The sequence below is a fragment of the Cynocephalus volans genome, chromosome 2 (genome assembly GCF_027409185.1).
Source record: "Cynocephalus volans isolate mCynVol1 chromosome 2, mCynVol1.pri, whole genome shotgun sequence".
Taxonomy (NCBI): Eukaryota; Metazoa; Chordata; class Mammalia; order Dermoptera; family Cynocephalidae; genus Cynocephalus; species Cynocephalus volans.
In genome coordinates, this window is record NC_084461.1 from 195099029 (window position 1) to 195171117 (window position 72089).

The window sequence follows — 72089 nt, forward strand, 5'->3', positions numbered from 1 at the left end:
AATGGTATGGAGGTTCCTCAAACAATTGCAGATAGAGCTACCATACGACCCAGCTATCCCACTGTTGGGAATATACCCAGAGGAATGGAAATCATCAAGTCGAAGGTCTACCTGTTCCCCAATGTTCATCGCAGCACTCTTTACAATAGCCAAGAGTTGGAACCAGCCCAAATGCCCATCATCAGATGAGTGGATACGGAAAATGTGGTACATCTACACAATGGAATACTACTCAGCTATAAAAACGAATGAAATACTGCTATTTGCAACAACATGGATGGACCTCGAGAGAATTATATTAAGTGAAACAAGTCAGGCACAGAAAGAGAAATACCACATGTTCTCACTTATTGGTGGGAGCTAAAAATTAATATATAAATTCACACACACACACACACACACACACACACACACACACACACAAAACCGGGGGGGTGGGGAAGAAGATATAACAACCACAACTACTTGAAGTTGATACGACAAGCAAACAGAAAGGACATTGTTGGAGGGGAGGGGGGGAGGGAGAAGGGAGGGAGGTTTTGGTGATGGGGAGCAATAATCAGCCAAAATGTATATCGACAAAATAAAATTAAAAAAAAAAAATCTTTTCCACGTCACAGAATTCTTTGAGGATTTGATGAAAGCTACAGACCCTCTTCTCTGTTGTATAGATACCTACACATTTAAACAATATTCTGTACAAAATTTCTAGGGATCCCTAAGGCCCATTCATGGATCTCTAAAGAGTGCAAGGATCCAGGTTAAGACCCCTTGGACTGTTTTATTATACAAGGATGTAGGGCTAGGGAGACCCAGAAAGGGAAAGTGACTTGCCTAGGGTAATGAATGACAGAATTGGAACTGAGAACCCAGGTCTCTGGATCTCAAGTTTAGGGCTTTCTCTCTCTCATTACCCTGTGCTGATGAACAAACACCATGCATGTAATTAGTTGATACAATGAGCAATTGAATCAGACATTCTCCTCAGCCTTTTCCATCCATCAAACCCTCAGTGCTGGCAGCTCTCTCAGGCACTCAAATACCAATGGTTTCTTGGGTTACTGCATTCTTCCTTGTAGTCTGGTATTTTCCTGATGATTATTAATGTGACTGATTACAGCAGAGTCCTGTTGGCTGTTCCGTGGAACGTCTGCCACCTAACTGAGAAAGCTCATCTTCTGACTTGCAAATTGGACTAGGAGAGAGCCTAGAGTAAAGGCCCTTTGTCCTGACTCTTGTGACCTGCCATGTTCAGAACTCTTGGGTCAGGGAGATGTGGTCAGCTTGTTCCACAGTGCTCTGTTTCTTACTTAATGGCTCCACCATTTCCCCCATTTGCTAAGCCAGAAACCAGGGCATAACCTGACACATCTCTTTCCTTATCCCCTCAGTCTGATCTATCACCAAGACTCTCTTTTCTCACTGTGCAGTGAATCCATCCACTTATGTCATCTTTGTTGCTACCACTTTTACAAACCAGGTCATCATTATCTGTAGCCTGGAGAATGGCCAAAGCCTCCCCTGGATGGATGGTCTGCTGAGATATGAGATAGTTAGTGCTTTCCTCTTTACTTTCACCATTCTCTGTATGGATCAGAAATATGGCATATTAGTCAGGATAGGCAATGCTTTGCTGTTCTAACAGACAGCCAGTGAATTCTAAGTAAAACTTTGTTTTACACTCATGCAAAATCAGCTACGATTCCCAGTGATGCTCTGGAGCAGCTGTCCTCTGTGATTAGCTTAGCATTCCAGGCTGCTCTGATCTCATGTCTCCTCCAAATTATTACATGCTTCCATGATTGCTGTGGGGGAAGAAGAGAGAGAGAAGAATTCTTCGACGGCTCTGAAATGCTTCCACCCAGAAGTGACAACTGTCATTTCTGCTCACATTTTATTGGCTACAGCAAGACATGTGACCATGTCTAATTCAAAAGAGTAAGGGAGAAATTGGCAGAAGATTTGCAAAGACTGGTGAGGAACAGCAACACATATCTAATCACTGCTCCCAGGGAGAGGTGGCAGAAGAGGAACTAAAAATTAGGGTGGCAATTTATCAGCTTTTTCATTCAAACTACTGATTCAGCTCCGAGACAGAAGGATTCAGGAAATCAACATGTGCCCGAGCTCCCTGGAGTGGAGCAGGGAGGAGGAGGGGGCTGAGGGAGATGGAGGGGAATAAACCCCCACGTGCATGTGAGGAGTAACCTGCAGGTTTATCTGCAATGGCTGAGAATATGTTTCCTGCATCAGGCTGAACAGAGACTAGGTATCAGATATTCAACCAGGTTCTAGAAACTAAAATAGTTTTTTCCTTGGATGTTCGAGTCTATCTTGGGACCATGAATATACTACACCAGTGCTACTCAAACTGTCATCAATGGACTAGTGACAGCCAGCAAACTGTTACTGGTCCACAATGAGTAAGTCATTGGCAATGTTTAGAAACTTTTATAGCGATTTGACATTGCTGCGACATCCAAGTGGATTTTTGTTGTATTTTACAAAAGTATTGGTCTGAGATGGATTGGGGGAAAAATGGTGCTTCTTGACAGATACTCTAAGAAGCACTGTGCTGGGTTCCTGGTGGCTTCTCTCATTCCATGCAGGCCCCCTCTTATTCTGTTTTCCTTAGTGGTCTTTCTAAAATGCCAGTAGGATCCCGACACACCTCCATCTACAACCCTCCTGTGATGTCCTCAAGCCCTTTTGGATAAAGCCAACTTCTTTACAGTGGCCTGCCACACTCTGCATCATCTGGTCCCTGTTGGTCGGCCCACCCTTCTCCTCTTCTATCTCCCTCACCCCTTTCTACTTCCTGGCTATACTTCTTTTTACACATCTCCAGGGACACCAAGCTCCTTCCCACCTCAGGACCTTGGCTCATACTGTCTCCTCTGCCCAGCATGCTTTTTCCTCCATCTTGGTGGAGTTAACTCCTATTCTGCCTTCAGATCACAGCTCAAGAGTCAACTCTGCAGAGAGGAGTTCTCTGCCCCCTGGGCTAGTTAAGGCCCCTGCTTCCTGCCTTGATAACACCCAGTACGTACTTGAACATGCCTGTAAGTAACTTGTATGTGTCTACCTTTCCCACATGCGTGGGAACTCCAAGAGGACAGAGGCTTTGTGCCTTTTGTTCACCACTGTATCCCACAGGCCTGACCCAGCTCTAGTCCTCAGTCATTATTTGTTGAATAAATGAATAAATGAATGCAACATCAAGAGCTCCTGGTACAGTTGTTTGTGATTGTGAAATGTGTTTTATGGAGGCCAGGCCTTTATTTAGTAAAATAGTTCCTATGTCTCCTTCTTCTGCCCAGAACCTGGAAGCCTGTACGGAGCTCCTGTTGATAAATCATTTTATTGGCACAACTGGACAGGAAAGGACAGAGTGAGTAATAGGAGTTGGGCACTGTGTTGCGGACAAAGGCCCGAGTTGACATGGTAACAACAGGCAAACCGATGTGGTCTGGGCAGTAGCCTGGCCTCTTGACATGTCTGAGAACAGGCCCCAGGTCATTTTTCCTCTGTGCTGGGAAGCGTGAAAAGGCCAGGGAGGGGAAGTGCAGAGGAGCCTTGCTTCTCTCCACCACAGGATGGACTGAAAGCAGCTTTGGCAAATAGGAGCAGTGCCCTATGTTTTTGCACATGAGAATGCCTTTTGATATTCGCTTTTGATATATAACATATATTTCTATATTAATCAAAATATTATTTTAGATTTTATATCGCACTCTGTTTTTATATTGCAAAAGTCAGTCAGTGTTTTTGGCATGCATCATGATGGCTGTGTGTTGTGTGTGCAGTGGTTAGACACAAAGACTTTGAAGATTATATAAGATAATGGATGTCAGGCACTTAGCATATCATGAACAATAATATCTGGTTTGATAAGAATAGCCAAACAATTTAGAGTAAAGAAGTAAAATCTATCCCTCAGCCCATTTCCCATCTTCTAAGATAAAAGTTCTCTTAGCCATGTTTGCCTAAGTATTTAAGAGTCTGCAAACATATACAGGTCAGGATGGGGTAAAGACGAGGCAAACGAGGTATATAAGGTGCCTCATGTAAGGATGCATATACTCCCAGGCACCAGCCCTGTGCTTGTATGCAGCTGTGAGTGAGCACTTCCTGTAATTTGGTGCCCTACATGCCTCACTCATCTCACCCTCGTCCAGGCCCTGACTTAGATAAGGAGACTTCTGCTTCTGATAATAGCAGATGAGGTAATTCGGAAGAATCTTCCCGCTAGACAGACTGAAATATATATGTATTGTATTAGTTTCTGTTGCTTATAACAGAATACCTGGAACTGGGTAATTTGCAAAGAAACAATATTTATTGCTTACAGTTTAAAAAGCTGGGAAATCCAAAGTTCAGGGAACACATCTGGTGAAAGCCTTGTTGGTGGGTAGTAACTCTTCAACTCAAAGCAGGAGTGTCACATGGCAGATGGCAGAAACAGAGAGAGAGCTAACTCCTCACTGGCTGTCCTTTTATAGTCCTCAGAACCACACCCACCATTACCATTAAACCATCAATAGATTAATCAATTTACTAGGGCATGGTCCTCACAATCTAATCACTTCTTCAAGGACTGACATTTCAACTACCACAATAGGACTTCCCACCCTCTTAATACTGTGACAGTGGGGACCAAGCCTCAATGAGCTTGGAGGGATATCCAATCCACGGGATGTGTGTGTGTGTGTGTGTGTGTGTGTGTGTATTTTTAAATATATATGAATAAAATATATATTCAAAAACATGTATAAATACACACATATATACACATACACACATATAAACATATATGTATACATACAGACATACACATATGTATATAAACACATGCATACGTATCATACAGATACACAGAGACACATACATAAACACACACACATAGACACAGACACAGACACACACACATACTTCAAGGCATCAGAGAGCTGACAAATACTTAAAATTCACCAGTATCTGTGGATGCTTGGGGGCCTAGGGAGATAAGAGCAGTATCTGGCAAGTCCATTTGTGATGACAGGCTAAGAGGCTGGATACTAATTTTAACATCCTCATAGAGCCCAGGGGCACAAGAATTGTAACTCATGGCTTGCCAAGGGGAGGAGGCCTTGGTGAACCCTCTTTAATTTTGGTTCAGACCCTGAAGGGCTGAACCCTAGAGGTAAGGGTGAGATGGAAGTAGACAGACTCTGGCAGGGACTACATTCAGCATGAACTCATCTCAATCTCTTAATTTGGACTGAGGTTACCCCAGATTGCTAATTCCTACGGGGACTTGAAAGAAGCAAATGTAAATTCCCCATGCAGAAAAATAACATCATCCTTGGCCTCAAACGACTTCCACAAACAATTTTACAAATGCAACATCTGGCATGAAACAAAACAATAATCAGTCACGTGAAGAGATGAGACAAAATAAAATACAACCAGCAGAAACAACAGACTAATGAAACAGATCCTCAGGGCCCCCAAATATTGGGGTAATCAGACAAAGACTTAAATCTGCCTACTATGTTCAAGGAAATAAAAGACAAAATTGAGAATTTGGGTAGAAAACTAGAAATAATAGAAAGAAGCAATTGAAAATTCTAGAAATAAAAAACCCTGACACATTAAGAACTCAATGGATGGGCTGAACAGTAGATTAGACAAAGTCTGAAGAGAAACTTTGTGAATTGAAAGACGGGTTAGAAGAATATACTCAGAATCAAGAATGAAGAGACAACAGGTTGATAAATTCAGAAGAGAAGGAAGAGACTTGGAGCACATGGTAAGGTCTAATTGGAGTCCCAAAAGGAGAAGAGCAAGCGAATGTGGCAGAAGGAAATATCTGTAGAGATAGTAGCTAAAAATTTTCTGGAACTGCTGTAAAACATCAAGCCATAGATGTAAGATGTCTTACAAACCCCAAACAGGATAAATATAAAGAAATTAACACCTGGGAACATGCTAGAAAAATTGTGTGAAACCAAAATAAAAAGAAAAGTCTCTCCTTATTTAGATTCGGGGTGGGAAAAATATCCCCCTACCAACTCATCATATAGGTAGGGTTGGGAATCACTTGTCACCACAAAACTTTACTCACTATACTATAGGAAGAGGTAGAGGTATGGGGTGAGAGTTGGGGGTAGTAGGATCAGGTGGTATTCATCTTGGTAAGGCTCTGAGGTAGGTGTCTGACCTCAGAGTTAGGTGGCTCTTTTTAAAACCTACAGGTACTTCTGATCTCTTTGGTATCAGCTTTGGGCCATAGTCACAATTTTGGAGCATTGGTTCATTCATTCAACAGTCACTTATTGACAACCCACTAATGTGCTGGGCACTAGGGATACATCAGTGAACAAAATAGAGTAAAATCTTCATCTTCGTAGCAGTTAGATTCTAATGGGGTGAGACAACAACAAACAAAAGAAATAATGTTCAGTATGTCAGATGGTTAGAGATGAACTAGGGAAAAGTGAGCTGGGAAAGGTGCTAGGGAATGTTGTAATTTTAAATAGATTAATCAGAGATAACCTTACTGAGAAGACAGAATTTGAGCAAAGATGTGAAGGAAATGAGAGAGTGAGCCAGGCAGACATCTGAGGGAAAAGTGTGGCTCTTACATCTTGTTCCATTATAAGTAGATAGTTTAATTAAATATTACAAATCGCAGATGAAATACAAGAGTTAAAAGATAAGAGTTGTTTCTACAAATATTAAGCTAAATGCTTTGAACAGATTTGAAAAGATGAGTTGCAAAGAAATGCCATCAAATTAGGGGATGAAAACTGAAAAATTGGCCAAAATAAATGAATAAATAAATAAAATCACAAATCTGAAAGAGCGCTACACTCAGGTTACTTCACATGTGCCTTGAAAGTGCTCCACTCTGAATAAATTGGAATTGGATATCAAAAGTCATATGTTATAGTTCTGATTTATGCAAGAAAGAGAAAAGGGAATTCCATTAGGGCTCCTGTGCTCCCAGACAAATCCTCCCCACATCACATATTGAAAAACAAATGACATTGCTTTGTTTTAGGTTAAACGAAGACATTTAAGGAATGAATGCATTATGTTTTATGATTCTTCACTTTGGCTTTCTTGAATAACCCACCAACTACTAGTTCTAATATTGGAAGCAGGCCAATTTGCTGAACATCAATGAACTGAAAGCTATTTTTCTTAAAATCAATGTGTCAAACTGGCATTCTCCTTCCTTGCCTAAATCTATCCAATTTTTTTTCTTGGAACTCACTGTAGAGAACAGGCAAGGGAGGGAGTGAATCTATGATAAAGATGAGATGGTGTGAAGTTGATAAACCAAATTCAGGATGCTTAGCCCAGGTTCAGATTGTAACTTACCATCAGGCGCAGGCAAGTCATTTTACCTCTTAGAACCTCGCACTCTTCATCTGTTACGTGGGCACAATTAATAGAAACTTCCCGATAGAGTTCTTGTAAGAATTAAATGAGGTAGTGCATATAAGATGCTTAGTATACTGCCTGGCATATTGTAAGTGCTAAGGAGTGAGGCAGCTATCATTATTTTACTGTTGACATGCATTGAAACTCGAATTGCTGTAAGTGTTTTTGGTGGCAGATCATCTCTAAAAGAGTCTGGAAGACAAGTTGGAGTACACTCAAAGGAGAAGAGGGCATTCTACCAACACAAGTGGGACAAGCCCCATCAGGAAACAGGGAAATGTTGAGCTCAAGTGGTGGATGTAATGGTCACCTGTAGGGTCTGAGAGTCCCATGTGGTATTCAGCCAGCAGAGCCTCACTTTGAACAAAGAAAGGTGATCCCCAGACTCTGCAAACCCTGGCTGGGATTGGCACTTGGTAAGCAGAGGCCCAGACACCAAAGATTTGCAGGTGAACCCAAGAAATGGTGCAGCTGGCACCATCTCCAGATGTACCATTTTGGAATTTAGGAGATGGGTAGAGAGACCATGTTCATGATGTTGTACTCCTGTTTGCACCCCCTCTGGGTTCTGTAACTCTCCTGTGGTATGTGGCCTTATAGGATACCCTCTTATTTAGCATTTCCCAAACTTAGTTCTGTAGTGTTCCTTAAGATGATAATGGATGTTCTGTTAAAAGGTTCCCAGGTCATACCTGAGAAAATCAACTATATTGTGTATTGACAAATTAAAATAATAAAAAAAAGTTTCCCAGGTCATATAAATCTGAGAAATGTAATATGCAATAGTAACAATGATTAGGGCTAATATTTTTGGAGGGGACCATTGTCTCCAGAAAGTCTACTAAGTGTTTTCCAGAGTTTGGCTCACTTTATTCTCTCAATGTCCCAGTGAGGAAGATACTTCTATTATCCCCATTTCACATGTGAGGAAATGGAACATTGAGAAATAAGGCTCAGAGAGATTAGTTATCTTACCCAGGGTTGCACAGCAAGTGAGCAGAAGAACAAGGATTTGAATCTGGGATTTTTGACTCCAAAGCTTCTGCTCTTAACTTAAAATGAGAGTTTTTTTCCAAACCCTTGAGTTACAATAGTTGACCACGAAATTTATCTAATATCCCATCTAGGAATATTTTGGGCTGAGCAGCGGCCTTTCTTTTCAAATTCAGAAGAATGATACGTAAGTAAATGCAAAGCATGCTCACTCCTTGTTGCCATTTTATGTTTATTTGAAAGGATGGCAGCTGTTTTTTCTCTAGAGTCAACCCGTGCCCCCTCTTCTATCTACATTCAGACCAGAATGAACATACTAAAGGTTCTGAAAATTCTTGCAGTAAATAAACCTCTACCTTTTTTTAAAACCAGTCTGTCCCACCTTATTTTTCCTCCAGCATCCCTTCCTTGCCTCCTATGTTCTTTCAAAACAGTTATTAACATCCACAGGAAAAGTATTCCATGAGACACAGTTTGAGTAATTCTCCTTTGTAGGAGAGGCATTTAAAGCTGTGTGTAATATATTCTCCAAGTGCGGGAAAAAAACCCATTTCATTGTGCGTTCCCCCCTGGTAGTGAATAGGGCAAGAGTTCTTTCTTTACATAAAGGGAAATATAAAATAAACTGAGATATACCCAGTAAAAATCTTCTAGAAGATGTTGTCTTAGGGATTAACTGCTTGGAATTTCACAGCAGGGAGGGCTTTGGTGGGAAATGGCAAATCATGATTTATTGATGTACCCTAAAATTTTCAATGTGTCATAAAGGGAAACTTGACAAAAGGGAACCTCTTAAGAGTTTTTGATGACATTTGCTTGAAATTGGCTGATAGTGTTTTCATATCTCTTTGCAGACCTAGTGCTGGATGACTACGTGAGTAATATCTTCCTTTTGAAAGCTTTCCATTCTTTATATCATTTTCTTACTCCTTGACTAAATTGCTTAGGGGGCTGTATTCATTTCTAATTCATGGAAAAGAAAGCATGTCTCTCCCTGAGACTCTAACCTCTGCAAAGCATGCAGGATAATGATAGTGTCAAGCAGTTACATAGACTTTAAATAGCTATCAATGTAAATATAAAACTGTAAAGCACATGAATACAATCTCTCTGAATACGCAGAAGGGAAGGTAAGTTGGGGGAGGTTTTGCAAGCATTCAAGAGATACAACCAGTAAAAAGGGATTATTGGTAAGCTGTGGATTACTAGCTGATCATGAAACTAGTTTCCTTTCTTTTTCTTTTTCTTTCTTTTTTTTTTTTTTTTTGCGGCTGGCTGGTAAGGGGATCCAAACACTTGACATTGGTGTTATAACACCACACTCTAACCAACTGAGCTAACCAGCCAGTCCCGTTCCCTTTCTTCCTAGTCACACAGATAGAGTACATTTCCCAGCCTCCTTTTCAGTGTGTTACCATCTGACTGAGTTCTAGTCAATGGAATATAAATGAATAATATGGACCATCTGGCCTATAATAACTTGTACCCACAATCCTACTTGTCCTTTACCCACACTGACAACCTTGGAAACCCTTTTGTTTTCTAAGATGGTGAAGCCAGGAAATGGAAGAGTTCTGGGTCCTTGAGTTACTGTTTGAAGGGAACGGCCCACCATTCAGGAACACTTGCTTGGAATATCACATGAGTGAGAAATAAACTTCTTTTACGTTTGAGCTGTTATACCTTTTGGGAATTGTTTCATAGTATGGCTGGAAGTCTGGACAGGGAGTTTGCACATGGCGATGGTTGGTTGTATTGCTTGCTGTGAAAGAACGTTATGTAGTTGAAAGACCATGGGCTTCCAAGTGAGCCAGACAGGGGTTAAAATCTTGACTCTGCCATTTCTGGCTCCATTCCTTAATCTCCCTCGGCCTTACTGTTTTTCCTTTGGAAACAGAAATGAAGGGCTGGCCCGTGGCTCACTTGGGAGAGAGTAGTGCGGAAAACAGAAATGGTATTTATCCTGTAGGCTTGTTTTTAAGGGAAAGAAAATGCATTTAATATGACTGGCATAGTGAAGGGCATAGTATAGGTGCTCACTAAATGGTAGCTATTGTTATTTAATTTTCTAATCACTTTTTGAAGAATTCTATTCTCCTCTGATTTGGGTTCAGCAGGTTATAATAGTGATTTCCTCCACAAATCTCCATCCTCAAATAAACTAACCAAAAATAACAAAAAACTGAGAGAGAAAAAAATTTGCCCTGTCTTTTTTTCAATTCACCATAGTTGTGATTAAATGGTTATTTGAATAGTGATCAGTTTAATGTCCCTCTCCCTTTCCATGCAGATTCCATAAGGGCAGGAATTATATCTGTTGGTCTCGTGTATTCCCAGCCTAGCATATATCCTCACACAAAGTGGAGGGTCAGTAAATATTTGTTGAATGCATGAATTGATGAGGACATGAATCCTCCACTTGTAAATCTTTGCAGGGCTTCATAAACACTGAACTCACACATAAGCAGAGGAGAGATGCTGCAAGGCCAGCTAGCTCAAAGATGTCTTTATCATTGGGCTGCTTGAGTCACTCCTTGGGACTTAAGCAGAGGTTACAAGCTGGTGGCCTATATGCCAAATCCAGGTCATCAATGTATTTTGTTCTGTACTGTCTTTTTAAAAATTTGAATTTATTGCCAACATTAAAAATTTGGGATATTTCACCAAAAAAGCCACCTTTTTTGCTTCTATTGAGCAATGAGATAGTCTGGCAACTCTGAACTTGATTCTGGTATGGCAAGAGTTGGCTGGAGCTGATTAGCAGTGCCCTCATTTAGGACATGTGCCCTCCATCCAGTTCACCTGAGACCCCATCAGGTCCACTCTAGCTCATATTTATGTTACCAGCCTGGCCCTTGAGTTTGCAACTCCCCTATTATTAACCCTTAGTTCATTCATCCAATCATTCATTCATTTAATAGATATTTAGATGTTGGTGAAAATGGGGGATCCAAGAAAATATTACTGATGCTTCCTAATCTCAAGGAGTTTATAGTTTATATACATATAGTCAAACCTTTAAAAAATTAATGGATTGATAACACAGTCCAATTGTAGCTGGCTAAATAGTGTCCCCCCACCAAATTTATGCCCACCCAGAATCTCAGAATGTGACCTTATTTGGAAATAGGGTCTTTGCAGCTGTAATTAGTTGAGTTCATACTGGATTAGGGTGTGCCCTAAATCTAATGACTGGTGTCCTAATGACAATAGTAGAGGACACACAGAGACACACAGAGCATTGGAGTGATACTGCCACAAGGCAAGGAACTCTTAGGACAGCAGAAGCTAGAAGAGGTGAGGAAAGGTTCTTCCCTGGAGACTTTGGAGCGAGCACAGCCTTGCCGACGACTTGACTTTGGAATGCTAGCCTTCAGAATTGTGAGAGAAAATCTCTGTTTCTTTAAGCACCAATTATTTGTCATAATTTCTCATTTATTTTATTCTGCTGTTTTTTGTGCATCCTTGTAAGCCAGCTTGAATATTTTAGAGAAAAAGCTTGGTAGAAATAAACAGACAGCTAATATTCTGATGAATATGAAGCATTATTCAGGCTCTTTAATATCAAATTCATGTGCAAATGTCAGAGGCGAGGGTGCAGCAGACTTTGCTTATTTGGAGGGAATGCATAAGACCACATTTCTCTCACTTCGAGCACTCATCCTTGTCCCTCTTATTCTGAGGAATCTAAAAAAAAGGTGTATGGGTCTGTGGGAGATATTACTGCTTCTTTGTTTCATATATACACATACAGACCTGACCCACCTTGATGTTTTCCCATGTGGCTGTGCATAGTTCTTGCAGCAACTGTAAGTGACAAACTATCATTTCAATTGTCTCCTGATCTGTTGGCCCCACCATAATTGAATAATAAGGAAACCTACATTTTAAAACATCCTGCTGGGCTGGGGTTTAATAATGGCCGTGTTCTTCTACCTGTGGCCACAGCTCCTGCTGGGCAGCTCCCCTACCATGTCACAGTTCTGGTCTCACCACTCTCCTCCACCTCCTAAGGCCTTTATAGTGGTAACAGCTTCCTGCTGTTGCTAGTTCCTGGGGGCCTCTCCATCCCTTGCTTGTTCCATTAACCATTCCCATACCTCTATAAATAGTCCTTTTATTTAACTCCTTCTAATAACTTTCCAAGTATGCCAGCCCAAACCTTGACTGATAAGCACTTTGAAGTTTCCAAAGCATTTTCACACCCTTTATCTCTGAGGTTCATGATATCTTTGTGAAGTGGGTAGGATCATCTTCATTTTATCAATGAAGAAATTTGTGTTCTGAGAGGTTAACCAACCTGCTCAAAGTTAATCTTTTGCCTTCAGATCTGGTACTCTTTCCACTACATGTCTCTGACTCGGTCTGTCTTGTTAATTACTATGTATCCAACTGCAGTGCCTGGCGTGTAGTAGTTGCTCAATTAACATTTCTGGAACAGAATAAAACAATTGACTAGAAAGTAAGATCTTGAAGGAATGGGACAGAAAATGGGGAAAGTCTTTCCTAACATAGGAAGTCTGGGATTATCCCCAGCGTAATGCCTAGTACGTAGTAGGTGTTCAGTAAATATTTGTTAAATGTTGAATGAATTTGGAAGGTGGGACTTCCTGAGGCACCACAGCAATTACCTATGAGCATTGGGTATTTGTTGTGAGGAGTCCCCAGAAGGAAACTGCCAGACATAAACTACATCTGCTTTCCAGTCTGGCTGAACCCCACCTGCCTTTTCTAGTCCACCACTCCCTATAATAGAGAACTCGGGCAAATCAAATTGTGCTCTCCTTATCCCTGCCTGGCTTTCTGACCATTCCTTGACATCCATGCCATGTTAAAAATAGATATTGGCTTGCAAATGTTAAACAATTGGACCTGTGTGAAGCTGGCAGCTGATGGCTAACAGGGCTGAAGTCTTTATCATTTGAGCTGCCCTGTGGGATTTGTATTACTGTGGGGGCACCTCGAGGTGCTTCTGATTGTGAGGCTCAGAGCCACACAGTGCTCCATTAACAGCAATTTTCCAAGAAACGGGAAAGAGTGATGGAGGGATGGGTGTCAACTTCATCTCATTATTTATTTTTGTTATAAAATGGGTCTTTGTAAGTAACATGCATCACAGTGCTGCTTGGGTGACACTTCATATTTTGTCGAGCAGATACTCCCTTAGTGCCAATGGCCCCCTGCCTGATTAATGACATCTCCTTCAACCTGGCTCTGTGTGCCTTTCATGTTTCCCTGGGTCTCCTGCAGAGCTGCCTGGCTGGCTTCTCACCACAATGACAGCTAACACAGAGTGAATTCATTGCAAATTTCAAGGTCACCTGGTTCTTTGTTTATCCCCCTTCCCCCGCCCCTACACACACACACACACATTCACACACCACTGAGACTGGTTAACTCAAAGCGGCCTCAAGATTTAGCTTGCTGTCTGAGAAACTCAGAGGCCCCCCCGAGAGAAAGCCTGCACACCAGCTTCCAAAGATACCCAAATCTTCTGAGAGAACTGGCATTAACTCTAAGGGCATGGCCCGGAGATGGTGGGAGAGCAAGATGGGACCAGATTCCCAGGCTGTAGAGTGGTGTGATTAAAAGCATGGAGTCAGACATGCCTGGATTTGCCCTTCCTAAATGTCACTTGGGTCTCTAAGCCTCAAGGTCCTCATCTTCCAAATAGGGATAATGGTCCTGTAGAGGTAGAGATAACCCCCAATCTTTTGGGTAAACAATACCAGGTACTTAGGACTTTCCACTATCAGGTGCTTGAGACTTTCCATTACCAGAAGATAAGGACCTTCCGTTGTCAGGGGGAAGGGACTTTCCAAAGAGCCCAAAGTTCACCCGGTTCCAGGGAGGGCCTAACTGCAAAAGGGGTGGACTATTGGTCAATTCCCCAGTTCCTCATCTGTGTACCACCCCACTGAAGGCCACCAACGAAATTAAAAGTCACCTCAGATGACCAATAAGCTGTGTACAACTCATCCTGTTGCCAAAGTCTGCCTACCAAACTGAATAAAAAGTGCTTGTGTTAAGAGCTCTGGGCTGCTTCTGTCCTGAAGATGGAGCGACCCCAGCATGCTGGAATAAAAACCTCTTGCTTGATTGCAGCGATCTCTGTCTCCTGGTCTTTGCAAGATGAGCCTTCCCAACAAGTAAGATTCTCATTTTTGGGCCAGTCTTACAGTCCCAAGTCATAAGATTACCTTGGAAGGTAAATGAGATGAAGCACATGTAGTTCTTTGCATACAGAAACTGCTCAATAAATAGCTCTATTATTATTACTCATAAAAATAATAATTAGGCCATTTCCCCAAACAAACATCAGACCAGATGAAGCAAGCTGTTACTGTGATCTGGGGGAAATGATTTGAAAATGCACGGGGTACTGAGGATGTTACACTTGCTCACAGTCTTGGAAGAGAGGTCAGGAGACTGTAAAAGAAATCAGAGACTTAAGGTGTGTGAGCCAGGGTTCAAACCAGAAAAACAGAAACCTTCTGAGGTTTCAACACAAAAGGAATTTAGTGTACGAAACTGGTTACGCAGATGAGCAAGGAACGGAGAAGCCATACTGAAATGGTGAGGCACCCCAGAGACTGGCAACAGCAGGAGCCTGCTGCCACCCTAGGCCAGGCGAACAGAGAGAGAAGGTGCTGAACCAGAGCCCAGGAAGTGGAGTCACCCTTTGGACGCTGGAAACACAGAGAGCTTTCTAGCAGGAGCTGGAGTTAGAGAGGAGACATGGCTGGGACAAGAGACACCACCTGAGGCAGAGGAGAAGGGAGAGAATAACCTTGACTTCCCTCTTGTTATCATCCACTACTCTCCCACTTGGGTTTCCCATTGGTCAAACCCAGCCAGAAGCCAGTTGGCAAAGAGTTCCGGGAAATGCAGCCCACAGATGTCAGACCCCTGTGATATAGAGCTGAGGAGAAGGCATGGGTTGGAGCTGAGGGGAAAATAGCTCCAGGCTTGGCATGGGGCTTGAAGGAAGGTTGTCAGATAAAACACAGAATTCCCAGTTAAATTTGAATTTCAGATAAACAATACAATTTTTTAGTGTAGGTCAAAATTATTCATTGTTTATCTAAAATTCAGATTTCACTGGGTGTCTTGTGTTTTTAGTTGCTAAATTTGGCAACCCTTGAGTGAGGGCAATTTTAGAACCATTGGAGGGTCCCAATTCTCAGACCAAATTAGGTGGATGAAAGGTTAGGAAGAGGAAGGAGAGAAGAATGGAGATACCGAGCAGCCCTTGTGATGTTTGCCAAATGGATTGGTGCTGCCTCTATTTGTCTTAAAGGGATTCACTCATTGATTCACTCAATTGTCTACCTACCATCCATCCTGCATCACTGAGGAGACAGATGGTATCTTCCCTTGGGCAGCTTATGTGGCAGACAAGAATACAGATATTAAACAATAAAGTACATTAGAAACTATGTATTACAACTTTAAGCAGGTCTATGAATGGTTGTGCAAGAAAGCTTGGACAATCAGGGAAGGCTTTCTTGAAGAAGTGTCATTCAGAGTGAGACATGGGGGATTAGTAGCAGTTAATTAGGTCACAGGGAACTGACAGTGAGTGCACCTAAAAAATAAAAAGAACAGCATAGACAAAGCTGGGATGGAGTTTTCTGTGTTTGGGAGTCTAAGAGAAAGTCCGCATGGGTCCAGTGTGAGGAGCAAAGGGGGAAATGGTACAGATTAGTCTAGAGAATTAAGCAGAGGCAGAGCTACTGAGTATGGTTGGGCAGGTTGTACGGGGCATAACTCCACAGCATAATAGTCAAACCACAGTCCAGGGTATGATGTGCCCTAGAATTGTTGAGGATATACCAACATGACCGTATGTGGCATTTCTCAGCCAGAAAATGCAGCGACTTATGAGCCATGGTAAGAAAGTTGGATATTATTTGTTAGAGCCATGGGCTAACCTGACTAGATTTAATTTTAGAAGGAATCTTCCTTTGCTAGGTGGAAGATGGGTGGTAGCAGGCCTTTAAGGACATCTTTGTAATCATCAACGTGAGCAATAGTGGTGGTTTGAACTGGTGTGTTTGTGACAAAGTATGAGGGGTGTGGGCAGATGGGTGAGATATTTAGGTGGGAGGAGGAACACCATTAAGACACGGATCGGATGTGGGGGTCAAGTTTCTGGCTTGAGCAGTTGGGTGGATGGGTGGTGATGGTGGTCCCTGTGGTGATGAGCACAGCTACTGTGAATTCATTAGAGAAATAAAGTAAAAATCAAAGAAGTTTTTATAAAAGTTAAAATCCAGATAAATCCAACCAAATGCACATCATACCTCATTTTATAATTAAACAAAAATAAATTTCTCAATTTCTTTGGCCAAAATAGTTTCTTGATATACTGAATTGTTCATCTCTGTTTATTTTTTCCCTCCCTTTCTTTGGGAAGTAAAGTCCTACGACATGACCGTTTCTTACCGTATACTAAAGCAAAACAAATACATTAAAACGTTACTGTATTTCATTGGTTCTAAAATACGCATTAAAAAACATTTTATCATTTCATAATTGGGATGCATCTTGGAACTGATGGTCTCTTACGGTCACTGCCAGCTAGACAGCAATTTTTATGTGGTTGTCATCGTCTGAGCATTTGCAAATTTGGTTCTTACTCTTGGTGACCTGACTGGACAACTTGGCTCTTTAATGTCTCAGTCAACAAACTGTTGAGGAAAAACTATAAATTCTGGTTGTTGTTGGACAACTTTCTATTGACACTTTTAGTAAGATTAGGAAAGCACCAGCATCAAAACTTGCAGACTGGGGTCAGTAGTGTGGAGGAAACTCTGGTGACAATAGTGGGATACTTTATAAAGAAAAAGCTGTATCACCAACACAGTGGTACAATGTGTGAAAAAACCAAAACACAAACGTCCTTGACTGTAAACCAAAAGTGATTTAGGAGTTTTGAGAGTACCCTGGCCAATTTCTTTTGTTTATATTTTCCTTTTTATGAGTGCATGAGAATAATGTGATAAAAAATCTGAACAACGACGTCTAAAAGAGCTCTTTAAATAGGTATAAAATAAAAATTATAAGTGATAAGAAATCTTTGTGCCATAGTTTAATTGGTAGTGTTTTTTCTTTCTTAGGGCTACATAAAATAGTGGTGAGTCAAGGATGACTCCCACAAACATAATGTTGGACAGAAGTCATAAACAAAAGGACATATGATGTATGATGCTACTTACGTAAAGTTCAGAAAACCAGGCAAAACTAAGATATATTATTTAAAGTCAAGGCAGGTGCTATCTTCTGAGAGGATGGAGGGAGTGTTGGGGCTTCTGAGAGGCTGGCATCATTCTATTTCTTGACCTGGCTGGTGGTGACACAGATGTTCTCTGTGATTATTCATCGAGCTGTATATTTATGTTTTATACACTTTTCTCTATGAGTGTTATGCTTCATTAAAATTTTAAAAAATGACATGTTTTGTAATAACTAGCATCTTAGATTTGATGCAGAAATGCAGAAATGTTTATGTGTGTGTGTACGCGTGTTGGGGATGGTGTTTGCTTTTCTCTATTTCCTGGTACGTATGCTCCCCTACTTAGTCAGAGGTATCCATCTGGCTTTGAGGAGAATTAGGGTTGATGTAGCAGAAATACAATGACAACTATATATATTATAAAAAAAGTAACAAATATATGTTATGATAAATAAATAACAAATGTATAGAACAAATATGTAATAAAAATATTACAAATATATTATAACAAATAAGTAACATATGTAACAAATACATAACTGATATATAATAACCAATATGTAATATCAAATATGCATAATAACAAAAATAAATATTATAACATGTATATGAAATATATTACATTTTTGGCTTACAAAACAGGCTCTTGCTAATACAAAAGGAAGGGCCTGAAAGGAGCACGATGTAGATTTATGACATAACTGCAAAGGTAAGCAAATGGAGAGGGAGCAGCAGACGATGCCTACTATCCACTTGAGGTGAGAGTCACCAGGGCTGGAGGTAAGTGCACATAGTGGTGGGTATGAAAGAGGCATTGAAGAGAGGACCACAGAGGGCAGAAACCATGCAGAACAGAGTTGAATTAACATGAAGATACAACCGAGTACTCTCTGAGGCCAGTGCTAGGATTGTTATAAAAGTCTGGAAGGAGATAGATGGTGTTTATTTCTAGCTACTAGTATCTAGCTACTAGCTATATATATTTTTTAAAAATAGTTTTTTCCTGGTATTTTCTAAATCTTCCACAATTAGCATATATTACGTTTGTTAAGAAAAAATCTATTTTTTATTTAAGAATATAGCTGGAATTTCACCTGATGTTAGGCTGTGTATGGTACTGGTGCCTACTGGTGCCAGTGGATGCTCTTATAGTCTAGAGAACGTATTTATAGCATCTTAGATCTTCTACCCCTAATGCAGTATTCTTTTTAAAAAAATTGGTTATGAATATTCATGAGATACCAAGCTGATTGTCACCCCTCATGCCCATGATGTGAGGGTCAGATTCATACTGGCAGCATACCCATTACAACAAATTGCATTTGTACCCTGTGTCTCCCACTCAAGTATTCTCAACCTCCCCCCCTCCCCCCCAACTCCACTTTGTAGCCCAAAGAATGTTCTCTCCCTCTGCAAGTCTAACACACTACTGTGGTCTTTCTTTCCTTTGTTCTTTCTCTCTTAGCTCCCACATATGAGTGAGCACATGCAGTATTTCTTCCTCTGTGCTTTGCTTATTTCACTCAACATAAGTTTCTCTAGGCTTATCCATGTTTTTGCAAATGGCAGTATTTCATTCTTTTTTATGGCAGAGTAGTATTCCATGGTGAATATATACCACAGTTTCCTTATCCAATTATCCATCTATGGACATTTAGGTTGGTTCCATGTCTTGGCTATTGTAAACAGAGCTGTGATGAACATGGGAGTGCAGGTATCTCTTTGATATGATGATTTCCATTCCTCTTGGTATATATCCCCAGAAGTGGGATTGCTTAACACTAAAGGCAGGGTAGGCACCCAAATCCAGTTGTGAGAGCTATATACAGACTCCTCATTCAGAATGGTCCAAGCTTTTAAACTCCTCCTTGGTGCCTTTTGTCTTGTATAGCATGACTATACAGAACTTTGGACAGATGCACTCTGTTGGAGGAAAACATGAATTTTGTTTAAAATGCTCCTTTTTTTTTTTTTTTTTGCCAGTGGCAGCATCTTTTCTTTCAACCACTACCCAGTGGAGCACTTCAACATATGGCCCACCTCTATCCCTCTGTGAGTGTCTTGAGGACATTCAGATATATAGGGAAGTAAAACATAGTGCAGGACCTCAGGGAGCTCACAATCTCCTAGGGGAAGCAGATGGTATACACTAATCAAAATACAGTGTGATTACTATGATAGAGACATGGAGATATATTTTTTTCTTTCCACTCCTATCTTCCTGTGGCATATATTAAGGCTAATATAACAGTAGGAGATACATATTTTCTTAGCATAATAACACATAAGGAATGAAATAGGGAGTTAGTCTTGGCAGTATGATAGATATGATTGATTTTTTTATAATCTACTATGAGGGAGGCCAGGATGAGTACCTCTTCTTTTCTCAAAGAATCTAGGTCCCCTTCCCACTCCTCAACCTCTGACCCAATAGTGGAACAAAAGGAGGATCCAAGTGGCTGAAAAAATTTTTACTGGAAACTGAGCACAAGAAGAATAAGCAATGGCTTAAATAAGCAGAGGACCCCAGAGGGAAGGGAAGTAAAGAATGAGGTTTAAGTGGAAGAGCCTTCCAAGTTGGATAATACTTCATGGATATCATTCCTGGGAATCAACAAGAAAATTCCTGTACCCAGTGGAGTATCTTATAAGCACTGGCATAGGTTTATAATAGAATGAGAAACAGTTCCAAAATCTTTATCCTCTTTGAAGTCTGTAAAGATTGGAACATACCACCCAAATCCCAAATAAAGGACTGTATAGTCTTCTGGGTTCAGTATGGGGGATTAACTGACCATGTGTATTTGCTTAGGAGCTTTATAACCACACTCTTCTAGATAAAGGACATAGTTCTGGTGGTTATAGAGCTCCAATCAGTACTTTTTTTCCCCCTTTAATACAAATAGTTGTATATCAAGAATCTAATGTGCCCATGGTGCTGTCCTGGGTACTGAAACCCAGTTAACAAAACAGAAATCCCTGCTTTCTTGAAGCTTATACTTTGTAGGGGAGACATAGTTTTATGGGAGCACAAAGGAGAAAGTGACTATTAGTGCCCCAGAGAGGAGGGGTCAGCAAGACATTGCAATGGATAAACATTTGAGCTGGACCTTGGAGAATGAGGAAGGAATTGACATGGGAGAATGTGGCAGAAGGCAGTGTGAAAACAAAGGCTTGGGGCAGGCTCTCAGGTTCAGAGACTGTGGGTGATTGGATGCTGAATGGACCTGAATTGGTTGATAATTGACTACAAATGGACTGAAATGAACCCACAGTTAATTTTGGTTGGGTGAGTACAGAATCTTTAAAAATCTGAATTTAAATGTTTTTGAGAGGTGCTTGCCTCTCAGTTTACTCCAGCCCCTACAACTTTTTTTTTTTTTTATCACACCTGGCACACTGCTCCATTTCTCTCACTTACACCAAGTACACATAGTGGACTCTGAAGGCATTTGAATTTACAACTCATTGCCAAGAATTATTTTTTAATCTTTAAACATTTAAAATAAAGTATAACCTAAATATAGCAAAAACCACAAGTCATAACTGCATATGTGCAATGAATGTTTGTAATCTGAACATATCCATGTAACCAGAACCCAGATCAAGAAGTGGATTATTGCTAGAATGCTTCTATGTCCACCACAACACCTTTTGGTCACTACCATCCCCAAGGGTATCCATTCCCTGTCTTCTAATAGATTATTGTGCTTGGTTTTAAACTTTATATAAATTGGATCATACACTAGTATTCCTGTGTCTGTCTTCTTTTATTCAACATTATATTTTTCATGTTCATCCATATGATTGCCTGTAGTTGTTCATTCATTCTCATTACCATATGCCATTATATGATGATACCACAATATATTTATCCATTCTATCCATTCTACCATTGATGGGCATCTTTGTAGTTTCCAGTTTGGGGCCGTTGTAAATGATGATGTTATAAATATTCTTATATGTATCTTTTAGTGAATATATATGCATATTTCTGTTGAGCATATACCTAGGAAAGGGATTACTAGGTCATCAGGTATGCATATGTTCAACTTTGGTAGCTACTGCCAAATAGTATTTCCAAGTACTTGTACAAATTTACATCTCAACCGTCAACATATGAGAGTTCCAGTTCCTGCGCATCTTTCCCTTGGCTAGAGGTTCAGTTGTGTGGTGGAGAATGAAGAGAGACAAACTGGAGAAATTGACAGCAACAAAATGTTGCAAGATTTAAGAAAAGGTGCTACACCATTTAGTTATTTATTCATTCTTTTTTTTTTTTTTTTTTTTTTTTTTAGCAGCACAGGGATCTGAACCTTTGATATTGATGTTATAAGCACCACACACTCCCAAGTGAGCTAAACAGCCAGCCCTTCATTCATCTTTTAAACAAATATTTAATGAATATTTTCCATATATTTGGCACTGTGTTAGGCTGTGGGGATACATTTCTAAAAGAATGGACAAAATTCCTGTCCTCACAGAGTTTATAGTCTATTGGAAAAGGAAGCATTCATTGTCAGAAAGATTGAAGTACCAGTGCCAGGCCCTTGTTTTCTGATTTCTATTCCAATTCTGATCTACAAATGCCTGTCCAATTTCTGTCCAATTTCTTCCAGGCCACAGTCTGCTGGGCCCCAGCCAATCTGACTGGCTTCCTTGGGGATTACTGATTGCTTGGACATCTGGACGCATTTGGATTCCAAAACTACAGTGTCACTCTTGGAGGTCAATTAGTGTGTGGACTGGGTCTTTGCAGCTTGATAATGATTCCAGATTTCTGATTTATCACCTCCATTTCTCTTGTTGAAGGCAGCTGTAAAAGATAAAGTCTGTACCTAAGCCACTGCAGAGTCCTCATTAAATTCACACACCTCCTTGTTGATTAACCAAATCATTTTCTTTCTTAGGAATATCTATCCCTTCACACACTTCATTTCCATGATTTTGTTATAAAGCCTTTTCTTACTTAATCATTGTGTTCTTCTTGAGGCACCAAATATCAGATTTTTCATAATACCCAGGCATTGAAAGTAATGATCCTATTGACGGAAGGATAGACCACACAGCAAAGACATCCTCCATGACCCATGGTGAAGAAGTTGTCTGTATTGCCTCAGAGTGATTGCTGCAACTGGAACTGGATCAAATTGAGAAGGGTTTAGGGCATCATGTAATGTGGGTGAGGGGCAACGTTCACTAAACTTTATCCCACATTTATTCAACCACAATTTGTTGAGTAACTATCATGTGCCAGGCATTTGTGCTAGGCACCGACAACATATCAGTGAGCAAGTCGTGGTATCTGCTGTTGCAAAGCTCAGAGTCTAGTGGGGGAGACAGATGTGTCAACAAGAAAAGTGCAACGCATTACATTAATGCTATCAATGGAGTAGTCCAAGGTGCTTTGGGATTGTGAAGAAGGGGTATCCACCCAACCTGCAGGACAAAGAGGGCTTCCTGGAAGAAAAGCCACTATGCTGAGACCTGAGGGAGCTATAGGAATGTGAGAAGGTGGGGAAAAGTCCAGTGGCTTTGGAGAGAGATTATTAGAACAGGGGAGATTTCTTTGGATATGGCCACATATTAAGTACCAACTACCCTCACCCCCAGACTTGATTTTTGGAATCTGTAGGGAAAATATAGGAAAATGGTCAGGGCCCCTCAGATGTTCAGAATATTGCCAGGCATTTGCCACAAATAGCCACATGTGCCCAGGTGTTCCTTGGTTACTATCTAACGTAGTTGCCTAGGGGCACCCAGGTGTCCTGGGTTATGGACCTAAGTATAAAGGACTAATGGCTCTGATACATGGTGCTTCGCATGACACTCCAGGAGGCCACTAGGGTGGTTGCTCCTAGCTCTGAATAAAGCCTATTAATTTTTTACCCACGGCTCCCAGAATCTTTTCCTATTACCTAGCTTGTGAAGGGTTTGTGACCCAGTCTATACGACGGGCTTGAGGGGTCTGTGAGCCCTAGCCCTAGCATACAGAATCTCTAACCATTACTACATAAATAAATCCTTCTGCATCCTCTCTAAAGCACACGACATAGAGATGCCATGTAAGAAGCAGCTCAATCCCAAGTTAAGGTTGCATTTTAGAATGTCTGCCCTTCTGACTTCATTCAGGGGTTCACATTGGAAATCAGCGTGTGTTTTCTTTGTCCACAATTTTGTAATATATCATATGGCATGTCTGGATAGTCACACCAACTTGTACCCCAGTTTCACCTACTCTGGGGGTGGCTGCTGTCGCAGATTTGTTGATGCCCCGTCCCACCCCCATATCCTTCTCGGTCCATTTGAATTCACTTGCAGCTACAGGCAGTTTCCACCTGCGTCTATCTTCCCTGACCAAGGGCTTTATCTGGCACCAGGTAGAAGGGTGCAGGGACTTAATGTCCAAGGGGCAATATTCAACCACTGGAGGAGGGGATGGGAGTCATTGGATAAATGCCCGAGTCTCCTCATCATCCAGTGGGACCATTTTGAGGTGTGTTTCACATAATTTCCTAGAAGACTTCTAACAGGACTGAGCCCTAATTGACCACAGTGGTAATCAGCTCATTAACACCTGCTTTGTTGGCTGTCAGACTTCCCTGGGTCACTTTCCCCACTTCCATACTTATGCATCCTGGGATCACTCCCATATAACTACCTGCATCTAAGTAAGTGCCTGATTTGGGGGAGACACAAATGGAGATAACTGCCTATCTCTTGTGAAATTTATCCAACTCTCGTAACCACTATTTTTCAGTAGATAATCCTAAACATACCTTCTAAATTTGGTAAAAACCTGCCCTGGTTTTTTTTTTTTTTTTTGCATACGTGGTAAGTAAACAGAAAATTAACTTTACTTATATAGAATTAACAAACCAGTCTTACCTATTGTGAAACTAGTTTATATCCTTCTGTGAGTCATAAGTCCAGTCTTTATTTATTTATTTATTCTGAATATTCATGAGATACAAAGCTGATTGTCCCCCTCCTGCCCATGATGTGGGGGCCAGATTCATACTGGGGGCATATCCATTACCAGAAACTACGTTTGTACCCTTTGTCCCCACCCAATTATCCCCCAACCTCCCTCACTTCCCCCTCTCCCCTCAACTCCAATTTGTAGCCCTAGGAATGTTCCTTCCCTCTGTTGGATCATGGCGCTACTGTGGTCTTTCTTTCCTGCCTTCTCTTCTCTCTTAGCTCCCACATATGAGTGAACACATGCAGTATTTATCCCTCAGTGCTTTGCTCATTTCACTCAACATAAGTTTCTCCAGGTTCATCCATATTTTTGCAAATGGGAGTATTTCATTCTTTTTTATAGCAGAGTAGTATTCCATAGTGTATGTATACCACAGTTTCCTTATCCAATCATCTGTTGATGGGCATTTAGTTGGTTCCATATCTTGGCTATTGTAAACAGAGCTGCAATAAACATGGAAGTGCAGGTATCCCTTTGACATGATGATTTCCGTTCCTTTGGATATATACTCAGAAGAGGGATTGCTGGGTCATATGGAAGATATATCTGTAGTTGTTTGAGAAATCTCCAAATTGTTTTCCAAAGTGGTTGTACTAATTTACATTCCCACCAACAGTGCAGTAGTGTTCTCTTCTCTCCACACCCTTGCCAGCCTTTGTTATTCACCATCTTTTTGATTATACCCAGTCTAACTGGAGTGAAGTGGTATCTCAATGTGGTTTTAATTTGCATTTCCCTGATGACTAGTGATGTTGAGCATTTTTTCATGTACCTGTTGGCCATTTGTATGTCTTCCTTTGTAAAATGTCTATTCAGCTCCTTTGCCCATTTTTTAATTGAGACTTTTATTTTTTTACTGTATAATTGCTTGAGTTCTATGTATATTCTGGATATTAGTCCCTTGTTGGATGCATAGTTGTCAAAAGTTTTCTCCCACTCTGTAGGTTGTCTTTTCACTCTGTTGATTGTTTTCTTTTTTTGGTGTGCAGAAACTTTTTAGTTTGATATAGTCCCATTTGCTTATTTTTTCTTTTGCTGCTTGTGCTTTTGGGCTCATGTTCATAAAGCCTGTGCCCAGTCCTAACTGCTGAAGTGTTTCACCTATATTTTCCCTTAGGAATTTTATAGTTTCAGGTCTTATACCTAGGTCTTTAATCCATTTTGAGTTGATTTTAGTGTATGGTGAGAGGTGCATATCTAGTTTCATTCTTCTGCATATAGATATCCAGTTTTCCCAGCACCACTTGTTGAAGAGGCAGTCTTTTCCCCAATGCAGATTTTTGTTGCCTTTGTCTAATATCAGATGGCTATAAGCCTGAGGAGTGATTTCTGGGTCCTCAATTCTACTTCACTGATCTGAATGTCTATTTTAATACCAGTACCATGCTGTTTTGGTTACAACAGCTTTGTAGTATAATTTGAAGTCAGGCAGAGTTATGCCTCCATCTTTGTTTTTTTGCTCAGGATTGCTTTGGCTATTTGAGGTCTTTTGCTTTTCCATATGAAAAGTAAGATTTTTTTTCCATTTCTGTGAAGAATGTCATTGGTATTTTGATGGGGATTGCATTGAATCTGTAGATTGCTTTGGGTAGTATAGACATTTTCAGTGTTAATTCTTCCAATTGAAGAGCATGGACTATCTTTTCATCTTTTTGTGTCTTCTTTAATTTCTTTCAGAAGTAGTTTGTAATTCTCATTGTAGAGGTCTTTCACCTCCTTGGTTAAATTGATCCCTAGGTATCGTATTTTTTTTGGTAACAATTGTAAATGGGCTTACTTTATTTCTCTTTCTGTTAATTCATTATTTGAGTATATAAATGCTACTGATTTCGGGGCATTTATTTTGTATCCTGCAACGTTACTGAAGTTATTAACCAGCTCTAGGAGTTTTTTGATAGTCTTTAGGTTTTTCTATATATAGTATCATGTCATCTGCAAATAGGGAAAGTTTGACTTCATCTTTTCCATCTGGATTCGCTTTATTTCTTTCTCTTTCCTGATTGCTCTAGCTAGTACCTCCAGTACTATGTTGAATAGAAGTGGTGAGAGTGAATAAGTCCAGTCTTTGGACTGGGTATTGGACCCATGAGAATCTCTTTCTATCCAGAATAGAGTTTTGGGGTTTGTGCCTTGTCATGTGTGTGTTGAGAAGGAAGTGTCTAGCCATGACTGAGTTTGGCAGGAACTCTGTGCAGAAAGTCACCAGCTCTTCTTTCCCTGAGCACTTTGCGGGGTTGCTTTTTTATTCCACGTCACAAATTTAGGAAGGCCCATCTGCCTGTTTGATTAATGAGCCCTCTCTACAAAAGCAACAGAGATAAATGTCCTCCAGGAGCCCGGCAAAGAGAAATGAAGAAATAGGATGGCTAATTTTCAGCCATTATTTTAGAGTGTGAACTCCCTCCCCACATCAATTTAGCTATTATTTCAAAAACTAATTAATCTTCACTCAGGCAGCTCTGAGGGACCCATGTTTAGATAATTAACAACCCGTGGATTATGAAAAGTCTCACTTGCAAATTTGGCTACAGCGTTTGGGTAGAACACTTTCGGTATTATTCTGTTTAAACCCTCTTCTATCCATCCTTCATTTCCTGACAATTAAGAGAAAATAATTAACCATGATAGATTTTGCTTGCTTGCTTGCTGCTCAAATAATGTTCTCCCTTCCTTTTTGTTCTTAAACCACTTCCATCTGAGTTTTGACCAGCTTTGTAGATAATTGCATTGAACCAGGTAACAGTAGGCTTCATTCACAATTAACACGCATCAAGAACATTTAGGTTTTGCCTTGTGTGAGGAGTGGGAGGAAATTCCAGAGCTCCATCAGAGAAGCAGCTCATAAGTTCTCCTTGGCTCTTGAAGACTATAGCATTAAGGTATAATTCTATTTATAGAATGTTTTCTCTGCCAAGAGTAAAGAAGAATTTAAGCTAGATATTAAAGACAATTTTGTGACTGAAAGATTGAGACACCCCAGAATGAGTGACTAAAAGAAATGAGAATTTCTATAAAGTTTCAAAATCACTCTCTCCTGGAAATTTCATTCATTCGATAAAATGGGAAGTTCTAGTCACTGTACAGATTCCTGGAAACACAGTGGCAAGGGAAACAAGTGAAATTCCTGCCCTCATGAAACTTATAGTCTACTGAGGAATCCAGACATTAACAAAGTAATCCCCCAAATTAAAAAAAAAATTACATGCTGGAGATACAGAAAGATATGGAAGCATTTAATAGGATGACCTGACCTATGATGGAAGTGATGGTAGGAGGTTGGGAATGCTTCCCTGAGCAAGGAGTATTTGAGCTGAGTTCTAAAGGACGAATAAGTGCTAACTATTGTAGGAAGAGTGTTGCATCCAGAGGACAGCAGATGCAAAACCTCTGAGGTTTTCAAGGAACTTGTGTAAATAGAAATCTGGAAAAAAAAATCAGTAGATTTGGAACATAGAGAATAAGGGAGAAAAGAGTGGTTCAAGATATATTATTTGCAAACTTTTTCTCCACTTTTCTAGCTTTTAATTTTCTGAGTATGTAATGCCCCCTTATCTGCAGGAGTTACACTTCAAAAGCCCAGTGGATGCCTGAAATTTCAGATAGTGCTAAACTCTATATACGCTATGTTTATATTGGTTTTCTCGCATTTTAAAATTAACACAGTAGTCCCCCCTTATCTACAGTTTTGCTTTCTGCAGTTTCAGTTACTCCCGGTCAATCGTAGTACGAAAATAGATGAGCACAGTACAGTAAGATATTTTGAGAGAGAGAGAGAGACAACATTGACATAACTTTTACTACAGTATATTGTTATATTTTATTATTATAAAGTATAAAGTATAATTATACTCTATTATTATTGTTAATCTCTTATCGTGCCTAATTTATAAATTAAACTTTTTCCTAGGTATGTATGTACTCATATAGGAAAAAACATAGCGTATATAGAGTTTAGCACTATCTGCAGTTTCGGGCATCCACTGGGCTCTCGGAGTGTAACTCCTGCAGATAAGGGGGCACTACATACTCAGAAAATTAAAAGCTAGAAAAGTGAGGAAAAACGTGGAGCACCATCTTACAAAATTAAAATACCTAACTATATCTCTGGAATTTCAGAATCATAGCCCTCTAAAGATGAACTGGACCAGGAAACTGAAGATCAGAGAGATTAAGTGACTTGCTAAAGTCACACAGCTAATAAGTGGCAGGTATCCTACCAGGAGTGTGCATGTGATTGAGCATACTCATGAAGGTTTTAAGATGTTCATCTACACGTATTTTCTATTTGAATAGTTTAATTTTTAATTAAATGTATCAGGAAAAATATAACTCATTTGTCAAACATTAAAAAATTTTTTTAAAAATTTTGATTTATTTTATTTATTGAATCAAAAGTGATTATACATATTTTGGGGGTTGAACATTGAGATATGTTGACCAAATCAATATTCCTAGCATATATATTGTTACAAATTGTAATTATTCTTTACGCCCCTTGTCCAACCTCTCCCCTTCCCCCATTCCTTCCCCCTGCCTCCTCTAATTACCCTAGATTTCTTCTCTCCTTCTGAAACAGTAATGGTTACTCTGTTGATTTGTTGCCTAGGTGATCTGTCCAATGCTGAGAGGTGTGATCAGGTTCCCCAATATTATCATAGAGCAGATGCTTCTGTCACTCTGAAATGGGCTTTGTGGAGAGAGACATCCTCTTGTTTTCTTCGTCTCTGCTTGTGACTCTCCTTGTGTGAATGCACTCCAGTGGTTGGCGGACCATCTGCATGGTGGTTGTGGCATCTAACTGCTTTTGCGGCAGCCACAGTTATTGTGGTGGCTGTGGTGGGCCACCCACATGGAGGTGATGTTTTTGGCATGCTCCTTGGCACTGGCAGTGTGCCTGGTTGTGGGGTGTGTCTGGTTCCCTTCTCCATGCCTTTGGTCCCTGGGTGGGCCCTGAGGCACTGGTGCAGTTTGCCTGGATGTGGGAGTGGGGTCCATCCCTGGCTCCAAGCCTCTGGTTCCCAGGAAGGCCCCAAGGTGCTGGTGGTGTGCTTGGGCCAGAACTAATTTTTTGTCCTTTGCTTACTTCTAAAACGCGGGAACTTCCAGTGGGACCAGTACTTGAGCTGTGTGGTTGACCTAAATTGCTGCTTTGCTGCTGTTTCCCTATGGAAGGCTTTTTGTGCAGCTCAGGGTTTAATGGTTGACCTTATAGGTACTTCTGGCTCTCCAGAGACCCAGTGGATCTGTGTTCTGTAGAATCTCTGATCTGGGCCTGAGTTTTTTCATCAAACTGCACCCCATGCAATTCTGCATTCCCTACCAATCTCCTTTGAGTGGTCCTGTGCTGAATAGGGGATGGATTGGCTGTCCTTACTGTGTCCCAGTGTTCCCCTGGTGAGCAGGTCTCCCCCACCGCCCGTGCTGCAAACATGCCCTGCGCCGGTCCCTTGTGATGACTCACCGGCCTCTGAGTGGCTCCCTCTTTTCAGTTGTTCTGGCTCCTCGCTCCTATGTGGGTCCACGGGAACCCTGTTAGTGGTCTTGCTGTCCTGGGGGCCACCAAGGCCCTCTTCTCCCCTGCCACCTCCAAGTAACTCCATCTGAAGGGCACAGCTACAGCTTCTGCCGGCTCCTGCTCCATGTACTCAGCAGCTCGAGCCTTAAAGCAGCCGCGGCCTGAAATTCTCAGAGCAGCTTTTTCTTTCTCTCATGGTGGTCTCTCCTCCTCTTCCCCTGAGCTCCAGCAGCCCCAGCTTGGCTGATGTTACATTTTTATAGTTGTAAATTGGTTGGTTTGTGGGAGAGAGTGACGCTGGGGACCGTCTATTCTGCCATCTTGACTGGAACTCCCATCTGTCAAACTTTTGGTCTTGTGAATCATATTGCTTACAATGAGGCTATGTGAAAAAAAGTGAGTTGATTTAAAGCAAACAAAAGCTTAACACATAATAGTACAATTGATACATAAATATGGCAAAAATAGCCAGTGTGTTAAGCTGATGGGAAATTTGTGCACTGCACCATGCTAATAGGTGATCCTCTGCCCAGACTAGTCTTGGGTAAATTACTAGGAACAAGAGATTTTCCCAGCCAACCTCAGAAAGTCCCTTTAGGGCTTTTGGTTCTGAAGCAGTCAGGGACTTTTTCAGCTTGTCTTTTTCTCTGATTTTCCTCTTCATGAAAACATCCCCTTGGCTCATCTCTTATTTAAACTCTGGGGGAAGAAAATGCAAGGTTTCTGACTTCATGTAATCCTAAAAATAACAGCCATGAATATAACTTGTGGTATGGCAAGTGAGAGATTTGTGAAGGGGGCTGTCTGTACCATTAAGGGACTGGACAGTTAATGAATATGAATGCTGGAAGCAGATTAAGGCACTCTGTTAGAAAAAACCCTTAGCAGGAAGATTATGCTTATTCAGAAGCCCATAATTTACTTGGCATTCTCTCTCCCTTTTCTGTAGCTTGATTCTTCAGTAAAATTGGCTGCGCCTTCTCATGAGCTCTTAGGACAAGCTGGGCGATACTGTGGAGGGCAGGCAGGCACAGGAAGAATACCTGCTGATCAGTAGGCACAGGTTTCCGCTTCAAAGGTTTCTTTCTGAGAGCACGTCTGGTCAAGGCTGATTTATCCATTAGGATGGTAGGTGAAGTGCCTAGTGCCCACAGCACTTATAGGCACCAACAAAAATGTTTTAATTTCTTTTAAAATCATTAAAAAATGAATATAACCCAGCCTGGATTAAGTTTGTCCTTTTATACCAACACAGTTGTAAGTATACTTTTTTAATGGAGGAAGGGACTCATGAAGGTAAAAGAGCCTAAGACCCAAAAAAGTCATAATATGGCCTTGGATGCGGTGTCTTTTTGTCTGCTTGCAATATATTCTCACTTCTGGTCATGGAAGCTCAATTTTCCTTTGGGGAACCACTCCTCCCATGCTTTCAGTCTTGTGAGTTTCAGATTTTTTTTTAAATCAACCTGGGCTCCAGGAATAATCATGCGACTCAGACCCAGCCAATTACAGTCCTGCATCTCTTAGCCTCAGTGATTGGTCAAGGGTGAGTAAGTGATCCAAGAGGAACCAATTAGGTCAAGAAGATTCAATTCTGGGACTTTTCTTTAATTGCAGGAAGGGAGGAATAGAATGTAGGCCCAGAGATATTATTACTTTTACTAACACAGCAGGAGAATTTAGGAAAGAAGCTAGAAGCGGATTAGATTCTGGGTCTCCAGCAGTTGGCGTTGGAAACTTTAACTTTAGATCTGGGACACTCCATCAGCCAGGCTTTTTCAGGAGTGAATCTGATTGGTTCCTCCTCAGTCAGGTGTCCATCCCTGATCCAATCACCTGTGCAAAATAAAGTGTACAAACATGGTTGTCAAGACTCAGTGCTGCCTGCGGGTCTTGGGCTGGGCAGAATATGTGAAATATAGATATTTGCTAGAAAAAGTTTTTGTCAGGATGGGAAGCTGTGGAAGGTCAGGTGATATGGCTTGGCTTCTGACTCTGAGTGATAGACTTCAAGAAGCTTTGATTTAATTCCGAAATCAAACTGTTTATGGGGTACTGGTGTCAATGCGAGTGTAGGAAAGGACTTTGTGGTCAAGCATGTTTGGGAAATGCTAGCTTAAATAACATCATGCAGACTTCTTTCTTATAGAATTCTGAGATCTTTAATATGTTTGTGTGCATTATGGATTGTCAAGGGAGGGGGAAATAGAAAGTCTGATATTTTACCAAAGTAGGAATTTCAAATTCCTAGGTTTGAAGAAAACTACTATTTTGAGGAATACAATTTAATAAATGCTGGTCAAGTTCAATACATTGAGTGTATTAAATACTTTAAAGAAAAAACATTAAAAAAATCTAAAAACATTAAAAAAAACATTTAAAAAAATGTCCCCTTGAGGATGCTTGTGGGAAACGAGACTTTGACAAGTTTACAGTTTTCCCTACTAAGAGACCTGAAATCTTGTACAAGCTCCATCAGTATTAAAAATAATAAAAAGCAATCTTTATCTAGTGTTTATTCTAAGCCCCAGGAACTGTGCTACGGGGCTTATGTTCACTGTATCATTTAATGTTCATCACAATATAAGGACATGGGTGCTGCTAGTCCCATTCTATAGCTGAGAAAACTGAGACACATAGAGGTAAAGTAACACAAATGTGGCGGCAGTAGAGTCTGAATCTAGACAGTCTGGCTCCAGAGTCCAGCTCTCAACCCCCTATTCTAATACTAAAATTATTTGCATATGATGTTGGGCAAATTGCTTCTCTTACTGAGACTTGTTTTTTGATCTGAAAATTGAGGGTGTCAGATTAGAGACTTTAAAAGCTATCCAGCTCTATCATGATTTTCCGTGATTTTGTGATTTGATATCTATTAATCTCACCTTGAGAAAAGTGGCCATTGGTAAAATGTTTACCTAGTCTTCAAGATGAGGTGATTTGAGACATGGAGGAGAGTGAAGGTAGAATTGGGAAACTTCAGACAACTGCTTATAAATAGGAGCAGCTGCCCTGAATGAAGGTCTCACTACTGCAAACTGATATGCTATGAACTAAGAGAGCCTATAAAAATGAGGTCTCTGGAGGAGTCTCCATTGATTGCCAATCCACATTTAGCTGAGTTATCAGATAGATGCCCAGACAGATATTGATGGCTGCTCCAGAAACCCAAGCTTCTTTCCTGGCATTCAAGCCAGACTCAGCACTTTACTGGTTTGCCATTCGTCAGCCTGATCCAGGTGGGCCTTGAGTCATCTCACATTTTTCTTGCTCCACATTGCTGACATGGGACAGATGTCAGAATTGATGCTTCCTTTGAAAGCAAGTGGACAGAGTGGAGGAGGCAATGCTAACAAACCCTTGGTGATGCTATATGTCTCCGGACCACTTTATGCCTTTAATCTCATGAGGGCCTCAAGCTGACCTGAGATGTGTGTAATAATAATTTAAAAAGCTAAAATATATTGAGCACATACTATCTTTCAGGCATGGAGGTAAATGCTTTAAATACATTATTTCATTTCATTGTTATATTGAGGTCCATACAGCTAGACTGACTATATATTTTTGTTTACGTAGGATAGTCCTGATTCACACCTGCTGTTCTGGCCTTATCATTAGTAGCATCCCATTTCTGAGAAATACACTCAGAAGAATGCTATTAGTGTACAGTAAATTATTCACCTTACTTATAATCAGACTGTCTGGGTTGAATTCTGGCACTGCTGTTAAAAGCTATGTACCAGGGCTGGCCCGTGGCTCACTTGGGAGAGTGTGGTGCTGTTAACACCAAGGCCGCGGGTTCGGATCCTGTATAGGGATGGCCGGTTTGTTCACTGGCTGAGTGTGGTGCTGACAACACCAAGCCAAGGGTTAAGATCCCCTTACCGGTCATCTTAAAAAAAAAAAAAAAAGAGCTATGTACTACCTGCCTCAATTTCTCCACATGAAATGGGGTCAGGAATATAAATATATGTCACTATCTAAGTTTTTATCCAAATTCAAGAACTGAGTATATCCCTGTAGCAAAATATAACAGTGTAACTTCATAGGATTGATGAGGAGATATATATATGTACACACACACATATATATACATACACACACATACATATTTATGTCTATATTTTAGCACAGTGCCTGGCATTTAGCAAGTACTTGATAACTTGATAGTTTATTACTCTTCTGTTTTTCTGTCTGTAAAATGACAACAATGGTATCTTACATTTCTGGCACATATCAGCTACTCAGTGAATGGTTATTATTATTGTCTTACTCTTCTAAATACAAACTTTTTTTCTAAGCTCCTTCTGAGGAAGATTGCCATATTTCAGGTAAAAAAATAAAATGGCTGTCTCATTACACCCAGTGTTTTTGTCTATTTTTGTTTTTTATTTTCCTGGCTAATAATGCCAAGAAGAGACAATGTCATCCCCTGGGTTGTGGGGAAGTCCTGGAGAAATTGACCTTGCTTTAACCTGGAAGGGTACTCTCCATGGTCCTGAAGCTTTGTCCCTCATTTCATAACCAGAAGGGCATTTTGAGACACTTGGGTGCATTTTGTGGTAGACAAATGGATAGTTTGTGTTCCGTGAGTATCACGGCCCTGCAACTGGAAAAAACAAGCTGAAATATTAATAGGTCTTACCAACTGCTAGTTGATTGCAGCATTGAAAAGGCACAGGAAGCCTTTGGGACAGAGTTGCTATGTGCTAGACCAGAAATGATAGAAAAGGAAAAGCTGTGGCTGGGAGGCGGCGAGTGCTGCTCAAAATGAGCAGAGCTATTATATGAGGGCAGGGGCCATATATTCTCTCTGCCGATAAGTAAATTGTGACCCTTAGAATTATCAATAAGCCACTTAGACAGATGATGACAGAATTCACCGAAGACTGGATTGGATTAGATGATGGTCACAGGTAAAATGAAGTAGGAGTGTTTTTGTTTTAATACTGTCTTCACCTCATCCTTCATATTATCCTCACAACTTGGATGCAATAACTACCCTCATGTGGCTCCATATTCTGTAGAAAGACCTGTATAGCTAGAAATACATTAAGCTGCAAGTAAAACTCTTCTATAGTAGCTTATAGCAAGAGGTCAGGAGGTAGATGGTTGCTGGTGTTGGTTCAATGAATGGTTTGGAACTGTCAAAGCCAATGTTTCTATTCTTTCCTCAGCCTTTCTCTCATGTTTGTTATCTCAGTTATGAAATTGCTGCTTCAGTTTTAGACATCTCATTTATGTTCAGGGCAAAAAGAAGAGAAACAGAAAAATCAAAGGCACTACACTGGCTGCTTTTGTTTCTCTTTACAGAAATGCAAATGCTTTCTCAGGACTGCCTCCTCAGTAGGCTTTTGCTTATATTTATTGGCTGTATCTGGGTTACATGACTACGCTGAGCTGCAAGAGAGGCTGGGAAGAGGGAGCAAGATCCTCATGATCAACTGAGACCAATCATGACACATTGCCTGGAGATGGCACATTACTTTTACAAATAAAATTTGTTTCTGTTATCAAGAAAGAAGGGAAATGGGGAGGGTGGAGCAAGGTGACCAACTAGAATTGTTTGACACTCATCCCTCCCCCCCCAGGACCAAAACAATAAACAAACAACTATATTTTGAATGGAATGACTCAAAAAGTACACTGCAGAGCACCAGGGGAGTGACAAAATCCTTGCGGAGCATGGAAGACTGGGATAGCGCCATAGAGAGCAAAGCAAGTCATCCTGCCTCTGCCATCCTGTCTCCCTTCAGGGACTAGCTCGGAGTCAGGCAAAGAGAAAGTAAGCTGAAAACCCTAGCTGTTTTCCCTGCTGCCACAAATGCCAGCAATCCTTGCCAAGAGAGAGCCCCTAGTCCTCACAACCCTAAACCCAGTTTGGAGAGTAGCTGGGAGTTTGTGCAGCTGCATGGCCTCAAAGTACAAGCCACAGGTAGAGCAGCTCCCACCCTTCCAATCTAGGTGGCTACTGTGCAGCACCATCTTGAAAACAAACACACTGCTAGAGCGTATCCTGCCCTCAGGGCCAGTGGAAAGAGACCTCACCTTCATTCCACTGTTTTCTCACGGGTACCTGAAGAACCATAACTCCAGCTGCTTGGGGCCTAGGCCAGGTGGAAAGACCGAGACTCCAGCATCTGAACCCATGCAGCAACCCCTTCCCCCACAGGAAAACAGGCAGGCCTGCTCAGTGAGGAAACTGCCAATAAACAGTTGTCCACCACTTTTGTGTGTACCTGACCTGCATAATAACCCTTTTGCCTTCTGAACCCACAGGTGCCTGGGATGGCTCCATAGCCAGTCTGGCAGTAGCTTTGTGTTCCCCTGGTGGCCTTATACAGAGTTGCCAAACCTGTTGCACCTGTGCATGTCTGCTCCCTCAGGTGGCAGCTCCAACTCCCCCTGGCAGGCCTCCATAGAGTTGTTTGGCCCTGCTGCACCCATGCAGGCTTGCTCCAGGCTCAACAGCTGATCCAGCAGCCCACTGCAGAGCTGCACTGGTGCACACCTGCTGTCTGCCTGACAATGAATTGGGCACTGTTTCTGCCTCTCTCTGGCAGGCCTCCACAAAGCCTCTGGACTCTGCTGCACCCTTGTAGTCTGGCTCCAGGCTCAACAACTAATTGGATGGTAGCTCTACCTCTCTCTGGCAGGCCTCTACAGAGCTGCCCTACTCTGTTGCACCAGTGCATGCATACTCTAGGAGTGATAGCTGACCCAGTAGAAGCTTCACCTCCTCTGGAAGTCCTCCACAGAGCTTCTGGGCCTTGCTGCACCCATTCATGCCTGTTTCCTGCTTGACAGTGGATTGAGTGGTTGGTTCACCTCCTCTGGCAGGCCTCTGTAGAGCCACCTGCCCATGTTGCACCCATGCATACCAATTCCTCGACAGGCAGCAGCTTCACCTCCCCTGACAGACTTTCATAGAGCCACTTGACACCCCCTCCCATGCCCAGGCTTACCTGCTTCCAGCCCAAAAGTTGGTCAGGCAGCACACCACTCTGTGGGAGAGACAACATCAGAGCTATGTGCCTATGCCTTGTCTGACAGCCAGTCAGAGAGCAGCTCTGCACCTCAGAGAGACCACCAAACAGCCTGTTTTGACCCTTTGTGCTCGCACATGCCTGGCCCTACAGCCAGCCTGAAGTCTGTGCCTCTAGCAAGCCAGCACCAGTGCTGGCACAAACTTCTATAGTCTAGGCCACTGAGGCATTTGCAGACATCACTGAAGAGGATTACAGGTGGAGAAACTGCACAGAGACTATACTACTAAACGAAAGCAAATGCAACATATCCAACAGACACCCTAGGACCCAACTACAGGAAAAAGTCATTTCTATGTAGTCTACTCATAAAATTGGGAAAAGCAACTAGTCTATTATATGTGCAGATATCAATGTAGGAACATAAGAAACATAAAAATATAAGAAAGCATGATGCTCCCAAAGGAACACAACGAATCTCCAGTAACATATGCCATAGAAAAGGACAGTTACGGGCCAAGCCCGTGGCGCACTCGGGAGAGTGTGGCGCTGGGAGCATGGCGACGCTCCCGCCATGGGTTTGGATCCTATATAGGAATGGCCGGTGTACTCACCAGCTGAGTACTGGTCACGAAAAAGACAAAAAAAAAAAAAAAAAGAAAAGGACAGTTACAAAATGCCTGTAAAAGAATTTCAAATAACAATCTTAACAAAACTCAAGAAGATATATAGAAAAACAATTTAATGAAATTAGGAAAACAATTTATGATCTGAACAAGAAGTTTAACAAAGAGATAAATATCATAACAGAGAGCCAAATGGAAATCTTGGAGCTGAAGAATTCAATGATGAAATAAAAAATTTAATTGAGAGCTTTATCAACAGACTCTATCAAGCAGAAGAGTAAATTTATGAACATGAAAATAGCCCTTTGGAAATAACCCAGTCAGAGAAAAAAACAGAAATAAGAATAAAAAAGATAAATAGAGTAGAAACTAAGAAATCATTATTTCAATGGTGAACACAAATAAATATTCAACACTTTATCTCTGAGAAACCAGAAATATAGACCCATTTTATATTTCATGTACTTGGCAGTTAAATAATCTGAGAAAAAAATATTTTAAATGTATTTTGTGAAAAACTCTTGCAAAAATGCGGATTATTAAGGAAAAAAGAATAAAAAAGAATGAAGAAATCCAGTGATACTTATGGGATAACATTAAGTGAACAAATCATTGAGAAATAGGTGTTTCAGAGGGAGTAGAGATGAATAAAGGCACAGAAACTCTATTTAATAAAATAATAGCTAAAAACTTCCCAAGAAATGGGAGAGATATGGATATTCAGATTCAGGAAGGTCAAAGGTCCCTAATAAGACTTAACCCAAAACAATTGTCTCCAAGGCACATCATAAGCAAACTGTCAAAAGTCAAAGAAAAAGAATTCTAAAAGCTGCAAGAGAAAAGTGTCAAGTCACACGTAAGGGAATCTCCATTAGACTATCAGCAGATTTCTCAAAAGAAATCTTGCAGGCCAGGAGAGAATGGGATGATATATTCAAAGTGCTGAAAGAAAAAAACTATCAGTCAAGAATCCATTATCCAGCAAAGCCACTTTTCAGAGATGAGGGAGAAATAAAGATCTTCCCAGACAAGCCAAAGCTGATGAAAAAATTCATCACTATTAGACTGGTCTTACAAGAAATGCTTAAGGGAGTGCTACAACTGGAAATGAAGAGACAAAAATTACTTTCATGAAAACAGAAAAAGTACAAAATTCACCAGCAGGGGTAAATTCATAATTCAAACTCAGAATACACCAGTGAAGTAATGTTGCTATGTAAATGCTTCAGTCCTCTAGTATGGAGGTTTAAAGTCAAAATGGTCAAAAACAACCACAGCTGCAACTACTGGCAAAGGAACATAGAATAGATATAAATGTAAATTAAGGCAACAAAAATATAAATTCTGTAAGTGGGGGAAGTCTAGAGTATTTTCATGTTACCAAAGTGAAGTTGCTATCAGCTTAAAATAGTCTATTATAACTATAAGACTCTTAATGTTAGCCCAAAGCAACCACACACACAAAGAAATTACAGCACATATACAGAAGGGAAAGAAAAAGAAGACAAAGCTTAGAACTACAGAAACTGAGCCATAGAGGTAAATGACAAAGGAACTGAGGATGTACAAAACAACCAGAAAATAACAAAATGGCAGGAATAAATTCTTACATATCAATAATAACCTTGAGGGCTGACCAGTTAGCTTAGCTGGTTAGAGCACAGTGTTATCACACCAAGGTGAAGGCTTCGGATCCCTATACCAGCCACCCACCAAGAAAAAAAAAAAAAAAGAGAGAGAACAATAACTTTGGATATGAATAGATTAAATTCTCCAATTAAAAGATATAGAGTGGCTGAATGGATTTATAAAAAAAAAAACTCAATAATATGCTGCCTACAAGAGAATCACCTAACTATTAAAGACAAACAGAATGAAAGTGAAAGGCTGGAAAAAGATATTCCATGCAAACAGAAACCAAAGGCAAGTGAGAGTAGCCATAGTTATATCAAATAAAATAGGCATTAAATCCAAAATGGTAAAAATAGACAAAGAAGGTAATTATGTAATGATAAAGGGATCAATTCAACAACAGGATATAAAAATTGTAAATATATATGCACCCAACTCTGGAGCACCCAGATATATAAAGCGAACATTATTAGACCTAAGGAGAGAGATAGACAGCAATTCAATAAGAGTAGGGGACTTTAACATCCCACTTTCAACAATAAACAGACAGAAAATAAACAAAAAGACATCTGACTTAAACTGCACCATAGGCCAAATGGATGTTACAGACATTTACAGAACCTTCCATCCAACCCCTGCAGAATACACATTCTTTTCAAATGAACATTGAACATTCTCCAGGATAGATTATATGTTAGTAAACAAAACAAATCTATAAAAATTAAAAAAGATAGAAACAGGGCCTGCCCATGGCTCACTTGGGAGAGTGCAGTGCTGATAACACCAAGGCCACGGGTTCAGATCCTAAAAAAAAAAAAAAAAAAAAAAAGATAGAGATGATATGAAGTATCTTTTCTGACCACAATGGTATAAAACTAGAAATCAACAATAAGAAAAACTCTGGAAACATTACAAATACATGGAAATTAAACAACATGTTCCTAAACAACCAATAAATCAATGAAAATATTAAAAGTGAAATTAAAAATTTCCTTGAGACAAATGAGAATGGAAACACATCATACCAAAACCTATGGGACACAGCAGAAGTCATTCTAAGAGGAAAGTTTATAGCAATAAGTGCCTACATCAAAAAAGAAAACATTTTAATAAGCAACCAAATGATGCACTTCAAGGAACTACAAACAACAACAAAAAACTAAACCCCAAATTGGCAAAATGAAAGAAATAATGAATCTCAGAGTAGAAATAAATAAAATAGAACTAAAAAACAATTGAAAAGATTGATGAAATGAAGAGTTGGTTTTCTGAAAAGATAAACAAAATTGACAAGACTTTAGCTATGCTACCCAAGAAAACAAGTGAGACGATTCAAATAAAGTCAGAAATGAAAAAGGAGACATTACAACTGATACCACAGTAATAGGAAGAATCATAAGAGAACAAATATATGCCAACAAATTTGATAACAAAGAAATTAATAAATTCCTATACACATACAATCTACTAAGATTAAATTATGAAGAAACAGAAAATCTGACCAGACCAATAATGAGTAAGGAAATTGAATCATTAATACAAAATCTTCCATTAAAGAAAAGCCCACTGATGGCTTAACTGCTGAGTTTTATCAAACATTTAAGAAAGAACTAATACTAATTCTCCTCAGATTATTCCAGAAAATTGAAGAGGAGGGAATACTTCCTAACTCATTTTACAAGGCCAGCATTACTCTGATTCCAAAACCAGACAAGAACACAACAACAACAAAAAAAGAAAATTACAGGCCAATACCCCCAATGAACATATTTCCAAAAATTCTCAACAAGATACTAGCAAACCAAACCCAACAGCACATTAATAAGATCATTTGCTATGATCAAGTGAGACTTATTCCAGGGATGCAAGGATGGTTTAACATATACAAATCAATAAATGTGATACACTACATTAAAGGAAATAAAGACAGAATTCATCAGTTCAACTGACACAGAAAAGGAATTTGTTCAGGAATTCATCAGTTCAACTGACACAGAAAATTCAACATTCCTTCATGATAAAAACTCTTAACTAGGTACCTTAACACAGTAAAGGATATATATGACAAACCCACAGCTAACATCACACTGAATGGGGAAAAGTTAAAAGCTTTTCCTCTTAGATTAGAAAAAAGACAAGAATGCCCACTTTCACCTCTTCAATTCAACATAGTACTGGAAGTCCTAGCCAAAGCAATTAAACAAGAGAAAGAAATAAAAGACATCCCAATGAGAAAGGAAGAAGTCAGATTGTCCCTACTTGCAGATGACATGATTTTATATATAGAAAACCTGAAAGACTCCACCAAAAACTATTAAAACCAATAAACAAATTTAGTAAAGTTGCAGGATACAAAATCAGTATACAAAAGTTAGAAGCATCACTATATACTAATAGTGAACTATCTGAAAAATAAGTCAAGAAAACAATTTCTTTCACAATAACTACAAAGAACAAAAAGATACCTAGGACAAAACTTAACCAAGGAGGTGAAATATTGTTACACTGAAAACTATAAAACTTTGAAGAAAGAATTTGAAGAGAACACAAGTAAATGGAATGATGTCACATGTTCATGGATTGAAAGAATTAATATTGTTAAAGTGGCCATTCTACCCAAAGGGATCTGCAGATTTAATGCAATCCTTATCAAAATACTGATGACATTTTTCATAGAAATAGAGAAAACAATACTAAAATTCATATGGAACAAAAAAGACCCCAAATAGACAAAGCAATCCTGAGAAAAAATGAACAAAACTGGAGGCATCACACTATCTGACTTCAAATTATACTATAAAGCTATAGTAACTAGAACTGCATGGTACTGGCATAAAAACAGACACATAGACCAATGGAACAGAAGAGAGTCCAGGAATAAATTCACACACCTGCAGACAACTGATCTTTGACAAAGGTGCCAAGAATACATACTAGGGAAAAGACAGTCTCTTCAATAAATGGTGCTGGGAAAACTGGATATCTACAGGCAGAAGAATGAAGCTAGATCCCTACCTCTCACCATATACAAAAATCAACTCAAAATGGATTAAAGATTTAAATGTAAAATCTGAAAGTATGAAACAACTAAAAGAAAACATAAGGGAAATGATCCATGACATGTGGCTGGGCAAGGATTTTTAAAATAAGACCTCAAAAGCACAAGCAATTAAAGTAAAAATAAAGTGGGAGTGCATCAAATTAAAAAGCTTTTGCACATCAAAGGAAACTGTTAGAGTGAAGAGACAACCTAAAGAATGGGAGAAAATATTTGTAAACTATATGTTACAGGGGACACTCAGCTCCTGGCTGAGTCTCCCCAAAATTGATATTGAACTCACAGGTCTGGCTACCTACCCCCAGACAAAAATCAAATGAACAAAAGTCAAATGTTGGTGAAAATGGAAGTCAGCTTTTATTCAGGAATACTGGTGACTTGAGGAGAGATGTTGGGCTAACACATCTGTCTGGTAAACCTGAAGGAGAATGGGCAGGCTAAAGCCATCTCAAAGACTCAGGTTTACTGAGGAGTTTTTACGGAGAGGGATAAAGTAATGGAGCATGGGAAATGAAAAGTAGGAGGGAAGGGGTCCGTATTTATGAGTCAGGTACAAGGTGTCACCAAGGCCTCATCTGGTTTCTGTTCTCATCTTCACTATTATCTCAGGGCCCTGCAAGATTTTAATTTGCTCCAGAGTAGAATCAACTCTTCTGCAAAGTCTTTTGTGTAGTTTCACTTTACAGAGCTCTGGCTGACATGGCTGGTGCCCAAAGCCAGCTTCCAGTCACTTGGCCTTGATCATTTCTCAGAACTCTACAAGTCTCAAAGAAAGAACTGTTAGCTTTGCAAGGTACTGATTAGCTTCTCAGCCTTGTTTTCCTACTTAGCAAGCAAGATAAGAAAGTCAGGGGGTGGGAAGAAAGAGTGGAGAGAGAAAAAACTGTCTTTTAAAAAGTCCCCCCCTTCCTACTGCAGCCCAGGTGGTTTTAGGTCCCAACACGGCTTCAGTCCTGCTCACTCCAACATATACATCTGACAAGGGGTTAATATCAAGAATACATAAGAAACTAAAACAACTCAACAGCAAAACCACCAAATAACCCAATTAAGAAACATACAAAGGATTTTAATAGACATTCCTCAAAAGATGACAAACAGGCGTATGAAACAGGCGTTCAACATTACTAATCATCAGGGAAATTCAAATCAAAACAACAATGAGATACCACCTCACTTTAGTAAGAATGGCTATTATCAAAAAGACAAAAGAAAACAAGTATCGGCAAGGATGTGGAGAAAAGGGAACACTTGCACACTGTTGGTGGGAGTGTGTACTAGTACAGCTATTATGGGAAACAGTATAGAGGTTTCGCAAAAAGTTAAAAACAAAACTACCGTATAATCCAGCAGTCCCGCTACTGGTATATACCCAGAGGAAATGAAATCAGTATGTCAATGAGATATCTGCGCTGCCATATTTATTGTAGCACCATTTATAATTGCCAAGATATGGAATAAACCGGTGTCCAACAAGGGACGAATAGGGGCTGGCCGGTTAGTTCAGTTGGTTAGAGCATGGCCTTGTAACACCAAGGTCAAGGGTTTGGTTCCTCATACCAGCCAGCCATCAAAAAAAGAAAAAAAAAAGATAATTGAATAAATGGATAAAAAAGATGTGATGTATATATATACACAATGTAATACTATTCAGCTATAAAAAGGATGAAATTCTGTCATTTGTGGCAACACTGATGGATCTGGAGGACATTATATTAAGTGAAATAAGCCAGGCACAGAAATGCAAATATCACATGATCTCATTCATATGTAGAATCTAAAAAAAAAAAAAAAAAAATCGATATTTGATAGAGGCAGAGTGATTTCCAATGACCAGGTAGGGGATGGGTAAAAGGAAAACAAAGAGAGGTTGGCCAATGGGTACAACATTACAATTAGATAGGAGGAATAATTTCTGATGTTCTGTTGCACAGTAGGGTGACTATGGCTAACAGTTAAGCCTTATACATTACAAGGCTTTTGAATGTTCTCACCACAAAGACATGATAAATGCATGAGGTGACAGGTACACTAATTGTGCCCCATAAATATGTACAATTACAAGATGTCAATTAAAGTTTTAAAAACCCCTGAAATAAACAGAAAGAAGGGGAATGCTTATTGCTGAGGCAAATAACAATGTCTGCCATTGTTCTTTTTCTTTATAATCTGAGCTTGTAGTCTTGAGAAACTTATTTCTATTTTTATTTTTTTGTACCTTGAAAACCTTGAACTATGCTTATAGCTGCTTAGAAAATGTTTAAGTGAATAAGTGACTGAGTGGATTTCCACTGAATTATCAAATAGGCCAGTAGTCTCACTTGCTCTTAATATAGTTTGGTTTGGGGCTATGACTTGTTTATGAAAACACACCTTAATTTGAAGGTGTGGTTCCAAACACGAGGGTTTCAGCCAACAAGTAAGTGAGGGCAAATCTAACTTTTCATAGAATACTGAAGTGTGGTATGCTTTGGTTAAGACTTGTTGCTTTTCAGTTTTGTAAGGAAAGTCATAGTATATCAGCCCTGGAAGGGGGTCTTTGATAATGATATTCAAAAAGCAAAATTTATTGAAATATTGCCATCTGCTAGGCATTCTACTAGGATGTTAAATTATCAACTCATTTAATCCTTATAAAAAACCTACAAGGCAGATACTATTATAACCCCTATTTCATAGAGGTAGAAATTAAGACCCAGAGAGATTTAGTAACCCACTTAAGTTTATACATATAGCAAGTAGGGGGGCTTGGATTCCAATATAGATTGCCTGGTTCCAAAGTACATGATCATATCCTTTAGGTAAAGTAGGCTCTTTAATAATAATAGCTATCCTTGATTGAGTCTATTTATGCAAAACTAGCACTTATCACATAACATCCATTTATGCATGCATGTTACATACATTTTTTCATTTGGTTTTCCAACAACCCTATGAGGTAACTCCAGTTCTTATCCACATTTTACAGGTAAAGAAATGAAAGCACAGAGAGGTTAAGTGACTTAGCCCTGGATTACAGAGCTCGTATAGGGTGAAAGTCAGGTTTATTTGGGTGCTGAGTTCAGGATCCTTTCTTGTGTTATTCTGTATCTCTTGAGATCAGTTCTTTTCAAACTCTTAGAGATAAGGTTCAATAGGAATAGGATAAAGAATAGCTCATTGAGGATGACAGATGAAGAATAGCTCATTGGGGGTGATTAGGTGTTAGAAAGTTTGTGAAGTAAGGGCTATTAACTCCTTTTTACATATACTGGTTATGATAACATGCAAAAATGCTGGAACTAAGAGGCCCTCAAGAAAGTGGCTTAAACAAGATAGAAGCTTATTTAACTCTTGGCAGAATTTGGTGGTCTGAAGCCGGTTTCCATTTATGGATTCAAAGCAGCTGTTCTACTTTTAATTTCTTAGCTGGCAGAAAGGAGAAAGGAAATGTGGAGGGAAAACAACTTGCTTTCAGGGGCACAATACAGAAGATACATATACTGTGCAGTTTCTCCTACTTACATGTTGTTGGCCAGAATGTGGTCATATGGTGCAAGGCAGGATGGTACATGTCTAGGGGGTTTTCCGCACACTCTGAGAAAGGAAGGAGGGAATAATGGATGTTGGTAGGTAATCAGCAGCCTCTGCCATATCTCAGGTGAGGAAATGGCTTGGAGGGTTGAAGATGTGCCCAATGCCACATGGAACATGCACATTTCGAAGATGACTAGATTGGAAGAAGTATCAGGATGCTGGGCAAGGCAGATAGCGGTACAGAGAAAGCACGTTGCAAAACCCTGAGTGGCAAAGACAGGCCACTGTGAAAGAATCAGGTACTTGGAAGAGCCAACCTTAGAGATTGGTAGAGTGGACAGCTCGGTTCTCATTTATCCTTATGGAATGAATGGTGTTATTTGAGGCACTGACAGAAGGGCTTCAGGATTGCCCAACTCCAGGAAATACCATTTCCAAGTAGTACAACGGAAGTGGTGTCCCCACAGTTATGCTACATGTTGGCTCTCCCAGGAAGGCTCTTCTAACTGCCCTACTGCAGATTGGATTCCTTGGGGAAATAGACTGTGAGACAGGGATTGGCATGCAGGAGGTTTATTAGGAAGAGCTTCTGAGATCAATACCTGTGGGAGGAAGAGAAGGAAGCAGGATTGGAAACAGGAAAATCAGCTGTATTGCAGTCTCAACAGAAAACTCAGCCAACCTTATGGGCAATTCTGAAGATGAGATGGTCTTTCAAACTTATCTTTGAAGTTGACTCAGCAAGGAGCCTGGGCCTGTATCGATCAGTAATTGAATGCAGGCTGGCCAGGAATGGGGACATGACCCTGGGCATAACCTTGAATAAGGTAACTCTGTTCAGAGGTAATAAGAGGCTGATTGCAGAGGGCTCTCTTCCAAAAATATGTCAGCAGTTGGGATAATAAGTCCTTTATTTCTGAAAAGGAGTGTAGGCAACACCTCACAGCATCTACCACACCCCTCAATCAACGCACTGCCTACATTCTGCTATCACAGAATCTTTGTATTTTGAAGAGTTGGGGCACTCCAAAAGCTCCCTTTTTCAAATCTCAACTAACAGTTTAACTTCAGTTAGCTGCTCACAGGGTCAGTTGCTAACAGCAGAGAACAGTAGCGGGACAGATAACACTAATAGTGAATGGAACAAGTTAAAGGAGGTCCACCAGGAAGCAGGAGAAGCTGGGAGGAAAGCAACGTGTCTCCTCTTTTCCTCATTATTAGTCAGGGTTCTCCAGAGAGACAGAATCAATAGAATATGTTATAGATATATGAGAGGGAAATTATTAGGGGAATTAGCTCATGAGATTGTGAAGAAAAGTCCCACGATAGGCCATCTGCAAACTGGATGCCAGTAGCTTGGCTCAGTCCAAGTCCGAAGGCCTCAAAACCAGGGAAGCTGATGGTGTCCTTGGTGTAAGTCCTAGAACCCAAACGCTGAAGAATCTTGAGCTCTGATGTCCACAGACAGGAGAAAAGAGCGTATCCCAGCTCCAGCAGATTGAGAGAAAGCTTCACCTTTTTTTCTGTCTTTTGTTCTCTCCGGGACCCCAGCGGATTGGATGGTTCCCATCGATATTGAGGGTGGGTCTTTCCCACCCAGTCCACTCTGGTTTTCATACTAATCTCTGACGGAAACACCCTTATGGACACACCTAAAAAGTATATGAAAAAATGCTCAACATCACTTAGCATTCGGGAAATGCAAATCAAAACCACAGGGAGATACCATCTCACCCCAGTTAGGATGGCTAATGTACAAAAGACATTAAAATGATAAATGCTAGCGAGGTTGCGGAGAAAAAGGAACTCTCTGCAAAATGGTGCAGCCTCTATGGAAAATGGTATGGAGGTTCCTCAAACAACTGCAGATAGATCTACCATATGACCCAGCTATCCCACTGCTGGGAATATACCCAGAGGAATGGAAATCATCAAGTCGAAGATATACCTGTTCTCTAGGGTTCTTTGCAGCACGCTTTACAATAGCTAAGAGTTGGAACCAACCCAAATGTCCATCATCAGATGAATGGATATGGAAAATGTGGTATATCTACACAATGCAATACTACTCTGCTATAAAAAAGAATGAAATACTGCTATTTGCAACAACATGGATGGACCTAGAGAGAATTATATTAAGTGAAACGAGTCAGGTATAGAAAGAGAAATATCACATGTTCTCACTTATTTGTGGGAGCTAAAAATAAATAAATAAATACACAAATAACCTGGGGGGGGGGGAAGAAGACCCAACAATTACAATTCCTTGAAGTCCACACAACAAGCGAACAGAAAGGACATTGTTGGGAGGGAGGGGGGAGAGGGAGGAGGGAGGGAGGTTTCAGTAATGGACCACAGTAATCAACCACATTGTATATTGACAAAATAAAATTAAATTAAAAAAACAAAACTACAAGAAAAAAAAAATACAATTCAGCAGGAAGAAAGAAATGTCTAATTTTCAAATATCCTTTAAATTGGAAACTACATTCTTCAGTGAAATAAAATACAATCACTTTGTGGTGAATTCTAAAAAAAAAAAAAAAAGCTTTATCAGGTTTCTTGGCATTCCTTAATCTAATCAAGTTGATACCTAGAATTAACCTTCACACTCACCTAACTCAAAACGGATTCTGCCCGGGGCAGGGAGCAAGGGGCAAGATGGGGGCACTGCGGGGTTCTGAAAACAGACAATTCTGTTCTGAAAACTCACAATTTTGCCCAAGGCCACAACCCTACCTCAGATATTCCCTCTTCCTCTTGCTTGTGTAAGAACCCAAATGCCCCAAGGGATCACACCCTGATCACATAAGTCCTTCTCGGCCACACCCCATCATGGCGCTGGTTGCCCTTCACTTCCTTACTCTCCTTCCCGCCTGCACAAATCGCACACCAATCAGCTCACCCCAAGCCCCATGCGGTATGCTAAGTGGGGATTGTATTTTAAGCCAATCAGCCTTCCCTAAAAGCCCTATATATATGTGTGTGTGCTGCCTAATGAGCGAGCTCTCTCCGGTGGATCGTCAACTGGTGCCGACTCATCCTTTCAGCTCGAATTTCTACTTTTCTGTTTACCAAGATGGCTACCTGTTCAGATGAATGAACGATCACAATTTGACCTGATTCAGAGTTTGATTTTCTTTCCCCTCCTTCAGCATAACAGCTCATACATCTGAGGGCTGCAGCTAAAAAGTGATTTTTAAAGACTTCTCATTGTCAAATAAATCATCAGAAAATCTCTCCCCTCTCCCCCCGCCCCCACCTTTAATTTCTCTCCGTGTCCCAGTCTGCCTTTAATTTCTCTCCCTCTCCAATCCCCTGCCAGGAAAGTTTTGTCTGAGGCCATCTAACATACTTTGTGAAAAAGTTGCTGTGTTAAGAGTTAGGGTCCTGCTAGGTGAACTGAGGAGGTGGTGTGATTTCCCCCGCAGTCCTAGCAATTAACTCAGCTCAAGGAAAGGATGGAATCAAATAATTCCTTCAGGAAGATGATATCCCAAGGCAAAGTCATTTGTCGAAGATAGGGTTGTTGCTAAAATAAACTTGATGGCAGCCGCCAAGGAATAAGCCTCCAGAAGGGGTGGTGTTAACCGGAGGGACGTATCAGAGAAGGATGACTTTTCAAAGAAGATACTGGAAAACAGGGCTCAGGGCTCAGGCACTCCAGGCTCTGCTCTGCCACTCCATGGCTGCGTTATCTTAGGTAAGTCAGTTAACATCTTTGAGCCTCGGTTTCCCTATCTGTGAAATGGGTGAATACTAGCTACCTGTTTTAGTGAGGTAAGGCAGCCTGGTAACCGGGCAAAGGGCTGGCTGGTTAGCTCAGATGGTTAGAGCAGGGTGTTGCAGCACCAAGGTCAAGAGTTTGGATCTGGTACTGGCCAGGGGAAGAGAAATAAACAAACAAACATGGACCAGTGTAAATTAAAAGGGCTTAATCATAAAGTCTCAAACTGGACTGTAAAGTTCTTAGAATCTGAAATAGCTCTAACAATTGTCTTTTTTTCTCCTTTTGTCACTCCTTGTCTCTATTTTGGGACCTCTCTAGTCTCCTCTCTACAGACTACGTGCCTCATCTATAACTCATAGTGTCTGCTCATTTAATATCAGCTTTATAAGACTCCAACCCACGACATTTCACCTTCTATTCCTATGAATAGAGGCCGTCTTCCATTTCTTGCTTCATATTCCTGAGAGAGAAAGAATCTGATCGGTTCAGCTCAGCTTTATGTCTTGAGCTTCTGGATTGGCTGCCTTTAGGTCAGGTGATTAAACCTAAGCCAATCAGCAGTCCCTAGAAGGGTGGACTAACCTCAGGTGCACGGCATTGAAGCTGATTGCGTAATAGTCTTCGGTCAAAAGGGACTGTGGAAGGGCGTGCGTGCATAGGACCTGAGGCGTGCATTAGCTAGTTCTTATAAGTAGATAAATATTTTATTCAAATTCTTTAATAAGAATTATTAAAGAATAATTTAATACCACAAACCGCAGTGTGGTAGCGATAAGGAGCAGCGAGGGAAGGTGGGGCACTGCCAGGTTCTGAAGTCAGACTTTGGGATCAGGAATGGTTACAGGTTCTATGGAACACTTCAGTTCACTTTTCTGGGGCTCCGTATTTGCATTGCTAAATGAGGGGTTAAACTTGACCACAGTATCTATGACATTCCCTTCTATTGTCTCCACCTTCCCAGAACCACCTTCCGTGAATGACCCAATGAACAGAGGCAAAGCTGCCCAAACCAGCAGATTCACACAGAAAATCCAAACCAACTGAGAAGTGGACATGAAGTCAGTTCAATGTATCAGGAGGCTCCTAGCTTAGCTTCTTTTAGCTCTGACCTGATCAAGCCTCTTTGGGGAAGGTAGATAATTTAGGTGGAATGCTTTCCTGGGAGGTAGGGGATGCGGAGAGAAAGAAAGTAGCCGAGTGTGACAGATTGTATTTTCCAAAGATGGCCACAATATGTCCAATCCCACATGCTTTTCTAGAGCCTTACCACCCCCCATCAAGAGTCTATGTCCCCTTCCCTTGAACCTGAGTGGACTTTTGAGATCTTGAGCTAAAGAATATCATGGAGGTGGTGCTATATGATGTCCCAGGGTAGTTATGCACTTTCTCCTTAAGATGTTCATTTTTGGGACACAGCCACCATGCTGTGAAGAAGCCCAAGCAGCCTGTGGAGAGGCCCACGTTGGAGAGGAACCAAACTTCCCAGCCCATAGCTTTGGCTGAGTTCCAGCCTGAAACCTCCCACCAACTGACCTGCCATGTAATTGAGCCGTTTTGTAAGTGGACAGATCCTCCAGATCCCAGCCAGTGGACCCCCCTCACCTGATGCTACATGGAGCAGAGGATAGTCATCCCTGCCAAGCCCTGACCAAATTGCAGACTTGTGAGCAAAATAAATAATTGTCATTTTAGGCCACTAAATTTTGGGGGTGGCTTGTTAGACAGCAATAAATAGCAGATGCAGCACTGAATAAACATTCGTGAACTTCCCTAGTTCTGCATGTAAATGAGCAGTGAGGAGTGTTCAAGACCAAGTAGAGGGAGAGGAGGGCTGAAACTGAGCAAGAGGAGTTCATGGGCTTAAAGGAAAGGCTGTATCACAATCCTAGTAATAACTGCTGTTGAGCACTTGCTATGCTGTAGACCCTGAGCCTTCCCGAAAGGTGAAGACAATTATTGTCTCTATCTGACAGCTGTGGAAACTCATGCCTAGGGAGTGTAAGTCTCTCGCCCAAGGTCACAAAGCTGGTATGTTGTAGAGCTCACATATGAACCCAGGTCTGTCTTCTCAATCACTGCATGATGCCAGACTAAATTCACCCTTGACCAGAAGCCTATTTTTTAAAAAAAATTTTTAAAAAGATGACCGTTAAGGAGATCTTAACCCTTGACTTGGTGTTGTCAGCACCACGCTCTCCCAGTGAGCTAACTGGCCATCCGTATATAGGGCTCCAAACCCTTGACTTGGTGTTATCAGCACCACACTCTCCCAAGTGAGCCACGAGCCAGCCCAGAACCTATTCTAAACAGGTGTATAACCATTCAATCAGGCATGACTCTAAGCACCTTCCATGTTTTATTTCATTTTCACAATAAGCCTCATTTTCAGATGAAGTATCTAAGGCTCTGAGAGGTTAAACCACTTGCCCAAGATCACACAGGAAGTGAGTGGCAGAGCTGAATCTGACATCAAATTGCTAGCTCTTAACCATTCCTGCTTGCAAATTTTGTGGGCAAAGATGGGAAATGGAAGGAAGAAACGGGGGCAGGAGGGAGGGAGGTGGAAATGGGAGGGGTGGAGGAAACATCTAAGGTAAGACTCAGAGGAAGGAAAGTAGTAGGGACATGAAAGGTGGGTTTTGTTGATGCCAGAACTGGTCATTTCCAAGTGGAGGTATCCTCAGTGAGGGAGGGTGTAGAATTGTCAAGCCATTGTGATGAAGACACCAAGGCTGGGGGTGGAGGTGGGGGGACACTGTCAGGCCAGCTCGGGAGCTTGCATTCCATAGAGCTGTTCTTCTTCCAGTAATGTCTTAGAAATATATGAAGTCAAGAAGGAGAGTACATTGAAATGAAATACTGTATAATTCATTTGTCTTCCTTACTGAGGAAATTTCCCTATAATTTATCAGTAGGAAAGGTTTAAGTGAGCTTTGTAGTTCTTTTTATGTGCCTTTAGGATGCAGGTTCCACTTTGCCAATGGGAACTTTTTCATCATTCCCTGAACTGCAAGTGGGGATCATACTTTAGAATGAGAGGACTTCTAAGAAAAGTAAACAAGCAAGAATTTTCACAATCAAAAGCTACATGCCCAACTGCAAAGAAAATGCAAAACGTGACCTAGAATGTAAATTTCTCTCTCTAAGCAATACAATGTGAGCACTGCATAGAGTCTCACACACACAGAACACACATAACAGACATAATTGCATATACACACACTGAGTCACACACCTAGACCTACGTACACAAACACATAGTCACATACAAAGACACATATACATAGAACATATAGAGTCATATGTATAGACTCATACACATAGTAACCCACACACAGTTTCACACACATACACACAGTCTAACACATGTACAAGTCAGACATGTAGTCCTACTTACACAGTCACACATACGTGGATGCATACACATAGTCATGCATACAGACACACACACACCACTATTGTCCCCTGAGTACTGAGTTTTTCAGAAGTCTCTACTTCTAAAATTCTATCGAGTTCCTAGCTTTGAGGTTAGTTTGCCTGGATTCAAATTCTGTTTCTTTCACTTGCTGGCTTGTGTCCTTGGTCAAGTTACTTAACCTCTCTGTACCTCAGTTTCCTCTTCTGTAAAATGGGGATAGTAATAAGTTTACTTCATAGAGTTGATCTGAGGATCAAGTGAATTATTACATGTATAGGGCTTAGAAAAGTGTGTGGCACATGGTGTCTCTCCAAAATGTTAGTGATTATTGTTGTTGCTGTAAGTTGGGCAGACAGCGCTATTATTATCATCACCATTGTCATCATTCGTTATCATAGAAAACTCCCTTTTATTGTACCCAGTGTGCTAGACCCTGTGCCAAATGTGTTACTTGTATTATCTCATTTACTAATCAAAATAGCTGCATGAGATAGTCACTGTCATCTTGATAGAGAAGGGAATTGAGGCCTACAAAGGTTTGATAACTTGCCCCAGGTCACATATCTGCTAAGTGGCTAAACTGGGACTTGAACCTAGGTCTGTTTAATTCCAAGCCCTTGTTGTTAACTATATACAACATATGGTCTCAGCTATGGACTATTTTTACAGGAAGATTCTCTTCTGCTAGGTTATAAGTTCCCTGAGGAACTGTGCCTGTCTTAGTCATTGCTATTTCTCCGCACATAGAACAGGGCCTGACTCCAGATATACTTCTCTTTGAAAGAAAGATGGGTTCACTCACCTGAAAAATGGAGGTAATAATATTCACCTCATAGTGTTGCAAAAATTAAATAGGATAATGTCTATGAAATTGCCTGGCACACATCAGGGGTTCAATAAATGGTAATGATAAGGATTTTTGTTGAATGAAGGAATAAAAGATGACTCAGAGGCCTAAAGCTTCAGGAACAGGAGAATAGCATTGCCATCAGTGGAACAGGGAAGGCAAATGGGCTGCTTCGCCGGAACACAAAAAAGCTGGTTTGATGTAGCTAGAACATGAAGTGGTAGCAGTCTCCCATGACAGCATGGACTGACTTAACAGGTGGTGGGGAATGGAGAGATGAAAGGGTCATTACAGAGGTGGGGACTATCCTTAGAGTTGAAAGGAGGAATCTGGTGTGGCACACAGCCCCTAAGGTGGCCCTCATGATCCCCATCTCCAGGTATTCATGCCCTTGTGTAATTCCCCCTGTTGAATGTGGGCTGGACTTATTCACCCACTTTTATTGTATAGAATATGGCAGAAGTGATGGGGTGTCACCTTTAAGATTAGGTTATAAAAAGACTGTGGCTTCCATCTTGGGTGATCTCTTTAGGATCATGCACTCTGTGGAAGCCGACTGCAATTCTGTGATGCAGCCTTGTGGAGGCAAGGACCTGAGGTCTGTCAACAGTCACGTGAGTGAGCTTGGAAGTGGATCCTCCCCCAGTCAAGCCTTGAAATGACTGCAGCCCCAGCTGACACCTGATAGCAGCCACATGAGGGACCTTGAGCCAGCATCACCTGGCAAGATTACTCCTGGATTTCTGACTCAAAGAAACTATGAGATAGCAAAGGGTTGTTGTTTTCTGCTGCTAAGTTTTGGAGTACTTTGTTATGCAGCAGGAGATAACTAATACATCCAGGAATGACTGAGATCAGGAGGGAAAAGGTGTAGAGAGAGGAGTCTGAAGTCATAGCCTGAAGAAATGTCCTCATTGTAGGGGTAGAAAGAGGAAGAGGAACCAGTGACAAAGAGGAGTAGGAGGAGAGAGAGAGGATAGGAAGGAGAAGAGGCAAAGGGAGAGGAAGGAAGTAGATCAGATCTTCGAGGAGGGGAAGATGTAGGTCAGCCATATTATATACAGCACACAGACCTGGACTGAGAAATTGAGATATGTGGGTCTACAGGGCAGGCTAATAATTTTGCATCCTTCAAACTGATGTTCCTTAAATATTTGCTTGGCATTTATTTAGAGGAGAGTCCGAGCACTGAATGAAGCAGAGGGCTCTCTTCTATTGACCCAAACAATTAGCTCTGGCTCCAAACTTGCGTTCCATATTCAGCAGAACAAAAGCCCTCCTGTTAAAGAGACCAACCTCAAGGGCTGGCCTGTGGCTCACTTGGGAAGGTGCGGTGCTGATAACACCAAGGCCACGGGTTTGGATCCCTATATAGGGATGGCCGGTTAGCTCACTTAGGAGAGTGTGGTGCTGACAACACCAAGTCAAGGGTTAAGATCCCCTTACCAGTCATCTTTAAAAAAAAAAAGAGAGAGAGAGAGAGACCAACCTCATAAGAGGGCAGTTGGAAGCCATTTGTTGTTACTCAAGTGTGCCTCTTGGGGGAGACCTCACAGACCTTCCCCAAGTTACATATCAAAGTTTGCATTTCAATGGCACACAGTACTATCCCTGAGAGGAGTTCTGGTGAACACATTTTTTTTCCTCTTATTACATTTCCAGTGATGTTTTAAAGTTCCATATAGACTAAACTTCTTGCCCAGCCTTGAGCAGCTGCCTGGTTGCTCTACCAATTAATCAGGTCCGAGAAGAGGGAGTGTGGGGATGAGCCATTTGATTAGCTATCGTTAGGTTGTTGATAACCTTGTGCAGAGCAGTTTAAGTGGGAAGATGGAGGAGGATGCTAGATTAAGCGAAAAGTAAATGTGTGCTTGAGGATGTGGAATCAGTAAGTGCAAAGGTGGCACTTTTGAGAAGTTTGATTGATTGAGGAAAGAACAGGGTGAAGGAAAATGACTTACTTTTTAAAAAAATCATAGGGAAGATGTGAAAATGTTGCCAAGCAGAGGGGAAGAATCTGTCACGTAGGGAGAATTCTACTGTGTGAAAAAGAAGGAACAAATTGAACAGCAAAGACTGTCAAGAGGTGGCAGGAGTGAGCAGGATCAAGTGTGTTTTAGAGCTTGGACTTTGGAGTTGGACACATTTGTGGTGAATTTTGGCTCTGCCTCCTTTCTAGCTGTGTATCCTCAGGCAAGTTGCTTAACCTTTCTGGGCCTTGGTTTCTCAACTCTAGAACAGGGACAATAATGCTTATCTCACAGGTTTTCGTAACGGCTCAATCAGATAGTGTTTGTAGAATGCTTGGTAGAGTACTTGGCACTTAGTAATGCTCAGGAAATGTTGCTAAAATTAAGAACAAAATCAGAAGTGAGGCTAGGGGAAGATATGGTGACATTTAGGAGTGAAGCAGAGAGTCAATGCTTGATCAGTTTTACTCCTCGAAGGCTTAAGAACTTTTTGCCCAGTGGCATTTGAAGGAAATTCTGCTGGGGGCAGGAGCTTCTGGGAATGGTTTCTCTTCTTCATAAAAAGAGAGTTGAAAAGATAAAGTCTTCTTTTAAATGCCTTTGAATGCTATTGTATGAGTTGTGATGCCTGGAGCTGTGGCAGCCATTTTGCCACCCTGAGGGTGGTCAAACCTGAGGATGAAGGTCAACAAGAAGACGGTGGAAATATCCCTCATGTCATTGTTCAGCTGGTGAAAAAGGAGTTCAAATTCCTTCTTATTTGAGCCATTTTTAGTTAGGTATTTTGTTAATTGCAGTCAAATGCATTGTAATTGATAAAGGGTCCATGGAGGAGGGCACGGCATTTGCAAAAGTAAGGAGGCTGGAGAGAGCATACTCAGGGAACTATAAACAGTTTGGCTGCAGAATAGGGTGAAAGGTAGGAAAGAGAATTCTGAGAAGCACAGCAGAAATACAACCATAGAAGTGAGAAACCGTTCAGTATTAAGGGCATTTATTTAAAGATGAGCTTTAGCACCACATGGGGCAAAAGGTCTCTCCCATGCTGACCCAGTAATTAACTCTTGCAATGTCCCAAAATTCCTTGATGCTGAAGTATAAAGTAAGAGGTGGAAAAAAGAGGTGGGTGACAAGGGCAGAGATACTGGTAGGGGACAGATCATGGAGGGCTTTGAGCACCATGCTAGATGGATATCTTGGATGCAGTAGGGAGCCACTGAAAAATTTTAAACATTAGGACCTTTATGAGCATTAAGAATTAGAGTAGTGATGGGGTGAGACTGACCTTTTATCATTTATGTATTGTCTGTTTCTAAATGGGGCCTGTATTTCTTGTTCTTCCTTCAGGATGAAATACTTACTCATCTTAGATGAATGAGCTCCTTATTGCTCTTACTCTGTCTAGGTCACAGATACCAGGATAAATAGGGGCCCTGGTTTTATTATGAGGACAGACTGGAACATGTGTTAATCTTCAGCAATGTGATATTTCTCATGTACTTTCACTTAGCAGCCTTGTCTCTTATTAAATCTAATTAGTTTCTCTGCTGCTGAGAAATCGAGGGCATCCTCAAAATAAAAATGTGTAGCCGGAGTCAGATGTAGCAAAGGACCTTGTCCAGTGTTTCCTGCTGCCTCCTTCAGAGATTCTTAGTGTTGAGACTCAAGATTGCCAACCCATGCCCCAACCCTTGTCAATCATTTGCAGAATAACAGCTTTTCCCAGGATAGACTTTTAGAAGTTGAAGGATCTTAGCATATATGCAGTATCCTAGTTTTACAGTTGAGAAAACTGAGTCTCACTGAGGGGAAATGACTTGCTCAATGTTAAACAGCAAATCAGAGACAGAGGTGGAACTAGAACACGGGTCTTCCTGCCTTCTGATCTATTGCCTTTATGGCTATTTCAAGACGAACATCAATTGTAGACTTTTGAATGGCAGCAATGCATAAAAGTATTCACTAATGAACTGTCCATGTAAAATACTATTCCCCATGTAAACATGTCTTTTCACAGAATTTTAGTCTATTCCTACCCATCTGGTCAGTGCGTCAGTCAGCCTCTCCCTCAATTATCAGAGGTTATAAACATCAGCAGCATCAAAGAAGTGTAATGCGTACTGACTGCAAAGTGAAGCAGCAACTCTTGCATGAGATGCGAGATTTCGTGAAGCTGATGACAATGATGCTGGAGAGATGCTCAGTTTTCGTGCAAAGCGATTGACCACTGAACAACTGCCAGAGTTGGGCAATTAAAAAAAGAGAAAAGTCTGCAAGGATGACCCCACAATAGGTGCTGCAAAGGGGAGCGATGAGAATAGCAGAGGATGAAAAGAGACTCTTGGGAAAATTGATGAAGCTCATCTTAATAAACTTGCTATAAAAGTCAAATATGAGGTGATCCATCTCCACAATATGGTGGGATATAATTTGGTTAAAAGAATTATGCTCTGTCCCAAGGAAATCAATGATACATTCTTGGTCTTATGAATTAGGGAATGGAATTATAGCAACATAATTATAACTTAAGTTTGTTTTAATATGAGATATAAACATATTTTCATAATTTTAAATTTCATTTTCAAGATAAAGTCCCAATCAAACTTTCTTCCTGCAATTTTTATCAGACTGATTATTATTATTATTATTATTATTTGCAACTGGCCAGTATGGGGATCTGAACCCTTGACCTTGATGTTGTAACACTGTGCTCTAACCAATTGAGCTAACTGACCAGCCCCTCAGATAGAATTTTATTTAGCTACAAGTAGAATAAACCTAATTAAGGAGTTAATTTTTTTTTAAATAACATGAAATTGAGAGAAGGTGGTTTCTGGCTCTGGTGTACTGGCTCAATAATTCCAGAGTGATACATTCTGATTCTCTTGTATTTTCCCTCAAGGTTGCAATATGACTGTTGTTGCTCCAGCCTTCACAACTGCACTCAGTTCAAAAAGGGGATAGGGAGAAGGTTATGCTAGTCTTATCTGACTCTTTTATTTTTAATTTTTTAAATTTATTCTTTATTTGACAAGTGAAAATTGTATATATTTATTGTGTACAACATGATATTTTGATATACGTATACATTGTGGAATGGCTAAATCAAACTATTTAACATATGGATTACCTCACATACTTACCTTTTTTTTTTTTTTTTTTGTGGTGAGAACACTTAAAATCTACTTTCTTAGGGCCGGCCTGTGGCTCACATGGGAGAGTGTGGTTCTGATAACACCAAGGCCACGGGTTCAGATCCCTATATAGGGATGTCTGGTTAGCTCATTTGGGAGAGTGTGGTGCTGACAACATCAAGTCAAGGGTTAAGATCCCCTTACTGCTCATCTTTAAAAAAAAGAATCTACTCTCAGCAAATTTCAAGTATACTATATATTGTTATTAACTATAGTCACAATGTTCTACAAAGTCTGACTCTTTTTTAGATCAGAAAATCAAAGACTTTCCCAGAAGCCTCCTTGCAGATGTCTGATTATATTTCATAGGCCATAATTCTCCTAGCTGCAAGAAAGTCTGGAAGTCGAATATTTGACTTTCCAGCCTTCAAACTGTGGGAGGTGGCAAGAGATAAAGAAATTGCAAATGGCCAGTGTCTACCACAGTGTTTCAAGTGGCCTTTAAATTAATTCTGGTATTAATTTTTTATGATAATAGGACTCCCTTGTACCTGGCAATTAATCTTCAAGGGCCAAGAAGCTCCCAGGGATCAGACTTTGTTACCTCTTTAGCAGGATCTGTTTGTGGATTTTACAAACAGCAGCAACAAAAAACCACAATGTGCAAGTGGTCTACTTTCCATGTATAGTATTTTATTTGATTCTTGTAACAACCTCCATGAAGTCCATAAAGGAGGCATTATTGTAATTCACATATCATAGATGAGGAAACAGGCTCAGTGGGATTAAGTGCCTTGACCAAGGTAACCCAGCTGAAAAGTAGTAAAGTTGGGATTTAAATCCTGGTTTCTGTGACTATAGATTCCTTGCTCTTTCTTCTAAGTTGTAATGCCACATATCAGAATTTTCTAAAGTGTGTCCCATAGAAATAAAATTAAGCCATTCCAAAAAGGTGAGAAATGATATGGTCAAATAAATTTCAGACCTTCTGGGATAAACAGAGTTAGGCAAAGACTTCTCTGATATTATATTGTGATTCTCCAAGAGAGGGCTGGAGTCCACATGCTTTCCACAATTACTTGACTAGGGAAACTTTAAAAAATACGACATCCCATAGGACTGCCCATTCATTTATTCATCCAACAAATAATCATTTAACTCCAACTGTGTTGCAGACATTTTTTCCTGCTCTTGGGAAACATTGATGATCAAGATTGACCTGATCCCTGCCCTCACAGAGCTACCTGTCCATCTCACAGACCACTTCTCCAAATACACTTTGGGGGAAACTGTGACACTTAATTTGGTTCACTTAGTCCCAGGGAGAAAGTATCTCTAGGGCAGCCAGTGACCACATCCTAGTACTGGCCTTGCCTGGTGGCCTTGACCCAATTTGATTTGCTCCCTGAAGTCTGCCTGTTGGCTTTCCGGGTATAAAAGAGCACATTCCCTTCCCTTCCTGAATCACATGGGAGGAGAGAGAGGTGTGCTATCAGAGGCAGAATGTTCTAGATAGAAGAGCAATAGGAGGGGAAGAGTGGTTTACGAGATGTGAAAGCAGGTGCCCCAAGACCCTTGAGTGTCATTGTGGGACTGGCTGTTCTCCCTTCTCCACCCATTGCTCCCACTCACCTACTGCTTCCCTTTCCTCTCTTGTTGCCTTGAGTTGCTTGCTTTCCCTGATGACAGCTGGCTGCTCTGTTTTCAATCCATTGCTAGAGTGAGCAACTGGCTATAAAATATTAAATCCTAGTAAATATTAATGCCATGATCACTGTCACATTAATTCAGCCTTGTGAATTGGGGGGTCAGGATTGGGCTAAAAGTGGGTCTACCACACTTACCCATTACCACCAATGTCACCATCCCCATCACTCCTGCTACCACCTCTGCCACAATTGCCACAACGAGCAACTTTGTAAGGTCCTCTTGCAACTGAGAAACCATCCCTTTGGGCTTTCCAGGGACTTTTCATTCTGCTTATTCTCTTCACCAACTACTTCTTAGGGCGCAGAAGCTGTACAGTACGGCTATTAAATTTTAAAGAGATGTCACTGAAAGGGGCATCCTGAGACCCCAGGGCAAATTCTAAGCTGGATGGTGAAACATGTCACTCTCTTTCTACTCTGCCCTTATCATTTCATTTCTCATCACTATCTATACAGTCAATATGTCATGCTAATAGTGTAATGAATTGGTAAACTTAAAAACTATTTATTTCAGTGTTGAGAGAAGTTGCTACATTTCCAGCGGCTTTTATTTCTAGAGGCGGAGACTTTGCTTGTGTGGGTTGTGCAGATGCAAAGCAAGTTAGTACCCATTGTTCCAGGGGAAGAATACAGCGGGTATACTTTTGGACAGATATAGGCTTTCTCCAACTATATTTCTTGTTATGTGGACCTTGATGACTTATGGGGAAAAGCTGAATACATTTGAGTAGGAACCTCAGAGATTCTTGAGAGAAGAAATTGAGGTCCTAACCCATACCTTTTTTTTTTTTTTTTTTTTTTTTGGCGGCTGGCTGATTCAGGATCCAAACCCACAAACTTGGGATTATGAAGTCTAACCTCTACCTTTTGAAGTTTAATATAAAAAAAAAGTTTAACATCTTTGGTGGACGGGGAAACTGTGACTAATGTCAGTTGATTGGATTCTGGGGGCTCTGAGGGTAAACTCATTATGAGAGAAAGAGAGAAGAAACTGGAATGATGACTTGGGTTCAACATCAGAGCCCTGGCCTTCTTAGGAAGGCCATAGTATATGGACGAAGTTGAAATGCCTTCTGACCTAGCTATCTTGGTACTGTAAGTGTGCTGCAGGAATTATCACTGTGTATTTTTGTATGTGTGCATTAGCAATTTTGTGATGCATATCCTTCAACTCGTTATCTATTTATACCAAATATTTTCTAACATGTATGTGTGTGCACAAATGTTTCTTTAGGATATAATTCTAGAAAGAGGCATGCTAGGTCAAAGGGTGTATCAGGCAGGATAGGTAGGATATGATGCATTAACAAACAGCTCTAAAAATCTTAAAACAACAAAGACTTCTCATTCATCCTATCTGTCCCTCTGTGTTATGTTTATGTATGTCTTTTCACTCTGGGACCAAGGCTGATGGAAATGCCACTATTTCAAACATCACTAGTCACCATAGAAGAAGAAAAGTGTTCTCTGGTTTTTACATTGACGATTCAATGTCCTGGCTTGGAAGTAGTAACCATCACTTCTACTTACAACTCATTGGCCAGAACCAGTCACGTGGACAACAACTAGGAGGTCTTGAAGTTCAATTCTACCACATGTCTGGAAGGTGGAGAGCAAGAAACGTTTGGTTAATGGCATTCATGACTATGCCAAAGAGTGTGAACATTTTAAAGGCTTCTGATACATATTGCCAGATTATCCTCTACTATGATTGTGCCAGTTTACACTGCCATCTGTTAAACTGTCCTGTACTTGTCAGCATCACACTCTCCCAAGTGAGCTAACCGGCCATCCCTATATAGGATCCGAACCCTTGGCCTTGGTGTTATCAGCACCACATTCTCCCAAGTGAGCCATGGACCAGTCCCTAAGTAATTGTTTTAATAACTATGTTGTACTCCATTGCATGGATGTGTCATAAATTATTTCATCAGTCTCCTAGATGAGCACTTCCAATTTTTCCTGTTACAGTGATGTGATGAATATTATTGTATATATACCTATTTGTCCTTTTATTTCTTTAGAATAGGTTCATAGAGATTGGACTGTTGGATAAAATCATATGAACATTCTTAAGGCTTTTGATACATACTGTCATGTTGCCCTCTCAAAAACCTCGTACCTTTTGATACTCCAGTGGTCAGAATACAGGAGTGCCTGTTTCACTGATTTGGAAGAGTGATGGTAATAGCTGTGAGTGTCTTCTGAGTTCCTCAATACCAATCTTCAAGTCCAGATGTTCCTGACCTTGGGTAGTCAGAGGTTGAGTTCAGATGTATGAATTTGCCTCAGGTGAGGAATGAGAGAGAGAGAGAGACAGAGAGAGAGAGAGAGAGAGAGAGCGAGAGCACTTATCTGCAAGTGCAAGGGCCATTTCCAGGCTGGACAGGCATTGAGTGTTTTAACTTGCTTTTGTCTTAGAGTGTCTTCCTGCTGGGTTTACCTTGAAACCTTGTCTCAAATCAGTCAAGTTAATGGATGAGGCTCACCATATGATAGGAAAACTAATGGGGCCCTTGTCTGACACACTGTATCAGCAGACTGCTCAGTTTTCTCTGTGACAATGGCCAAGCCAGCCCCACCCTGCTGATGACAGTGTAAGGGAAGAGAGCAACTGGCCAATTGAAGCCATTAGTGGAGTGGCTGGAGAAAGGACAGCTGAAGGAGGGAGTGAGAGCAAGGACTTGTGGCTGCTTTTTCTGACAGTAGATTTATAACTTTGGAGAAAGTTAAAGAGCTACATGCATCGAGAGGGACCAGGGTTTTGCTGCTTGAGACAATAGCGACAATATAGTGTGTGGGGATAGGGGAGGCACACAGCTCTGCCTTAAAGATTCACGAGACACTTGGGACAAGATGAATTCTCAGATTATAATGTCACTATTTGTTTCTCTCTCATGTTCTTTGTTTTTCCATAACAATGATGTCTACTAGGGAGGAAAGAAAAGAAGGTGCAATTTTAAGTAGAGGTTTAATACTATAAAGCGTTAACTCTAAACTTTAGTGCAGTTATGCGTGTACTTGTGTATATGCGTAAACGTGCACACACATGTACACACACATCCTTTGAATCTCTCTCTAGCCCTGTATTAATTAGGCTTTTTGGCTTCACAGAATAAGCCTAACTCAAAGTGACTTAAGTAATAAGGACATTTATTATCAGTAGGGAGCCCATTTAATTTATCATCCCAACCAGAAACTTGTTCAGGACAAATGCTGCATCAGATAGTACACTGGCCCAGGTGTAAACTGGAACAGTTCCAGGAAAACCAGGATGTATAATCATCAGAATTATCCTCCATATGAAGACATCTCTAGGCAGGGCAGCTCCAGAGTTAATTCTGGGGCTCAAAGACATTGAGGCTCTCAAAGTCTCAGTGGCTATCCTTTGTCTTTATACTTCACCCTTCATGCTCAAAGATGGCCGCAACAGCTCCAAGCATCAAGACATCAACCTTATGCAAAGATGTTGACCTTGTAAGAGAAAGGAATGCATTTCCTGGAAGCCCTTAGCAGGCTTCCCATCCCATTCATTGGTCAGAATTGTGTCCATGTCCTCGCTTCAACCAATCACTGACAAGGGCAATGGAATTACTATGATTGTTTTTCACCAGTCAAAATTCACCCCCACCTTGGAGCTGGGAGAGCTACAGCCTCATTTCAAACATTTTGCTGTTGGGAGAGTGAATAAAATTGGGCTTCTGTTGAAAGAGAGGAGGGGGTGAGTGGTTGTTGGAAACAATCAAGAGGGCCTGACACTCACCTACCCTGTCCAGATATCCCATCTGAGATTAGCTGAGAGGCAGTGGGAGGCAGCCACAGATAATCAATGGAACGTATCAACCTTTTGCAAATAACTAAGGCCCAATAGTATCTGTGCATGTAATGATTTAATGTTAAATGAATCTTTGTATCCTTTATCTCCCTAGATCCCCACAACAACCCTGTGAGATTAGCAGTATAGGTATTAGGATCGCAGTTTCTCAGGAGCCACCAGGGTACAGAGACTGAGATACTAATGGCTATATCCAGTGGGGGAGGAAAACTGAGGCTCAAAGTGGTTCAGTAAATTGCTGCTGGTCCCAGAGCTACTACATATCCAAGGAAGGATTAGAACTCAGTTCTGTCTGACACCACAGTCCGTTATCATGCTATGCTATGCTGATCTCAAAAGTCAAAACTTTTCCTGTGACAGGGTGGAGGATGAGTAGAGGAAGTAAAGGACAAACATCATTTTATAATTAGGTTGGGAAGATGAGATTGGTTGGGTTTGTGAACCATACCTGGAACCCTGTATTTTTTCTTTCTCTTGTGAGACAGGATATTGGAATATAAGTGCCAGAGAATGATATTATTAAAGAGGCAACTGGAATCTATTTTATAATTTGTTTAAAGGACTGAAGAAAGGAAGGGAGAAAACCACTGTCAGACTTCGGTATTTTTTAAACTGTTTTTAATAATTTTTAGCCACGATGTGGTTTCTTTTACAACATCTTGTAACCAATTTCCATACATTAGAGGGTGTTAACCTACCTTGTTGAGAACTGGTGCTCTACAAGCCTCCAGTGGGTGGGGTGGAAGGGAGGGAGTGGGGAGAAGTGAAGAAAACCTCAATTTCTTCAAAAATAATCCATCTTCGTGGGGGGACCCACAGTTAACTGCTACCCACCATCTCTCCTCCTCTCCTTCCATGCCCTGCCTCCTCCCCATCTCTGTTCTTCCAATTAAACCTACTTGGGACCCATTTCTAACAAGAGGCTGTGTGTGAGTGCTTCCTAATGATTTCATTTTCAACATGTCATGAGTCAGGAGGCAGCTGGAAGCAGAGCGGCTCAGATATGAGCAGCCCTGGCTAATTAGGTCTCGGGCTGCCTTCTTCCTCTACCCGCCTGCAACCAGCCTGCTGCCCTGTCATGCCCTCTGTTGGATTGCATTTCGCTGGCTGTCTTGGTTAATTTGAAGATCTCACACAGAACTACACTATCTTCTACATGTATTAAAGGTTTCTCTGCTGTGGCTGATAATGCCAGAACTAATTAGCATATTCTTCATCTCCTAGGGGTATCTCCTCAGTGGATGACCTTGTAGTGGTCAGGGAGAATGGACATCACCAAAGCAGCATTTGTCAACATGTGGGGCATTTTTGGATGACAAAATGACTGGAGAAGGAGTGTTGGTATTCAGTTGATAGGGCTAAAAAATGCTAAACTTCTAGCAAGATCAGTCCTGTACAACAAAGGATTGTTCTGCTCAGTATTCCAGTAGAGACCCACTAACAACCACTGCAAAGTGCAGAGAGCAGCAGAGATATTTGCTTCAATTGTTGCCCTTTAAGAGGCTTCTGATCTGGGCATGGAGGTGGAAGAAAGGGGGTTCTATGCTCTCTCTGAAGGTGTTTGGGGCATTCCTAGCCCATCCTGTTTCTGTTTTATCACTGGGCCTCCAGGACCTAGCACAGTGCCAGGCACATAGCAGAAGCTCAATCATCTAATGTGATTTGAGTTGTTCATATCATTTTCTAACCATAGAATAGTCCCTGGCTTCAATAACATTTTAATTGAATGTCTTCTATATCATCAGGGCCCAGTGAGGAAGACAGAAACCACATTAGGTATTTCAACAGAGAGAATTTAATATCAGGAATTGGATAAATGAGTTATGGAGGATGGAAAAACAAAAGCAGAACATCAAGATACCCCAGATGTAATAGCTGAGGGAAAGAGCTACTTCCCCCATAGCTGGGGAAACAAAGAAAAGAATATGTGTTCTCAAAACCTAGAAGCTGGGAGGAGGGGCTCATAAAGCTGTGGCTTAGGCCTCTGGTAAGGGGACACCCCTGGTTTATGCAGGTACCCATGAAAGGGTACAAACAGGTTGATTCTGGGAATGCTAAATCCACTGGAGATTGCAACCACTTGCTGGAGTGGGGTGGAAAGAGGGTGGGGAGGCTGGGGGTAGAGGATGGAGGGTTGGGAGGCATTGCTTTGCTGGGGAGGGCTTAAAGGGACAGGATGCAAAAAGGAAGAAGGAGCAAATCCCTTCTCCCTCCTCCAGCCTTCATGTCTCCCCCCCTATTGGCAGAACCAATAAATAAACCCAGCAGGCAAAGCAGAAATGTGGTTTGCAGACCTAGCACCACAAGGACAAAGCAGGAAAATGAAGGATGGACTTAGAGGTAAGAGACAAGAAATGAAAAGTAACAAACTTATTACGTGCTAGATTTCATCTCGATAATTTTGTCTAGATTATTTGATCCTATCATGTACTAGATTAGGTTTGGGAACCAGATGCGAGCAAGACAGATAGAGTCCAGGTTCTCAGAGCTTACAGTCTGGGACATGACATGATTAATTACAAACATGGTTAATTCATTACCATTATAATATGCATTTTAAAGCACAAGTACAGGGCACAGCAAGAGCACATAACAGTAGCATATGAACTTGTTTGGAGTTGGAGAGGCTTCTCTTGAAGAAGAGACATTTAAGATGTAGCCTGAAAGGCAAGAAGGAGGACTTAGCGAAGAGAAAGGAAGAGGCAGAAGAAATAGCATGTGCAAAGGCTGGGAGGTGAGAGGATGTTGGAGCACTTGGGCAGCTGAAAAGTAACAGAATGTGTGAGGGGAGACTGATGTGAAGGGTGCCGCCCTGTGATTCAGGACTCCAACCTGGTCTCCTTCTCAAGGTCTCCCTTTCTGCACCAGGACAGACACTGAACCCTTTCCTGTTGAACTCAACCTTGACCTCCTGTGGCACTTCGTTCTATATCAGCTCATGGTTGTCTTCTACTGCTATGTGGTCCTCGTGCTGATAAATAACATTCTCTGTGTTTCTACTCCTCCCAATTCACCTTCTCTTTGCTGAACTCAGAGAAGTTACTCAATAGATAATTTAACTTCACATGTAATAAAAACTGCAAATCAAACTATCCTTGAGACATCATTTCTCATCTCTCAAATTGAAAGACATGTAAAAACCAAAAGCACCCAGTTAGAGTACCAAAGTGAAGAAGTAGGCACTCTGATACAGTGGTGTGGGAGGGTAAATTCACACAAGCATTATAGAAAGGAATTTGGTAAAATAAATAAAAAAGCTTTACATGCACACAGACGCTCACACTGCAATTTTACTTCTAGGAAGTTATCCTAAGAAAATTATCACAAATGTGGCCAAAGACATAGCTATGAAGATGTTCATGACAGCATTCTTTATAATACTGAACTAGCTGCGTGCTTAACAATTACAGACTGGGTAAATAAACTATGGCTACACATAAAATTGGTTTTGTTGGAGCCTTCAGAATGAAATTTAGCGATTACCCCAGAAACTCAAATTCTGGTTGCCCAAATTCTGGTTGTCCAACTTATTAGCTTTCCTTACCTAAAAAACCCATTAAATTTTTTTGAAACTTGGTTCCTTTTAAAGGAAAGGATTATATCTTTACCAGTGGGGTTGTTGTGAGGTTGAATGTGATAATGTGGATGTGAATGAGTGAAGCTTCCACCTTTGTGGAGATTTTGTAGATACTGAAATATTCAAGTCTACCTGTTACCTTAGATTCTGTTTAGATTAGGCCTTAGCACTGACTACCTTAAGGGAAAAAAAGGACTACACTGACATCTGTGGCTATGGAAATCCAAAAGTCCTGACAGGAACAAGAATTTAGCAAGATTTCCTGGGGAATCATTTATGCCTCAAACTCTCTAAACTCCAAACTGGAGGAAGGGAGGAGAGTTAAAAACACTTAGATGAATGTGGGTGATGGATCTTGGACGTGACTGGCACCATTGTGCACACAATAAGCACAAAATAGCCACTGGCCTTTTCTTCCACCCAAGCACCAAACAATTCCCCCCTTCCCTTTACGAGAAGCCTCCTGACTTAAACAGAAACCTTTTGCTTCTGCAAGGGCGCAATTCTCCACCCTGGTTGCATAGCTTCCACATTAGCATAATGCCCCTCCTTGATGGTATCAGCCAGCCCTTGGCCCACTATATATGCTCTTCTACCCCCACACCTGGTGCTGTCCTCCATTTTGAGGGCAGCCCCGGGCTGCTGTCTACTTTGGGCGCAGCCTGGCAGATTCTTTTCCTTTAATAAAGCTTGATTGGTAGATGGTGTCTCAGCTCACTTTCTTTCAGTGGGATTCTGAATAGTGCCTCTCTGGGGGTAAAGCTTTGGAAGGAGGTTAGGCAACAGGACCCCACTTTTAGTTTTGAATTTTCTGGGGGGGTCTCACTGCCCTGGTGAAGCCCAGCCATCTGGGTTTAATTCTCAGCTCCATCTTTTAATGGCTATGTATATCAGTCAGGGTTCTCCAGAGAAACAGAACCAATAGGATGGATGGATAGATAGATAGATATAGATACAGATATAGATATAGGAGGGGTTTTCAAAAAGTTCACAGAAGGATCCATATTATCTTTTAATTTTGCTTTTCTACAAACTTTTCGAAGTACCCCCATATAAAAGGAAATTTATTATAGGAATTGGCTCACACAGTTATGGGGGCTGGGAAGTCCCACAATATGCCATCTGCAAGTTGGAGAACAAGGAAAGCTGGTGCTGTAATTCAGTCCAAGTCTGGAGGCCTGAGAACTAGAGGGCCACTGGTGTGAGTCCTGGAGTCTGATGGCCTAAGAATCTGAAGTTCTCATGTCCAAGGGTAAGAGAAAATAGATGTCCCAGCTCAAGGAGAGGGAGTGACTTTGCCCTTCCTTTGCCTCTGCCTTTCACTTGGTCCATCAACGGACTGGATGATGCCTACCCACATGGGTGAAGGAGGATCTTCTTCACTCAGTTCACTGATTCAAATGCTAATCTCTTCCAGAAACACCATCACAGACAAACTCAGAAATAATGTTCTACCAGCTATCTGGCCATCCCTTAGCCCAGTCAAGTTGGCATATAAAATTAAACACCACACCATGTGACCTTAGGGGGGAGACTTAAGCTTTTGGACCACAGTTTCCACATCTATGATGGAGAATAAGGACGGATCTTACCTCATAGAGCTGTTGGTGGGAATAAATGAAGCACTTCTTGCAATGTGCTTAGAATGGCGACTACAACAGGCTCAATATGTTGTAAAAAAAAAAAAAAAAAAACAATTGAGAAAAATAAAAATCACTAAAGTGAATGAGTTTACCTACAAGTGAAATGATTATATGTTCTGCTTCAGACAGTTTGGCGGGCTCAAGACAGAGATTAAGTTTAGTGGGAACACGCAAACACACACACACATGCACACAGAAGCTAACATGTTTTCACCCCTCAGAAGGTGCTGGTAAATTCATAGTTACTAGACTTGCAAAGGGCTTGGCACATGATAAGTGCTCCATAAATGGGAAATAAATACATACTACATAATAATGATTTAAAATTCTAAATATGCCTGTGGCAGTGGCTGGTGTTTCAAGTTGACAGAGGAATGGAAGCTGAGAATCAGCTCAGGCTCAGTTTTCTCTTTCCTTCCTCCTGACTATGTTCCCTTTATTGGGCAACACCTCCTCCTTGCCGAGTCTTGAAAGCAGAGACAGCAAAAGTCAGTGGAGTCTGAGTGCATGCCACACCATAAATACTTCCAGTGGGAAGACAGATTTATGGTGTTATAAATGCCAGCAGCAGGCCCTGTTTGTGTTAACAGCCTTGTTAGTTACATTGCTGTAAAATCCAGATCTCCACACTGTTTAACAGCTACAGTTCTGTTCAGCAGCATTAATTCAATAAGTCGAGGCCCCTTGACATAAATCTTAACGCCCCTGGATGCTGATTAGGAAATCCCTCCTGATGGGTTGGAGATGGACAGATGGAGCAAGGCCAACCAGCTTCTAGTGGGAACAGTGAATCACGTGACACAGCTGTCTTTCGGGCAGTTACTGTGGGTCATTTACTCCCTATAGTTCTAAATGGGCTCAACCTTGACATTGAACTTGGAGAGGCTGAGCATGATTGTTGACCATCCAAGGATGGTGAATTCAGATCTTCTATTAGCTTCTATAGTGCCTTTGTGCAAATTAGAAAAAGGTGCCCCTTCCAGATGGATGTAGCCTCACAGGTGCATGGCTTGGTGGGAGAATGGAATCTTTCTTTATGATGGTTAGAAAAAGGCCAGAGGAGCTGCAGGCTGGATTTCAGCTACCTCCCCGCTGCCACCCTTGGTTGGGGAGCCTAGTGCAAGAAGAACCCACACAGCCAAACACAATGGTCCAGGTAAACTTGTAAAATCCAACTACAGCAAAAGAAGTGAGAGCCTATAATTGAAGACCAGGAAATTAGAAAGTTAAGAACAAGCAAGATGAAATAGTTTATTATTAGGCATATATATGTGAAAAAAAAAAAAAACTAAAGAAAAAAATCAGTTGAATGATTAATCCAACATTTAAGGTCGTGGTTACCTTTAAGACAAAGGCAGGAGGTGGGAGGAGAGGAGCACACAGGTAGATAAAATTATTGCTAATGTTTATATTCTTGGTTTGGGAGTAGGTTCATGGTGTTCATTATGTTATTTAAAAAATAATAAAACAAAAGGGCTAATCATTAGCTAATGATTAATGCAATTCTAGGTTCCTGGGGAGAGGGAACAGTCACAAGAAAGAAACTAGAGAGGGTAGGTCTATTGTTGTCTCTGTTTTCCCTCCCTCCTGAGAACAGCCCACACATACTGAGCCCTGTACTAGGCATCTTATATCCACCATTCCATTTAGTTCTTCTAACAGCTCTGTGTGCCAGCAGAGGACTGGGGTTGAATCCTGACTCAACCATTTACAAGCTGTGTGATCTTGGGCAAGCTACTTAATTACTCTGTGCTTTAGTTTCCTCACCTGTGAAACGTGTGTTGTTGCTGTTGTTTAAACTGAACTGCAAAGATCAACACAAAACAAAATTAGAGTGAGTTTGGAGCATTAAAATAGGCAATAAATAAATAAATAAAATGTGGATAGTAATAGTAGCTATATTGTAGGCTACGAGGATTAAATGAGATGTGAGGTTTGGACCTGTGCTTGGTACATAGTAAGTATGCAATACATGTCAGATATCAGTACTATTCTTATGTCCATCTTACAGATGAGAAAAGTGAATGATGGTTTGAAAAGTAACTTGTCCAAGACTACACAGTTGGCACCAAATGGCCATTTCTTTCTTCCTTGTTTATTCCACCCATTCTCTTTCCTCTCTTTCTACCTCATACAAAATTACTTGAGAATTTAATCTGGTCTATGGAATGTGTTAGGTTCTGAGATGCAGAAATAGAAGGATAATGTGTATAATCCTTACCTATAAGGATCCCACAGTCTTT